Source organism: Nelumbo lutea, chromosome 2 (genome assembly GCF_056320005.1).
Source record: "Nelumbo lutea isolate HS-2025 chromosome 2, American lotus-T2T, whole genome shotgun sequence".
Classification (NCBI taxonomy): Eukaryota; Viridiplantae; Streptophyta; class Magnoliopsida; order Proteales; family Nelumbonaceae; genus Nelumbo; species Nelumbo lutea.
In genome coordinates, this window is record NC_142685.1 from 14,502,083 (window position 1) to 14,574,171 (window position 72,089).

At 39.8% G+C, this 72,089-nt stretch overlaps 1 protein-coding gene and 1 long non-coding RNA gene across 4 annotated transcripts; one reads left to right on the plus strand and one right to left on the minus strand.

Annotated features, from left to right (window-relative positions):
• Positions 1-599: 599 nt before the first annotated feature.
• Positions 600-50,847, minus strand: ELF7 (hydroxyproline-rich glycoprotein family protein). 3 transcript variants are annotated; one of them, XM_088970515.1, is made up of 13 exons: positions 50,676-50,847; positions 49,269-50,318; positions 20,467-20,535; positions 6,495-6,602; positions 6,229-6,409; positions 6,066-6,142; positions 5,842-5,961; positions 2,304-2,409; positions 1,786-1,872; positions 1,577-1,645; positions 1,417-1,488; positions 1,191-1,334; positions 600-1,042 (listed from the first exon to the last, which is right to left on the minus strand). In XM_088970515.1, exons 2-13 carry the CDS (start codon positions 50,291-50,293, stop codon positions 902-904), a joined length of 2,199 nt encoding a protein of 732 aa, XP_088826641.1. In that variant the 5' UTR covers positions 50,294-50,318; positions 50,676-50,847; the 3' UTR covers positions 600-901. The 3 variants fall into 3 exon arrangements, with proteins under 3 accessions (XP_088826641.1, XP_088826642.1, XP_088826640.1); XM_088970516.1 differs by having other exon boundaries at positions 50,420-50,789; XM_088970514.1 differs by having other exon boundaries at positions 49,269-50,845.
• A 2,524-nt stretch (positions 50,848-53,371) lies between these two features.
• LOC148868724 (uncharacterized) lies at positions 53,372-54,727 on the plus strand. The gene is made up of 3 exons (XR_016107802.1): positions 53,372-53,542; positions 53,611-54,026; positions 54,156-54,727. It is a non-coding gene; the product is annotated as an uncharacterized LOC148868724 (long non-coding RNA).
• The last annotated feature ends 17,362 nt before the right edge of the window (positions 54,728-72,089 follow it).

Here is a 72,089-nt window from a genome sequence, read left to right on the forward strand (position 1 = left end):
ACATGAATGGTTCCCGGATCAAACAGTTAAACCGTCCAGTCCAATCTGGTTTTCAAAACAGTGATTTTAAGTGCATAAAGAAAGCGAACATGAGGATCAGAGGATGCAATGTTTACTGCCACAAATTATTTTGGAGGATCAGACCGGTGAAGGCTAGTGAGAGAGACCTTAAAAGAAATCAAGGATGCATCGTGTGCATTTCTTCCCTGTAGATGATTTAGTGTAGGAATTGTATGACTTTGAATGAACCGTTGCCATGTCCTCCCAAGAAGAAAAACAAGGCGTTAAGTGTGATTCCCTCTGTTTGCACGGTGTACAAAGATGACACATTCTATCAATCCAACTCATTAATACATAGCAATGTCATAAAAGGAACTAGCAGCAAACAACTTCTAATTAACGCACAATAATAATTATCATTATGGGAAAAAATTCATGTTGTAGAATGCTTGTGCCAAGGAAGCACTTCAATATAGAGAGGTAGTTTTCTTCTTTTTTTTTTTTTGTTTGATTTTTCTAATGTTCATGAAAATTAAGGAAACCAATCAGGAAACATGAACAATCTGGAATGGCAGAACGTATTGTAAACTGAATAGAAATGGAACAAAGAAACAATTATCACTATGAAGAAAAGCAGAATATATCATGTATAAATGATAGTTACGTGCATCAAGCGTTAATGAAAGGATTTCTCTTTACGTCCGTATGACACTGCCACACTGGCAATAATAAATAAAATACAAATTTTGTGGATGGTGATCATAAAAATGTAGGGATGCATTGCCACCACACCTTCCACAGGTAAAGCATCCATTCGGCACGAGAACGATCCAATCATACTGTTAAGAACATTGATGAGAAAATGTTCCTGTCGAGGCAGCACTAATTCACCAGCAATCAATCAGACATCATCTTCTGCCCCACTAGAGTGATCCATGTCGTCTTGGACCCGAGCACCCTTGTTGTGCCTTACAAGACCATCATCAGTGGTTAACCTTCCTCTCTTTGAACTTGAAATACCCGCCTTGAAGTTCTCATAACCCTGGGACGTGTGTAAGCCAAAAGTAATATAGAATCATATGAACCTCAAGAGATCAATTTTATAGGGGAATAATAAATCAGGCTAAAGTACTAAAAAAGGAAATGATGACAATAGAATGTTCATTGATTAAATGCCTTCTAGAGATTACCCCTGATTCCTGCACTTCAATTACAGCAACTTCCGGTCTACACCTTACAGTCACTCTTGAGGGAATGGGATAATGTTCAATCTCATCACTGGACCTTCCCTCTTTTGCCCTCTTTTTCCTCAAAACAAGCTTTGTGGGAAGAGGCTGCATTAGTTACAGTAGTACGAGTCAAAGTCATTGTCATCTCCTATCTAAAACACATATGACATTTTGCTCAAGCTATTACCAAGTAGCGTGCTGCTTCATCATCAAAAGTCACGAGGTATGTTGTTGGGTCATCTGCATCATCACCCCGGACCTGTTTCCATGGAAAAGAAAGTTCTTAACTTTCAGTTTTAAATGAATAACAAGAGAAAAAATAAACAAGTCATATCTTTGGTACATACATCCCAGTGGTATTCTCTAACCCAAGAATATGAGACATCTTCATTGTCATCATATACATCCTTTCCTAGCTGCAGTCACAATAAAAAAGAATCAGAAAACATTCCACACATAATAAAAGATTCATTTTCTTTTTACAAGTTTAAGATATGAATATAATGAATACCCAGAGGCCAGACAACTTCATTTCTGACTAAAAATGCAGCCCTACCTCATCCGGTGAAGGAACCATATATGCCAAAAACTTTTCAGGCTTTGTTGAATCTGAGCCTCCAGCAATAAAACTCTTCATAATCGCCTGCGGTGAGCATGCAGGATGAGGATGGAAAATAATACAAAATGAATGCCATCACAATATCTGTACTTTTAAGTAGCATCATCATGCAATACAGCAATAAGAATCTATGAACAGGTTTCATGAGTGTAAATCATGTGACATCTTGTTGCAAATTGCAATAACAAGCTTAGATCAATATCATGCAGACACAAATACACTATTAGTTGATGAAGGTATTCTAGCTAGAGCACGCATTTTGGAAGTTCATAAATGGATTGCAGAAAAAATAGAGCTCATGAGTGAATTTCTCTTTTTTGGGATGCAATAAAGATTATCATCAAACTATCCATACTGAAGTGAAACTGATATCACCAAAGACATACTAAAGAAGCCATCATCAAGTGTCTAGGGCATGAAAAAAGAAAAAGAAACAGAAAGGAAAAAGGGCTAACCTGTGATTCATAAGCATCCCGAATAGATCTGTCCAACTTGCTGTAGATTTCAGAATCAGCAGTAGGATCACTATCAAAGGCTGCTGTGACAAACCGATCATCAAGCCTGGTATAGAACCACTACAGTGCAGTTAGCTTCAAGGTCAACAAAGAAATGCCAGGATGAAAAATGCATATAAATCTGAATCAATATGAAATGCAAACCAGTTAACTTTTTAGGCTCAGATTGGAAAGAGTACAAATACAAATATGTACAATGCAAATACATACAAAATATAAGGTTTTACATTCTACATATTTGCATTTGTACTCCTTCCAAACTGAGCCTTAGTTCCAATTAACAGTGACAGTGTCTTTCAAGCAGGCTAGCATAGTTCAGAATATCCTGTATCATTTTGCAGTATTATTCCCTAACATTCAGAAACCAGACCAACCAACCACCCCTTCCCCACACATGGAAGTGAGGTGTGCAACATACAACAACAAGAGGAACTTCATGTACAGGCTTCCTTGACGACATCACTTACTGTTTCGCTGATGTCCACATTCCTAGTTAACCATTCCACTCAATAGAAGTTTTTGGACACTTGAGGTGTTCATAAATTGCAAGGATCTGTTCCAGATCTACACATATTAGAGAGAATGATGGTGTTGAATGTGAGCCAAAGATGGTGAAGATGGTGGTGGCTAGCATTAGAGTTGATGCAGGGAGAGTCAGAAGGTGGAAGCGGGAATGATGGGTGTTGAATGTGAGTCTAGTGGGAAGATTTGTGGGACTGGATTTGGAGGTGGAAAAAGTTGAAGCTTGGGCAAGTCTCAAATGGGGGAGAGACAAGGTTATGGGTGTCAGGAAACTGAATGGATTGAGAAATGGGGAAGCAACGAGGGTCCATTCACCTCAACCAGAGAGGAATCCACAGAGAGGAGAAGAGCCTCAAGGGAAGGAAGAAGATGTACAGGTGCAGGATGAATGCGATGGAGGTCTGACTGGGGAGGTGAGCCTTACACCACTGCAGGTCCATTTACCTCAACCGGAGGTGGAGGATTTGGTTGTCTCAGTGAGGTCTTGTATGGAGGAAGAAGATAGCAGCTCAAGGAATGAAGAAAGTACAGATGAGTCTGAAAAAGAGTCTAGCATTGAACAACACAAAAAAGAGGTAAGTACACACAACATTTATAAAGTGGTAGGTAAGTACGCATAACATTTATAAAGAGGTGGCGTTGGGGGAGCAGTGTGAGACTCAAAGGGTTGGGGAAGAAGAAGAGAAGAGGGCTGAAGACAGGAAGAGAAAAAACCCATTTGAGGCTGAAGGGAGAGATAAACAAAGAAAGTTTATAAAAGTAGGTCGGTGGGGACCGTTATGAGAGTAGGAGAGGGGAAGGGGGATGAAGGTGAGAAACTGGGAGGGGTGTCTAGATGAGGAGAGGAGGCTGAGGAGAGAAGGGGTGTGGTACAAGAAAGCACTGAAACAATCTGAAATGGGGAGGTTCAAATCAGCAATGAAACTAGTGGAGAGGGAGGTGAGCAGGCAATTCCTTGGGTATCTTCTTTTGGGGAGGGGAAGGATTTGCAAGGATTGCTTTCGAGAGCAGTTTGATAAAAAGAGGGAGGAAAAAAACAAAAGGAAAGGAAAGAATAGAAAGGGTTGGGACGAAGAAGGGGTCAAGGAGTTGTTGGATTGAGGGAGAGAAATAGAAGGGCAGTAGTGAGGAATTTAACAAGTATGTGTTGTTATTGGAAACAAAGCTGGAGACTTTTGATGTGGGAATGAAGGAGAATTTTTTTTCTTTTTTTTTTTTTTTTTTTTTTTTTGGGGGGGGGGGGGGGTGTGTGAGGGGGTTGAACACTGGAGAATGGTTGGAGCTAGAAGACAAAGGGCTGTCAAGGGGTTTAGACATTTTATGGGACCCAAGGGTATTCAGAAAGATAGGAGAAAAAGTTGGCAAGTTCTCAGTCTTAGTAGGTTTGAAGAAAGTTAATGGGGACTGATGTTTAGGGTTTGACAAATGTCTATGGGCCGAATATAGGAGAGGAGAGGATTAGAGCTGTAATCAGATAGGATTTAATAAAATCTGAACCCTATCTGATTATTGAAAAGTTGCATCCAAATGCTACCCAAAATCCAATCAGATTTGAAGACCTCGGATTCAAATTCAAATCCTAATGGACTTGGATCAGATTCAAATTTAACCTGACTCCACTTTAATTTTTTAAAAATACAAAGAAAAATTAAAAAGTAAATTACTTTTCAACTTTTATATATAATAAATTAATGTAAATATAACAGTAGTTATATTATATATAAATTCATATATAATATATAAATATATTTTTATAACTTCAAATATAACTATATAAATTTATATATTAAAATCAATAAAAATTATAATACAAACATATTCGGATTTTAACCGGATCAGATGGGGTCAAATCCAAATCCAATTTGATTATTAATTGGATGCAAATTGTAAAATCCAATTCCAATCCGATTACATAAATACACCACCCGAATCCAAGATAATCGAATCGGATTGAAGTTCTGGAAGAGCTGTAAAATCCAATTCAGGTATCATTGATAGGAATAGTGAGGGTTGAAGTTCTAGAAGAGCTGGAAGGGGTCAGGCAAGTGTGGGACGGTCCATGGTGCATACAAGGAGTCTGAGAACAAGTGGAGAATAAGTCAAAGAATATTGAAATGCTTGTGGCCGCATTTGGGATCCTACTGCCTATCTGGGTTTTGGTGGTCCCAAAGTTTGATCAAGTTAATTGGTCAGATTTGGGGGAGAATTTCTGGAATGTTCTTGAAATCCAAGCTTGTAGTTTTGAGCAGTTCTTTATGATCTAGCCTGAATCTGAATTGTATCGATGGGGTGTCACCCGACGCTTCGTATGCTCCTTCGTTTGCACCGTTTGCTGCTTCACGCCCTTGAATTCTTATTCACGAATGAGGGAAAGCCAACAGAAAGATTTGATTCTGACTTCGTAGAGCCGGTGCTGCTGCTGCCTGCGCGTAGGGCCGTCCCCCACTCCCATCCCGGGGCACTAAGGGGCTTTGAGACTGAAGCTGCGAGGGCTCGCTGCGAGGTCGGGTGACCGAGTGGAGCACCCTGAAGTGGCTTTTGTTTTAATGCTCCACCGCTTGTGCAGGCCCCCGTCAATTCCTTTGAGTTTCGGAATCTATACTCTCTTCAAATAAAGATCCTTCTAAAGTACATGTCCAGAAAAAGAACTATGGCCATCCCTGGGAGAGATGAGCCACCAATTCATAAAAGTTTAGATGTTCCAGAATATCTGTGAATAATTTTTCAGGATAAGTAATTACTATTCCATGCCTATGTCTTCTCACAATATTTGTAATTTTACTTATATGCATGGCATAGATAAGTGTACCCAAAAGTACAGGTATATACATGCAAAACTATCATCATCATCATCATCATCCAAGCCTTATCCCAACCATATGGAGTCAGCTACATGAATCCATACATGCAAAACTATGGTCCATAAAAATAAACATCAGGTGGAACAGAATCTTACCGCTCAAAATCAGGTAACAGTGGCAAAATCTCAACAGGTTGCAAATTAGGATTAGTTGCATGAACTGGGGGCAACTTGCATGCCTCAAACGATGTTTCAATAGCCTGAATTTGTTTTTCTCTGGGGGAAAAAATAGTTTGCTTTTAAGGGGAAAAGAAGAGACATTTGAATATGGTGATGATATGTAAATTTGTTAATGTATACAAATTGAAATCAATTTGTACCTATTGTTAAGGTTTGCCAAAAGATTGATGCCTCCTCTTGTTTCTCGCAACTCTTTGGCTTGCTTCTCAGTCAATGACTGCAATTAATGATACATCAATTACTACATTTTACCGTTGAGAAAGAGGAATGTACCACTTGTAAGCCTAAGCAGGTAAGACATACCTGTTTTGCTGCATCCATACTAAGAGGAGAAATATATTGTGTCTTAACTAGCCAGGCAACACCTTTATCTGTAGGTCGCTCTTTCCTTCTAATGCCTTCTTGTTTAACAGGTGTTACTGACTCACTATCACGCAATAACTCTTCATCTTCTGGAGCAAGTCGTGGTCTTACACTGGGAGGACTAGTACAATATAACAGTTGATATCAGAATGGTTGTAGGTACAGAAATTGTTGATATCCTCAACAAGAGTTATGTAGAGACATACTTGTACACATTGAGGTCAAGCAGATCAAGCGGTATACCGAGATCTGGCTCCACAAAAAGTTTGGGCTTGTGCATCTTCTCCAATGATGTAATGGCATATTTAGTGTACCTATAATGTGGAAAAAATATGTTATAAGTAATAGCATATGGACATAAATGCTTTCAAGTTTTAAATTAGAAGAAAAAAGTAAATAAGAAAGTCAAATACTACAACCACTGTTTCTAAGAACAAAAAACTCTAGGCCCCATTTGGTTTGCAGGAATAGGGATCTGGAATCAGAACCGGATAGGGCTACAGATTCCATTTGTTTGGTTGGGCAGAACCGGAATCCCATTCCCTTTCCTGCTGGAACGGCATTCCCCCATTTGAGGGAATGGCCACTCCCTGCCCCTCCTTTGGGAATGAAATAGACCATTCTGATTCCAATTCCAACTGCGAACCAAATGGACCCCTAGTTTAGAACCATGGACAAAATTACCACATCCAATCTCCCATGATATCAAAAAAAGAAATTGTTTGTACACCAGATATTGAATTATAGCAGGCAGAAATACTATTTTACTACCAATACATATTAGCAATATTTTTCCAGGGAAAGAGACAGATGTAAAGCCTACCTAGAGATTCAAAAGACCTTGTTCAAGCATGAATACATAAAAGGCACAAATCAAAATAAATTGAGGCATAGAAATCAGCATGCTGTGCCGATTACTCTATTGCTTCTTTACTTCCTCAATGCATTTTGCAATTAAGAATTTGATGTAGACAGGATTGAAAAGGTAAACAACAATCAAGAATGGAAAGAGATAGCTAATAAAAGCAAATATACAACCAGAATGGAATTGCTTCCAGTGCAAGCAAAGAAAAAATAATGATTGGGGTAACAATGGCAGAAGTCATTTCAAAAATTTGAACCAACCCAGTCATTCTACTGGGTAAAACTGGGAACAGCACATTGTGCCAAGTCCTTTGATGCAATTGAAGACCCCATGCCCCAACAAGTTAAAGCTAAACTTTGATGGGAGCTCTATAGGAAACCTGGGTATGGCAGGCATTGATGGTGTGATCAAATATTCCTCAAGCAAAGTGTTAGCCTTGTACTCAGGACCTTTAGGGGAAGGAGATTCCTTAAAAGCTGAATTTTAGCCCTGCTGCAAGGGCTAAAGATTGCCAAGCAAGCTGATCTTAAGAACTTGGAGATAGAAGGGGACGCAAAAACAGTGATATCTTGGACCAATTCAAGCAGTAATGTTCCTTGGAACTACAGATATCCATTAAGGGAGATAGTAAGCATAGCAAGGGAACTTAATGCCTCATTCACATGGGTCAGGAGAACTGCAAATGGAATGGCTGACTCTCTAGCTAAACAGGGAGTTCAAAGGCAACAGATTTTTTGGGTTTTATTGTAACATTTTCTGTTGAAATGTCTGCATTCTTTCTGATGTAACTCTATCGTAACTCTATTTTAATTATATTAATTGAATAAAATTCTCACTTTGCTGATAAAAAAAAACAGCACATTGTGCCAAGCCAATTTAGTTTATAAGTTGCCTGTGCAAAAGAACCAATCAAGACTGCTCTGTGGCAGTACTTTTTTCATTTTTTATAAATAACAGCTTTAAGAGTTTTTTTTTTTATCAGCAACAGATCAAAGAGATTTTATTGATGAATAAAGAGATCTTTTTGAGTATATGTATTATATGTGTTGAATAACTTGGTTTATTTTAAGTTTAGTGCTGCAAGGGCACCTTCATAATTTCCCTTTTCTTTTTTTCTGTATGGTCGCACTAGTATAAATACTATATAAACTGGCACCGCCAGTTGACTTTTTGCCTCTCTCAATTCTGTTTCTCTTTTCTCTTCTCTCTTCTCCTTCTTCTCTCTATTCTGGAATCATACCATCTCAGCACCAAGAAAACATGGTATCAGATTGGCAGATCCAATCTTAGGACCAGGGCAGTGCTTCTTTCCTTTTTTGTCTATTGGTGATCGAACCAAAGAACAAGATCTCTTGTGGACGTGTAAGGAAGCTCACTGCAAGATGGTTCTTTTCTCTTGGTCGTGAGCGCAGAAGTTATCAGGAGGGAGAAAAATCGAATGCTGTGAGTTTTCTTTATTTTTCTTCCTCAGTTTTGTGGATCGAACTGATCCTTTTGTACCCAGATGAGTGGGTTATGTGGGTCTAATGACCTGCGTCTGGTGTGAGAGTGTCTTCTCTCAATGTATGTGGATCGAGTGATCCTTCTTATGCCCTGAAAGGTGTTATTTCTTCAAGACTGCAGATCTGTAACTGCTGTGACAGCAGTTTATTTCCTTCTTCTATTCATATTGAACCTAAGTTACTGTGTGAAAGCTGATTTATTGCTAGAGGGAATGGTCAGACCTGTTTCTGTGATATACCTTACACATCTGAAATGGTGTGTGATCAGTCTAAAATGGTTCAGTAGGACAGAAATCTAAGAACAGTAATGGTGTTTGACCAGCTTTGATTTCTTTGTGTGAGAACAAGCTTTCTTGTGTCCAGAAGTGTGGATGAACTGAGACTGCAACCTGTTTTTTGACTATACTGTGAATCTGAACTGAACTGAAAACTTGTTCTCTAGCTGGATTGTGATTGAACAGATTCAGCTTCTCTGTCTTCTGAAGATTTTGGTATGTTTGGTGTTACCTCTAGTCAGAGTGGGATGAGCGGAGGTTTTGACATGAGTTCATGGCTGTGATTCCCTTTGATGGCCTCAATTACCTAGAATGGTCAAGGGGAATCAAGCTCTACATAACTGCAAGGGGAAAAGTGGGGTATATCAATGGAAAAATCAGAGAACCCCAGTGTAGTGGTGTGGAACATGATAGGTGGGACCAGGAAAACAGCATGGTGATGTCATGGTTGTTATTGTCTATGCTACCACAAGTGAGAACGACCTTCATGTGGGCAGAAACAGCTCATGAGATATGGGAACAGGCACAGTCTACATACTCTGAACAACGGCATCATGCTAAAATATATCAGTATCAGACCTGACTTCTGTTTGGAAGGAACTAGATCACTATCAGAATATAGAATGGAAATGTGATGCAGATGCCAAAGCATACAATTCTCTGGTTTCCCAGCAACGAGTGTTTGCCTTTCTCTTAGGGCTGAATCCCACATATGAATCTATTAGGGTTCAGATATTGGGGGGTAAAGGCCTCCCATCAGTACAAGAAGTATATGCTCTAGTACAGTCAGAAGAGAGCAAACGGAATGTGATGAATAATCCTGAGGGAAAGCATGTTGCTATAGCAGCTAAAGGGAGTGTTGCTACGGTGGTGGAAATTCCTTCAAGAAGAGTGACTTCTAGAAGAAAGTTGATGACAAAGATAAGCTATGGTGTACACACTGTCAGAAGTCTAGGCATACTCGGGAGACATGTTAGGAGCTTCATGGGAAGCCAAAGTGGGCTTAGGAGATGAGTAAAAAGTCGGATCAAAATAAGAAGCCAGGAAGCAAGATCAGAGGAAGTTTAATGCAACAAATTTAGCCTCTCAAGAGCCTCAATCATCTACCACTATTATGAGTTCTTCCGGGACTGATCCGAGGGAAGACATCATTAATTCTTTTCATGACCATTTGGAGTTGTATGGGAAGGCAATCCGCCAGATGGATAATCCTTCTCCACCCTCGACTTCCTTTGCATTTACATCAGGTAACGGTAATTCTGCCACAGCCTTCCATGTGTCCTCCCATCCCTCAGACTCCCCTTGGATAATAAATTCTGGAGCCTCGAACCATATGACAGGTAAGTCCAATTGTTTTCAATCTTATCATCTATTATCTGGTCAGGACAAGGTGAGACTTGCTGATGGTTCTTTCTCCACCATAGCTGGTCAAGGAACCACCTCCCTTCCTCTTGGACTCACCCTCTCTGATGTTCTACATGTTCCTAAACTGCCCATAAATTTGTTCTCTATCAGTAATATAGCAAATTCGTTGAACTGCTCAGTAACCTTTTTTCCTTCCTCTTGTATGATACAGGATTTGGGCTCGGGGAAGACGATTGGTAGAGGTCGTATCGTAGATGGTCTTTACATGTTGGAGAATAAAGCTTGTGTTGCGGCTATTAAGTCTAAGAGTCTGTCTAATAAGAGTCAAGTCCTTTTATGGTACAGTCGTTTGGGTCATTTATCTTTTGAGTCATTAAAAGTTTTGTTACCATATTTATTTAAATCAGTGTCAGTGTCGGATTTCACATGTCAAACTTGTCAGTTGAGCAAACATTGTAGAAATCACTTTACTTCAAGAAATAATAAATCTGATTTTCCTTTCCATATTGTTTATTCTGTTGTCTGGGGCCCTGTTACTTTAACATCCGAGTCTGGCTATAAATATTTCATTACACTTATTGATGACTACTCCCGATATACATGGGTGTACCCTATGCGGTCAAGAGATGAAGTACCAAAAATCATTAAAGATTTCCAATGCTTGATATTCACTCATTATCAAACGGAAATCCAAATTTTCCAATCAGACAATGCCAAAGAATATTTCCATAGTGATCTCACAAAGTTTTTTGCTTCATGCGGAACCATACACCGTAGCTCTTGCTCTAGAACCCCCCAGCAAAATGGTGTTTGCTGAAAGAAAGAATCGTCATCTCCTTGAAGTTGCTCACGGGTTACTTATACACACGAATGTTCCTAAACGTTTCTCGTTAGATGTTGTCTGTTGCCTATCTCATCAATCGTATGCCATCTCACTTGTTAGGGTACAAGGCCCCCCATTAGCTTCTTTTTCCGAGGCTCCCCTCTTCTCTATTCCTATCTGTGTGCTTGGTTGTCGTTGTTTTGTCTAGGACCTTTCTCCTACTCATGGAAAACTTGATCCTCGTACCATTCCTTGTGTCTTCTTGGGTTATCATTCTTCCCAAAAGGACTATCAATGCTTTGACCTCGTTTCCAAGAAGTACTATGTCTCTATGGATGTGTCTTTCTTTGAAAGTGATCATTTTTTCCCGGTTCCTACAAATCTGTCCTACAATCAATGTAAATCATATCTCCCTAGTATTTACTTCCTATTTTAGTTATACAGTTTGTAACATCATATCTCCCTAGTATTTACTTCCTATTTTAATTATACAGTCTGTAACACTCCCCCTCAAGCTGGAGCATAGATATTAGTCATGCCCAGCTTGTTACAAAGATAATCAACCCTAACTCCATTAAGAGCCTTCGTGAAGATATCTCCCATTTGTTCTCCTATTTTCACATAACCTGTGGAAATCAAACCTTGCTGAATCTTTTCACGAACGAAATGGCAATCAATCTCGATATGCTTAGTTCGTTCATGAAAAACAGGATTAGATGCAACGTGAAGAGCAGCTTGGTTATCACACCACAACTTGGCTGGTACTGAAGTTTTAAGACCTACTTCAGTCAGAAGCTGATATATCAACATTATTTCACACACAGACATGGCCATAGCTCTATATTCCGATTCTGCACTCGAACGTGAGACAACATTCTGCTTCTTGCTTTTCCATGAAACTAGATTCCCTCCAACAAATACACAATAGCATGAAGTAGACCTTCGATTTTCCTTGGATCCTGCTCAGTCAGCATCTGAAAAACATTCAATTCTAGTATGACCATGATTGCCATACAAAATTCCTCGCCCAGGTGCTCCTTTTAAGTAGCACAAAATTTGTTCTGCAGTTGTCCAGTGATTAACTGTTGGAGAGGACATGTACTGACTCACCACACTAACTGAATACGCAATATCTGGACGAGTTACAGTAAGATAATTCAACTTTCCAACCAATCTTCTATATCTCTCAGGATCTTCAAATAATTCACCATCTTTTGTGAGTTGTAAGTTAGGAATCATTGGCATGCTACATGGCTTAGCTCCCAACTTTCCCGTCTCAGACAACAAATCAAGTACATATTTCCTTTGAGATAAGAATATTCCCTTCTTGCTTCTTGTTACCTCAACACCCAAGAAGTATTTCAACATTCCCAAATCTTTGGTATGAAACTGAGTGTGGAGAAAGGATTTAAGGGATGAAATCCCTGACAAAAGTAAGTTTAGCAACAGGAGAAAAGGTATCAGAATAATCCACTCCATAAGTCTGAGCATATCCTTTAGCAACAAGACAGGCTTTCAATCGGGCAATGGACCCATCAGGATTAACTTTAACTGTAAACACCCATTTACACCCAATAGCCTTCTTATTTGCAGGTAAATTTACCAAGGTCCAAGTACCATTGTCCTCTAAAGCATTCATCTCCTCAATCATAGCATTACGCCATCCAGGGTGAGAAAGGGCTTCTTTAACAGTCTTAGGAACAGAAATAGAATCAAGAAATGCAATAAAAGAACAAGAAGATGATGACAAATGATTATAAGACACAAATGAAGATACTGGATAAGTACACTTACGCTTACCTTTACGAAGAGCAATAGGAAGATCATCATTAGAGACTGGTTCTGATGACGAAGGAACAGGATCAGTTGAGACTGGATCTGCCGACGAAGGAGCTGGTGCAGAACATGGATCCAGAGGGGTTGGTCGTAGAGAATAAACCTGTACTGTAGGTGGCTTAGGCCTGGCAGGAGCAGATTCAATAGGATGTGAACCAGATGATGTGACAGTATAGATTAACAAATCATCATCCTCCCCCTGACTTGAATGAGGAGTAGATGGAAAGAAAGGTGTATCTTCTAGGAAATTAACATCACCTAACACAAGATATCTGTGAAGAGTAAGACAATAACATCTATACCCTTTTTGAACACGAGAATACCCAAGAAAAACACACTTCAAAGATTTTGGATCTAGTTTGGTAACCTGAGGACGAACATCCCGAACAAGGCATGTACACCCAAATACCCTAGGCTCAATAGGAAACAGTGTTTTATTTGGAAACAGAACATGATAAGGAGTCTTACCCTGAAGGACAAATGAAGGCATACGGTTAATCAAAAAACATGTTGTGGAAACTGCATCAACCCAAAAAGGTTTAGGAACCTTCATTTGAAATAACAAAGCTCTTGTAGTTTCAAGGTGTCTATTTTTCCGTTCAGCAACCCCATTTTGAGATGTTGTATCTACACAAGAAATTTGATGAAGAATGCCATGCTAAAGCATGTAAGTTTGAAAGGATTCTGACAAATACTCCTTAGCATTATCACTTCTCAATTTGTATAGAAACATTAAATTGAGTTTTAACTTCAGCACAGAAAGCAGAAAAATGAGAAAACACCTCAAAACAATTTTTCATTAAATATAACCATGTCATACGAGAGTAACCATCAACAAAAGTAGCAAAATACTTAAACCCAGTTTTGGACTCAACTGGACACGAACCCCAAACATCTGAATGGACTAATTCAAAAGGAGCATTAGCTCGTTTATTGACTCTAGGACTCGAACTAAGACGATAGTGTTTAGCAAACTGACAAGATTCACAATTTAATGACGACAAATTCTGAAATTGAAGACAAATTCGCTTTAACACATGGAGAGAGGGGTGACCCAACCGACAATGTGCTTCAAAAGGGGTTACAACTCCAAAACAGGCTATGGATCTTGGAACTTGTGTATCAAGGATGTAGAGACCTCCAGACTCATGTCCCTTACCAATAATCTTCTTCGTCATAAGATCCTGAAATAAACAATAATCAGGAAAAAATGAGACACAACAATTAAGGGTACGAGTGAGTTTGCTAATAGAAATTAAATTAAATGATAACTGAGGTAAACTAAGAACATATGACAAAGGAAGTGATGGTGTTGGACTAATTGTGCTAGACCCAATAACACAAGATGTTGACCCATCTGCTAAAGTAACAGGAGAGGTAGATTTATGTGACTGAAAGGTAGAAAACAGACTTGAATTACCTGTCGCATGATCTGTAGCTCCAGAATCAATGACCCATTTTGAAGAGGAGGAAACAAGACATGTATTGGGTTTACCTGACTCGACGATGGCAGTAACAGGAGTAGATTGAGGTTTCAATGATTCTTGGTACTGAGCAAATTTGGCATATTCATCTGCAGATATCATAACAGACTTCTCAGAAGTATCCGTGGTGGATGTAATATGGGCTGACTAAGTTTTCTTATTTTGCAACTTCCTGCAATCCCGCTTCATATGTCCTAGCTTATGACAGTAATGACACACTCTCTCTCCTAACTCCTGTCCACGAGTATTAGTATTCCTGTCATAGTTACTTGACGTACCACTACCACTCCTGTATTGTTGTCTCCCTAATTCAGATGTATTATTGCGGCTAACAAGGGCACTACTAGGTTGAACAGGTGGAGAACATTTTGTACAAAGGACCCTACTGAAAGCATCTTGTAGAGAAGAGATCTCTGAACTGGAAAGAATCTGAGATTTAGTAGTCTCAAATTCAGAAGGTAGGCCAGCTAAAAAACTCATAACAGCCATCTTTTCTCGCTGAGCTTGTTGAACAGTCACATCAGTACTAAACGGAAGCAACATATTAAGTTCTTCATATGTTTTCTTGAAATCCATGAAATAGCTTGTAAGAGATCTATCGCTTTTGTCTGCCCTGTAAAAGGCTTTGCACACATCATAAATGCGGGAAATATTCCCCTTTCTGGAGTACAAGAACTCTAGATGGTTCATTAATTCTTTAACAAATCCACAGTGAGTGACTAAACCAACCACCTCACTTTCAATGGAGTTGCGTATCTGCAAGAACAAACGGGCATCCTCCCTCAACCAAGACTTTCTCGAGTCATCATTAGGAGGGTCATCAGTCAAATGGTTATCCATAGCAATACTCAGCAAATATAGTTGAACAGTTTTACTCCAATCCAGATAATTAGAGCCATTAAGCTTATGCTCAGTTATTTTTGACATCACTGGAATAACATCCGACATAACTACTGATTTCTTGTCTGCCATAATCTCAAAATTCAAATAAACAGAATATTTTGAACACCGAAAATCAACAGAGCACACCTGTTGAAAACACCGAAATGGATATGCACGTAACAAAGCACAAATATGTGCTATACAGGACGAGGCGAGCCAAAAGATGTGTCGACACGCGTGACTGTGGTAGAATCTTCAGGCAGTGCGTGAGACACACACGCAGGGCTGCTGACTGCCGAACTTTGCAGAGACTAGATGCTCTGACTGCTCCAAGGAGATGACCCGAAACACCCAGAAATTTTCCTCTACCTACTGTTTACTTAAAACAAAAGGGCAGGCAGAGACTAGATGCTCTGATACCATGTAAAATAAGAGTAAACAGAGGAAGAAGAAGAATTTGTTATATTATTCATCAATCTCGTATGTATATATACAAGTTACAAATTCTATGTTAGGAAAGAAGACTAATCAAATTCCTACAAATCTGTCCTACAATCAAGGTAAATCATATCTCCCTAGTATTTATTTCCTATTTTAGTTATACAGTCTGTAACATCATATCTCCCTAGTATTTACTTCCTATTTTAATTATACAGTCTGTAACATCTTCCTATTTTAATTATACAGTCTGTAACATCTTCCATTGGCAGTGCCCCTATCTCTAAAAATGTGGCAGAAGCTCTCTTAGTACCTAAATGGACAGATGAAATGAAAGAAGAGATAACCTTACATAAAAATGGTATGTGGGAATTAGTGGATCTTCCTGAGGGTAAGGAACCGATAGAGTGCAAGTGGGTGTTCACAATGAAGCACAAGGTTGATGGCACGATAGAAAGGTACAAGGCTAGGTTGGTGGCAAAAGGGTTTACCCAAGTATATGGTGTAGATTATGCAGAGACTTTTGCCCCAGTAGCCAAGATGAACTACATTACAGTTATTTTCTCCCTTGCGGAAAATCTTGATTGGGATCTTCATTAGGTAGACATTAAAAACGCCTTCCTGAATGGAGACCTTGAGGAAGAGGTGTACATGGTCTAACCTCCTGGCTTTAGTGCCCTAAGCAAAGAACAGAAAGTGTGCAGACTAAAGAAGTCTTTGTATCGTCTAAAGCAATCACCGAGAGCCTCGTTCAGCAAGTTTCATACGGCTATACAGCAGATTGGCTACAAACAATGTCAAACTGACCATACTCTATTTGTGAAAAGAGGGGAAGAAAAGATCGCAGCCTTGATAGTGTATGTTGATGACATAGTGATCACAGGTGACTGGAAGGTTAAAATTTAGAGACTAAAAGATTTCTTAGCCACTCAATTTGAGGTGAAGGATCTAGGTCCCCTTCGAAATTTCCTTGGAATTAAAGTGGCCCGCTCTCAAAAGGGGATCTTCATTTCTCAAAGGAAATACATCCTAGATTTGTTACAAGATACAGGAAAACTAGGGGTTAAGCCAGCCGACTCTCCCATTGATCCAAATCATAGACTAGCTGACTGTTGTGGTGAAGTTGTCAAAGATGTAAAACAATTCCAAAGACTTGTGGGAAGGCTCTTGTATTTATCCATGACCAGGCCAAACATTGCTTATGCAGTAGGTGTTCTTAGTCAGTTAATGCATGCTCCTAAGACCACACACTTAGAGGCAGCAGAAAGAATACTCAGATACCTAAAGAGGTTTCCTAGAGCTGGTTTATTATACCAAAAGAATGGTCATTTGAAGATTGAAGTATATACAGATGTTGATTGGGCTGGATCAGTTGATGACAGAAAGTCTACTAGTGGGTTTTGTTCCTTTGTGGGAGGAAACCTAGTCACATGCATAAGCAAGAAACAAAATGTGGTGGCTAGGTCTAGTGCTAAAGCTGAATATAGAGCAATGTCCCATGGGGTGGTTGAAGGCATGTGGATAAAGAATCTGTTGAACGAATTGGATTTTCCTGTTGATGGCCCTATGTCCTTGTATTGCGATAACAAGCATGCCATCAATATTGCAGCCAACCCAGTTCTTCATGATAGAACTAAGCATATAGAGGTTGACAAACACTTCATTAGAGAGAAAATTGTTAATGGGGAAGTGTGCACCCCATATGTGAGTTCCAAAGAGCAACTGGCAGATATATTAACAAAAGGCTTACATCACTCGCAGCACGATGATTTATGTGACAAGTTGAGCATGATTGACATCTACGTCCCAACTTGAGGGGGAGTGTTGAATAACTTAGTTTATTTTAAGTTTAGTGCCACAAGGGCACCTTTGTAATTTCCCTTTTCTTTTTTCTGTATGGTCGCCCTAGTATAAATATTAAATAAACCGGTGCCACCAGTTGATTTTTTGCCTCTCTCAATTCTGTTTATCTTTTCTCTTTTCTCTCTTCTCCTTCTCTTCTCTCTATTTTGGAACCATACCATCTCAGCACCAAGAAAACAATATGAAAAGGAGGGAGAGGATCCCTCAACAAGCTATACAAAAAGAAGCCAGCTGCTGAAATAGATGACCACTATACAATAAAGCTAGCCAGGGCTTCGAGCAGAATGATAAATAATGCTATACCACTGGTTACAGAAATGAGAATAATTAAAAGCAAAAAAAAAACTCCTAAGCTCTCAATAAAAAATCATTTGATATTCAACCTTCCCTTTCATCTGCTCAGTAGACAAACCTGAAGCTCTGAAAACTCTGCCGTTTCTTTCTTGCCATAAGCACCAGCTGATTGCAAAAGGTACTGTTCTCCATAAGATAGCACCTTTTTCTGTTAAAACCATTGCTTGGCCACACAGCCAGTAAAGATTGCAAATCTATTGGGGTTACCCATTGGTAAACAAAGAAAATAGAAACAAGATACAATCAGCAAGGTTGAGACCAACCTGCTACCCCAACAAAACAACATTGCCCATAAAACAAGTTCTCTACTCCCTGCTAGGTAGTTATCAGACCTTACAGTCAATCTCACTGATTTAAACTAGATTCAACAAAAAGATATTTTTAAGGGATATAACTCCTTTGATCTTATTAACAATCAAGGGAATAAAAAAAACAAGGAAAATAAATTGAAAGGGGTGTGGAATTGGTCAACATTGTGCCATTGCCATCATGCATAGGGCTACATCCATAGGAAAGTGGATCCAAGGGAACATCCAGAGGTGAATGTACTTGCAGAAGATGGATTTTCACAAGATCCATATATGGGAATAACTGTCATGAAGAAATATCTACAGAAAAAAAAAGAGGTGAATGGTGGTTATGGTAATGGGAACTTTCACCAATTGCAGAAATGAATTTCTCCACGCGAATAGTAGATGATATATAATTAACTAGGCCATTTGCCCCAAAGACTATACTACCATATTCAAGTGGTTGAATTTTTTTTCCAATAAAAGAAAGGCATTTCGCACACCATCCCATTGTTCTTGTTATGGGCTTCTCAGCTTTGTACTTGCATACTATTATTACCTACACCTTTCTGAACTAAATCAAGGAAGCTTATGTTGAGAAGCATAGGGGCAACTATCCTATTAAGTGTACGTGTATGGAATGGGAAGAAATTTGGGAATCTTCAATGATAAGAATTCAGAGGCTGTGGTTCTAATTGACTTCATAGTGAGGTTGCATTTTGAATTTTAACTATGGAGGAACAAATTCAGGGGATGTGCTCATTGAATCAATCCCAACAGGTTGGTAAGGATTTGCTGTCTTTGCCCAGCAAAGAAAAACTCTTATAGAGCTCTTATCTGCTATTGCACCCAGATTTTATCAGCAGCTCTTGCACCTACTTTCATCAAATTTGGTTTTGATGATTGCACTTTAAGAAACTCTTGCTCTTCAGAGTTTTGGAGTCTTCTATAACCATGATGGCCATTCTGATGAGTTTTTCAGGACCAGTTGGGGGAAGACACTTCCCTTGTAGCAGAGATTTTAGCCCATATGAAAGGTTTAAGATCAACTTGTTCTTTGTGTAAAGTGAAGTGCCTATGCCAAGAAGGAGATTGTCAATTACTTGGTGTAATGATAAAATCTTGGGCTGGCAAGCATGAAAACACAGGTTCAAGCCTATGTGTATAGGTATTCTTTTATATCTATTTATATTAAGGAGGTACATATGAGGCCTTTGATGAAAGAGTTAAGCAGTCAATCCTATTAAAAGGTGGAATGTGATGGTTGAAGAAGTGTTTTGAGGAAGAAGGCACACCTAGGCACACAGGCAAGGTGCATTTCAAGGTATGTGCCTCGCCTAGGTCCCAGGAGAACCACTTTCAAACGGCATGTGGCTGGTGTGCCTTGCACCTCAGCCCAGGCATGTGCCTTTTTTTTTTTTTTGCACTTTTTGCTAATGTTATTCATTCATTCATCTTAATAAAAGATAACTAAAGTTATAAAATCATTTTTTAGGGATTAAAAATTTAAGACCCTAATAAGGACTTGTTTGGGCTTTGCCTCAAGGGGCTTGGTACAAAGGCAGCTTGTAGAATTAGGAATCATAGATGTATCATCACATTAACTATATGAAATAAAACAGTTGAGAAAGAAATAAAGAAATTAGAAGTTTGACATGCTTGAATAAGTTTTGTATGCTATTTTTATTTTATTTTTGCATTTTCCACATTGAATATGTTTTATATGTATGTTTACGTATTTAAATTTAAGCTAATAATCCTTTTAAAACATTTAGTTTACAATTAAAGTTTGAATTTTTTAATTAATACTATTTTTAGTATTTTCTTAATTTATTTTGATTTTTTACCTCCTTTTGCATTCTTTTGCAAATTTTTCGTTTTTTTAAGTAATTCAAAAAGGTGTGCCTCACCTTGTGCATTACGACTTGGGCACAAAAATGACCTTTGCACTTTTTTTGTGCCTTGCACTTTTAAAACACTCAGATCATCAGCCTTGCCACCAGATAACAAGAGGAAAGTTCATATTCATGTATTACAATAGAGGTTCCATTTCGATTATTTTCAGGTTTGACTAAAGAACATATATAAATGCAACATGTAAGTAAACATGGGGTTATTTAAAAAGAAAAAAAAGGAAAACTTAGAATCATACAATCAGATAATATTTTGATAGTGAAAGCTCCTACAATAAGGTAACATACCGATCTTTGTCAGTGTTCAAAGCCAGTAGCTTTGGTTGTGCTGTTGGATCTGGAAGTTCATTCCTGAACCTTTAAGAGTAAAAAAAAAAAATCAAATAAGTTGTCAAAATTAGGAAAAGTATGAACTACCCATATTGAAATATACAACAACCACTTTAAAGTTTTAATCAACAATTCAAAAACTTTAACCAATAAAAATGATTTAATACAAAAGAAAATACAGAAATGAAAATTTCACCATTTCCATTCATTCCCTAGCAAAGTCCATTCAATTCATGCCTTTAAATCTTTTAGCACCATAACCCATTCCATAATAAATGAGAAAAATATCCCTACAAATTCTTGAAAGATTCCTGATGAGCATTCAAAAATTCTTGTAAGGGGCATTCGCACTCAAAACCCATGGAAAATTTTCAATCATCTCATAAGAAGAATTTACAAAATGATGTACACTGCATCCATCTGATGTAATTAGTCTTGTAGTTGTCATTGATCGACAGCTGCATGGTAGCATCTTGATTCTTGTGTGATGATATGTGAGAAAATAATGATAATGATACAATTTATTGCAAAAATACAAGTCCAAATGATGTAGATTCATTATTGGGGGAAGTCGGTAAGCAAGGGCAGAATCAGATTTGAGGCCCCTGAAATCTGTTTCTGCAGTTCATGTCAATTAAACAGAGCATAAATGGAATTATCCTCACTTCTATCTGGTGAATAGATCCATTTCCAGTATAAATCAAATTTACAAATGACTGGGAGAAGGGACATTTACAAATTTGTTCCAAGAGAAGTTTCCAAAGTGAAAGTGAACTTGACACCCTCTCTCAATCTCTCTAAACGCATGCCTGGTCTCCAACTTAAACAACAGTAACAGCTCTCTTTGAAGACATCTCCAGTACAGAAATGGTATGGGCTGACTGTTTCCTATCATCAACTTCAGCAACCCTATAAATGCTACTTCTGTTTCCTCATTTGTCCAACCTCTGGAAATGAAATTCAAAGATTCTATTCTATAGGCTTCAAAAGAACATCTAGATTCTAGACAATGTTTTCTTTTCATTGGTAATAAGATCAAGAGAGCTTTATGGAGAGAGATTATGGAATACAACCCAACCCTTAATGTAGGGGGGGAGGACCACAGTCTAATCACCAAAAGTCAAGAACAAAGTACATTACAAAGATAGCAGCTTACAAGCTACTCAGGAGAATAGACTCCACAATACAAAGAGACTATTCACCTCTTCTCTAAGTTGTATGCTACATCCAGAGAAAGTAATCATCATGCCAACAAAAGCAGATTCCACAGAAGCAGACAGTGCTAGCGATTGAAGGGGAGGAGGAAAGTCAGACAAAACAAATAGGACGACGACAGTAGCTTTCTAGGACCAGACAAACATCGCTGAGTTCCAGAGTTAGAAGTGAGCTCGGTGTTGAAGCAAGTCGACGACAGGAGCTCTGCCTAGTTCAGATAAATCAAGGTTTGAGGGAGGGTCTAGTGCGACGCCAGACAGAGAAGTGGATTTCGAGTGTGGGAAAGGGTCGGCTGCTGACAAGACAGTCCAGGTCAAGGGTGAGGTACACATCACTGAAACCTCCGATGCTTTGACTGGGATTTGGGTATGAGAAGGGGCCTTAGGGATGCTGAAGCAACCATGTTTCAGCCTTAATTCAGACCTCGGGTGGGATGATCTTGGACCTAGGGAGAAGGGATAGTAGACTTTGGACTCTGACCCCTGATGGTGAGTTTTCTTGTGCCTCCTTTTTTAAGGCCTTAACACAACCCTCAGATAGCTCCAGCATAGACTTTCCAGTTCTAGAAGTTAGTGGCAAACCAATTCGCCCAAGGATTGGTGCTTTTTGTTGGGAAGCTTTTCTAGGAAGATTAACACTTGTGACTTTCTCCAAACAAAAAGACCTAATTGGTGCATCCTTTGTAAGGCAAATGGTGAGAGTTGCTATGACTTACTAATATCTTGCTCACTTGTTTGGGAATGGTTTTTTTCTTTATTTGGTTGCAGATGGATGCCCCCGCCAGATGTACAAAGCTTGTTCTTCAGGTGGCCAAAAAAGAGGGGCAGACTTCTTTGGAGATGTGTTAGAGCTTCCATATGTTGGACAATGTGGGAGGAAAGAAACTCAAGGATCTTTAATGAAAAGGAGAGGAATAGGGAGGTCATAATTGAAACAATCTCTATTAGATTGGTGCATTGGGTGAAATCTCTAGATATGTTTGACAATATCTCCACAGATATTATAAGAAGAAATTAGAAGGAAGTGACCAACTCAGTACCTGCTAAAACCAAGATAAGCCCCATTTAGTATCCCCCGGCCTCTAGCTTTACTAAGCTGAACTTTGATGGGAGTAGTGAAGGTAACCTGGGCTGGGGCCTTCTGGAATTGGAGGAACCTTTAGGGATGAAGATGGGAAAATCCTTGCTCTATTTTCTGGCCCTATTGGTGTGGGGAATTCTCTACGAGTTGAGATTCTAGTTGTGATGGAAGGAATGAAGAAGACTGAAGGAGCTGGGCTGCGGCAAACTCATTATTGAAGGGGATTCAGAGTTGGTTATAGGATGGCTGCAATGAGAAAAATAAACGCCTTTGGAAGTTTGCTAATGAAAAAAGAACGTTTAACCGGCTAGCACAAGGTACGGAGATTCAGTTACAATGGGTAAAGAGGTGTGCTAATTCTTTTGCGGAAACCCTTGCTAAACAAGGGGTAGGAAGGGAACAACTGTTTTAGGCCATTCTGTAATTTAATTTTTTTCTTTGGGGAGGGTTAAGAGAGTTTACCCCTCCCTTTGTACTTCTTTCTATTTTGAAAGTTTAATAAAAGGTTGTTATTCCGATGCTTTAACTTCTAAGGTGGAGGGACAAAAGGACGGGGAAATGAGGAGAGGCTGGCAGAAAAAAGAGAAAGTGCTCTTCAGAGGGGGAGAGGGTAGACAAATTGGAGAAAGTTTATAACAGGAAAAGAAGATTGGAGGGAGGTGACTCAGCTACCGAAGAAGGAAAGGAGTCAAGGGCAAGGCATAAGGAACAGTTGCAAGAGGAACAAAGAAGGGTGAGGGCAGAGGAGGAGGAGAGAAGGGGTGAGAAGCAGGGAGGCTGGAGTTAAAATGAAACGGGGAAGTGCAAATTAGTAAGCTTGTGGAAAGGGAAGTGACAATGGGCAAGTCCCTGGGATTGTTCTTCTGGGGAGGGGAAGAGTTTGCAAGGAGCGCATTTGAGCAATTCAAGAGGAACAAGAGGGAGGAGAAAAATAAAAGGCAAGGGGGTAGAGGCTTGAAAAAAGAATGAGATGAAGAAATGGGTGAAGAGGAGGTGCTTGAAGATGATTTATGAGAGCAGAGGTCGATTTGTATTAGGAGCAGGAAGAGGGGAAGGAGGGTGGTAATCTGGATAGTGAGGGGTTTAAGGGAGAGTAACAGGAGGGCAAAGTGAGGAATTACCGCCCAGTGGTAGTTCTGTTGTAGGAGAGCTGGAATCATGCAACATGGGCCTCAAGGAGGAGATATGGAGAGGGAATGGATAGAGTTGGACACCATAGGGTTTTCAGAGGGGCTAATCATATTCTGGGATACGAGGGTATTCAGGGAGATAGGTGAAAAGATTGTTGTATTTTTCCTCAGTTTTGTATCAGTCTGTGATGTTAGCTCAGAGCTGTTTGTTTTGCAAGTTTGGTGCCATCTTGTCACCAACTGGATTGTATCTTTCTTTTTACATTCAATAAATTTTCATTTTACTATTCAAAAAAAAAAGGTAGCCAAGAGTCCCATTCATTTGGAACCAAAGATCAGTTGACAGTATGGCTGATACATTGGCAAGGCAAGGGGTAAATAGAAATCAGTTATTTTGGGGAACTACCAAAGGGAGATTGATTGTAATGTAAACAAACATATTATGATTGCTAGTGGCTATTAGTCTACAGTTAGTGGTGCTAAACATATTTTTGTAAATTTTTGTACATCATTGTATCATTCTTTCATCAGAACTAATAAAATTTCTATTTGTTACTGATAACAAAAAAAAAATATTGTAGCTGATGTAATGAGAAATGATTTGAAGGCCCATAATTTTAACAATGGATATGGCATTGAATAGAGCAGAATCTCGACACGAGATTCAGTAATTGATCCCATATAGTTGGAACTAGGGGTGCTCATCAAAAACTGAACCGAACTGATGAAACCAAACCAAAAATTCTAGTTAACCAAACTGGTTGGTTTGGTTTCAGTTAACCAATATGAAAAACTGGCAGTTATACTGGTCTCTCTCCCTTCCTTTTCATATATATTTTATATTATCTATATATTATAAATAAATATGTATGAATTATATATAAATATATATTTATAATATATAAAATAATACTTATTTGATTATAATATAATATATTATATGTATTTCTAGTATTTATATTATATTTATATAATATACATTATAAATATCAAAAACGAAGAACCAAACTGGTTAAAAACCAAACCAATCAACCGGTTAACCAAATGGTTTCAATTCACAGTTTTCCAAAAACCAGTGGTACCGGTTCAGATTGGAAAATAGGCCCACAGTTCGGTTATACAGAACGTAAGCACCACTAGTTGGGAGAAGGCCTAGTTGAGCTGAGTATTGAATCATGTAGCTCTATACACAAAGATTAGCCCATATAGTATTTCCTAACAATGAACATGTATAAAAGATTCACTGTCAATGATTTGTCATATATAAGGGACATTATTTTCTTTTAAGATAAAAAATAAAAATTTTATTAAAAGAATAAAAGATACAAGAAGGTGACCAGAAGTCATAAACAACCTCCAACAAACTCCAAACTTCAACCACAATTCATCTTCCATTGCAAACAACTTTTTTTTATAGGGAACGGTAACTTTCATTAATGAATTGAAAAGATTACAGATTTACCACCCACAAAATGGATGAAATATCAAAACAAAATCTTACAAACAAGCCCAAAACAAAGCCTCCCTAGTAGCTCCTTGCTTAGCTAAAGTGTCAGCCATTCCATTTGCTGACCTTATTACCCATTTAAAATGCACCCCAATCTCCCTTGCTAAGCTAATAATCTCTCTTAGAGGCTGTCTAAGAGACCAAACTCCCAAGTTACCAGATTACATTCACCTTATTACCAGCTTGGAGTCTCCATCTACTTCTAATTGTTGCATTCCCCATTGTTTCACCAGTCTCAATCCTTGAAGGCCATTACTTCTACCCTTAATGAATCTCCCATCCCAATTGGGCCCAAGTAAAGGGCCAAGACTTTCCGTTCCTCATTTTTGAACACATCCCCAACTCCTGACTGACCTGGATTACCCAAGGAGCTTCCATCTAAGTTTAGCTTCACCCTGATCTGAGGTGGTGGTACCCAACTTTCTTGTACCACAGGGGAGGAAGGAGTGGATACAGCTATAGCACTCCAATTTCTAATTAAGTCAGCTGAGGAAAAGTCCTTGAAGAGATGATGTACTTTCAGCCAATGCATAACCTTGATGGTGATAACCTGAACAAGTGCTTCCTTGGATTTTTCTGGCCCTAGGAAGATCCTATTGTTTCTCTCCTCCCAAATTGACCATAGGATGACTGCTCTTGTTATTCTCCACATTACCCCGCCTCTTTTCCTTGGTTGTTGGAAGAAGCTAAAGTTGAAAAGGTTCAGCACACCTGAAGGGGGATTCCATCTGCAACCAAACAAAGAAGAGAACCAATCCCACAAATAAGAAGCAAAAGGACAAAAAATCAAAAGATGAGTCATCGTCTCACCATTTCTTAAGCAAAGGTAACAGACATGTGGGGAAAGACACCAATCTGGCCTTTTTCTTTGAAGTACATCCATAGTATTGATCTTTTGAAAAGCCACTTCCCAGCAAAAAGCCCTAACCTTTGGCGACACAAGAGAATACCAAACTTCTTTAGCAGGAAAGGAGATAGACACAATAGAAGACTGAGCTAAGGCATTGAAAAAAGATGAACAAGAGAAAGTCCCTAAAGAGGACTCTTTCCAAATTCTACTGTCTAGGCATGAAAGATCTAGGAAAATTGAACTCAACACAGTGAACAACTCATCTACAAAAGTCAATTCTGAATCCCTCAACCCTCTTCTCAAACCCAAATCCCAAGACCCCTCAAACACGAAGTGAGGAGATGGTTTTGAATTTATTTAGAGAAAGAGAATACATTACCGAGAATCTATCCTTAATGGGTGGTGTTTCCAAGCCAAAGGTCCTCCCAAAGCAGAATTTTATTACCTAAGCATACATCAAATCTAATGAAAGGCTGAAAGGAAGGCAAGATTCCAGCAATTGCTTTCCAAGCCCTAGGGTCAGCACCAGCATCCCATCCATTAGTTGCCATCTCGTGAATACTTTCCACCACCAAATGCCACAAACTGCCCTGCTCCAAAGTAAATCTCCACAACCAGTTTCCTAACAAAGCTACATTTCTTAATCTGAAATTGCCAATGCCTAGACCACCCCCCCTCCTTTTTTCTTAGAAACTACTTCCCACTTCACTAAATGGTTCTTTTTTGAGTCACCCAGTTCCCACATAAAGTCTCTCATGAGTTTTTCTAACTTATAGGCAACCTTGACACGAAGCTTAAAGGTAGACAGAAAATACACCGGAAGGTTGGCCAGAGTGGGCTTGATTAAAGTGATTCTACCCCTAGTGAGATATAATTTCTCTTCCACCCTGCTAGCTTCTTAGTGAATCTTTCCAAAACCGGGTACCAAAAGCTTTCTGTTCTAGGATTTCCCCTAGGGGTAGACCTAAATATACCAGAAGTCAACCACTTAACTCGCAACCAAAAGCCCTAGCCACCAATTCAACCTCATCTTCCCATAAATTCACCCCCGCTACACAACTCTTCCCAATTGACTTTCAAATTGGAAACTCCCTCACAATGTGTCACCACCAATCTCAAATTATCCATCTTCTCAGGTTCCCCTTCACAAAAGAGAATGATATCATCCGCAAATTGTAGGTGAGTGACAATCACTTGTTACCTCCCAACTCTCAAACCTTTTAGTAGATTTCTTGAATCAGCCCTAGAAATCAAGACACCTAGGACATCCACTACTAAGGTGAAGAGGAAAGGTGACAAAGGGTCTCCTTGTCTAAGGCCCCTCTTTGCAGGAAAGAAGTCCCTAGCTACTCCATTCACTAAGATTGAGTAGTGACAAGAGGTAATACAACCCTTCATCCAATCACACCGTCTCTCCCCAAAGCCTCTATTCCTCAACACTTCTAGCAAGAATTCCGAATCCACCAAATCATAAGCCTTTTCTAGGTCATGTTTACAGATCAAACCCTTTTCTCCTTTTCTTTTTTTTTTATAATCCACACATTCATTGGCTATTAAAATCTGATCGATGAGATTAAGGGAGGACTTTCTTGAGTCTTAGTGCAAAAACTTTAGAAATGATCTTATACAAACTCCCAATAAAATTGATAGGTCTAAAATCCTTGGATGAACTGTAGGCACCTTTTTAGGGATCAAAGCTATGAAAGTAGTGTTTGCACTTGTGTTTATTTTTCCTCTTTCAAAGAACTCCAAGAAAACCTCCACTAGGTCATCACCTAAGATATCCCAATAGTCCTGATAAAAAGCCATAGTGAATCCACCCGAGCCCGGCCTTTTGATCTTTCCATAGAGAAAATTGTCTCCTTTATTTCTTGAACCTCAAACAGTCTTTCCAAGGGTTCCAACAATTCCCTTTCTCCAACATGCCACTCAAAGTCGACTAGAGTCTCTCTTACTCTACTGGGGCTGTCATAACGGGATTTAAAATGTTCCACAAAAGCTTTTGCAATCTCTTCCTCTCTTGTCAGTACTAACCCATTCCATTCCAAACTTTCAACAATGTTCTTCCTCTTTCTTCCACTTGCCAAACTATGGAAAAATCTTGTATTACCATCTCCTTCCTTCAACTTCCATCTCTCTTCCCTTTCTTCAAGCCTCAATCTTCTCTCTGCATCAACAGCATCAAGCCCTTGAATCCTTTTAATAATAGTCTCCTTTCTATCTTCAATTCTACCAAACTCTTCTTTGTTCCAAGCTTTGATCCTGGCTTTTAGCTTTTGTAACTAATTGTAAAATCTATATCCCTTCCATCTAAACACCACCTAATCCTCTTCCCACTACTCTTTCACTTTCTTTTGAAAGTCTGGATGTAGCAACCACATGTTTTCAAATCTGAAAGGGCAAGGTCCTCCTCCTAGTCTTTCCTGAGATAGTCTAACTGGACAATGATCCAACGTAGGTCTAAGTAGGGCCCTCATCACCAAACCACCCCATACTTCTTCCCAATCTGAAGAGAATAAAAATATGTCTAGTTTACAACAAAGTGGTTCTTCTTGAAAATTAGACCAGGTTAAATCAGCTTGCGCCAACAGAAGCTCCCTCAATTCAAAAGAATTCACAAAAGAGTTGAACTTCCTCATACTTGATGTGGTCCTATGGTTGGGGTTATTTGTTTGATTGACAAACCTGATGACATTAAAATCCCCTCCCAAGTACCACGGGCCCTCCCACAATCCCCTTATATCTGCTAATTCCTCCCAAAACTCCTCCCTTTCTCTATACGAATTTGGCCCATAAACATTTGTTAAAGCCCATTCCAGTCCATCAACTCTTGTTCTTAATTTAATTGTAACCGAATAGTTACCAATTAATTCTTATGAATAGTCCATATCCCCGTTTTGCACCCCCCCCCCAAGACTATGCAAAAGCCCAACTCAGTCCTCTAGCTGACCAAATACTTCTCACCCATCTGAATCTGGCTTTTCTTTTTTGAGCGTTTCCCTTACCACTCTTCTCTTCCTGGAACTCCCCAAACCCCTTACATTCCAACTAATAATCTTCATTGAGAAACAATCTTTTGAACAACCCTAGACAACACCCTTTTCTAACCTAACTACCATCCTTATCTCCCAGAACACCCCTTATCATAGTCCACTTCACATCTCAATCTCTCCACTTCACTCAATTTCTTCTTCCTCCTTTTAGGTGTCCCTCCTTCAAGCTTTTTCTTAGATTTATCTTGTTCTTCCGCTCTTATCTTTTTTTACTCTTCTTCCTATTTCTCCTCTTTGTTGTTTTTTCACCTGTATTTACCCTTTCTCCCTCCCTTCCCCTTACCTGGGAACTAGGAACCGATGTGTCACCCTCCTGTTCCTTTTCAAAATTCTCCCCTAATTCCTCCTCTACCAAGAGTTTAAAAGGTCTGCAAGATTAATCACCAAATCCTTTACCTTTCATCCACAGTATCAATCAGAGCCCCCACATCCTCTAAAACCTTTGTTACTTCAATTGAATGACTAGGACAGGCAGAATTTGGAAGAGTGTCACTAGGATAGGCAGCTTTTGGATGAGTATTAGCATCACCTACGGGCTGAGACAAAACAACAATTGGGGAACCCAACAGAAGGAAATTAAGGCAATCAACCAGCCCCAATAGTCATACCAAAAATAGCAGAAAAAACCTCCAACAAATCTGACTCAACCAAAATCCAAAACTCCCCCATAAGTGTAAACACCAAAACTTTCTTTGACTTTTTAACATTCTTAGCAAGCCCCATCCCAAATAAGCCACCTTTGAATCTTGAAAATATTTTCAAAACCAGGATAGATTAACTAGAAACTAACAAAATTTGTCAAAGCTAAAATACGTTCAATATACTAAACAATTTCTTATAATGAAAAATAATTTTCTAGAAGTATTGTATTTATCTCAAAGCTAAAATATGTTCAATATATGCTCGAGACAGGGGTATTTTGGTCATTCTAGTGTATCTTATTGAAAGTGAAATGTCTATTGTATCTGAGTTTAAGTTATGTGTCCCATCTTCTATGAGGGACAAAATTGTCTTTCTTGTAACTCAAGTTTTTCATGAATAAAAGTCAAGTGGGTCGGCTAGGAGAGGTAAGTTTGTACATCCTCTCTTCTAGTTTGGCCGAATACTTTTCTCCTCTCCTTCTTCTTTCTCTTTTCTTTCTTCTTTCTTCTTCTCTACTTTGACCTAGAAACAACTAGGGTTTATTCACATGGTATCAGAGCATTAAGGTCTGGTGTTCATTTTTTTTTCTTGATGTTGTCTTCTTCCTGGGTTCGCCGCCAACTTCACAGTAGGTTTCTTCATCCTACAGTTGATCTGATTGAAGACTCCATAAAGGGCTGAAAAGGAGTTGTCGTTTTGAGGGCCTGGAAGTGAGAATGCCTCTGGCCGGTGCTGTGGTGGTCGTTGAAGTGGTATACCAGACCCTCTATTCAGTGTACGAAGAGGGCTAGTCGTATACAGGTATGGACACTGCTGCTGTCGTGTGTTCAAAAATGGACTGTGAATGCTGATTTTTTTTTTTTGTGTGTGTGCATCGAAAGTTAGTTGTTGTGGTGCTGGGTGAAACTGATACACATATCAGTCTTTTTTTTGTGTGTGTGTGTTTTCTTGCTCACATGTGTGCTGAAAGAAGAGTGGTAGACTGTTGATGTCCACGACAACAGTGGTGTTGATTGTGTTGTGGTGGCTGGCATATCTATGTTTTTAAATGCTTAAAAGTGAACCCCTAGACCTTGTGTCTAATCAGTTCTGCAGTTTGCAAAACAAGTGTTCGATGAAATAACTGAATAATTTCAGTAGTGGTGTGTTGGTGGTAAATGGTCCTGCAGTGTGCAGTCCAAGTGTTTGATGTGTTGACTGAATGATTTCAGCTTTAGAGTGTAGTGTGTAATGTGCAGTTGAAGAAAGTGGATTGGCGGTACTGTAAGTGAGATAAGTCTTGTGACAAGTGTGAGATTGTGGTGTATATTCAGATGAGACATAATTGAGATGGCTTCAACTGTAGTTGGGAATGACAACAAAACAAGCATCATGCTCTCTTCAGATTATTCAAGTGTTCAAATGACATCCATCAAGTTGAATGGGGAGAACTATATACCATGGGCAAAATATGTGGAGGTATTCTTGAAGGCCAAGATGAAAGTAAAACATGTGAGGGAAGAGAAACCTTCCTCTGATTCTCCTGGGTTCAGTGATTGGGAACAAGATGATGCACAGATAATGACATGGCTTTGGAACAACATGGAACCAAAGATTAGTGTGAACTTCATGTTCCTAGATACAGCCAAAGAGATCTGGGATCATGCTAAAAAGTTGTACTTTGGACAAGACAACACAACTAGGGTATATCAATTATACCAAGAGTACTTCAATTTGAAGCAAGGAAGTCAAAGCTTAGAAGAGTATTATGCAAGTTTGAGAAACATCCGCAATGAGCTAAATGTGTATCACCCTCTCACATCAGATGTCCAGATCCAACAACAACAACGTGAACAACTTGATGTGACTAGGTTTCTTGTGGGCTTGAAGGCTGAGTATGAGCCTGTCAGAGCACAGATATTGGGAGGATCAGCTCTCCCCTCACTTGAAGAAGTTTTTGCCCGTCTTAAGAAGACATCCATTGAGCCAGTGGAACATTCTTCCTTCTCTGATAGATCTAGTTTGGTAGTGACTAAAGGGAGTAGTCGTGGAAGTAGAAGCGGTGGTGGCAGCAGTGGCCCTCCAAACAACCGTGGTGGACACATGTTTAACCGGGCCAATGGCCAGACTAGAGGCCATAAATCAGGGGGAGGCCGTGGAAAAGGAAGGGGTAATGCTCAGAGAAAATGTACACATTGTGGCTTAGAGGGGCACACAGTTAATTTCTGCTATGATTTGCGTGGTCCACCTAACACTTGGGCTAACCATGTTACATCTAAGAGTAGTAGCACAATTACTGAAAGCCAGCAAATTGCACCAACCCCTCCACACCCACTTGTGCTTCCGGGCAAGAAATGGTGAGTCTACCACGGGCAATATATGAGCAATTCCTTCAAACATCTCAGCAGAACACAGCTACAATTGCCCATTCAGGTATGACTTGTTTAGCTTCCAAAGCCTCACCCTGGATCATTGATTCTGGCACCTCAGACCATATGTCTGGGACTCCTGATGTATTTTCTTCCCTTTCTCACACCTCCACATCTCAGACAGTTGCACTTGCTAATGGTTCTACATCTCCTATTTGTGGTGTTGGTGATGTTGATCTCTCTTCATTGTCTTTAGCATTTGTTTTATATGTTCCTAAGTTCCCTTTTAACCTTATGTCTGTTAGTAGATTAACCAAGTCCCTTAATTGTTCTGTAACCTTCTATCCTTCTTCTTGTGTGTTTTAGGATCTCAAGACGAGGACGAAGATTGGTGGAGGGCATGAAACCGGTGGTTTGTATTACCTTGATGGTGGTGGCCCTCCAGTGGCTTTTCAGTCGTCTCTTACTCCTCTCCAATGGCACTACAGACTTGGTCATCCCTCTCTCAAGGCTTTGAAGCTGCTAGTTCCTTCCTTGAGTCATCTTTCATCATTAGATTGTGAGTCATGTCAGTTGGGAAAACATCATCGAGTCTCATTTAGTCCAAGAATTGATAGTCATGTCTCAAGTCCTTTTGCTTTAGTTCATTTTGATGTATGGGGTCAGTTAAAGTGGTGTCATACAATGGGTTTAAGTATTTTGTAACCTTTGTTGATGACTTTTCAAGGATGACATGGATCCATCTTATGAAAGACCGTAGTGAATTGTTCTCTATTTTTCAGAAATTTCATGCTGAAATACACACTCAGTTTGGTGTTAATATGAAAATATTTCGCTCTGATAATGCCAAAGAATACATCTCCTCATCATTTCAGCAATACCTAGAACATCATGGAATAATTCATCAAACTTCTTGTGCCTACACCCCACAACAAAACGGTGTAGCTGAACGGAAAAATAGACATCTTCTTGAAACTGCTCGGTCCTTGATGATCAATATGCATGTCCCAAAGCACTTTTGGAGTGATGCTGTTCTTACATCCTGTTTTTTGATAAATCGGATGCCCATGTCAATCCTTGGAAGTCAATCCCCTTTCTCCATGTTGTTCCCCACTTTGTCTCCCTTTCCTCTCACCCCAAGAGTCTTTGGTTGTGTTTGTTTTGTTCAGCACTTGGGGCCTGGAGTAGACAAGCTAGATGCTCGGGCTACGAAGTGTATTTTTCTTGGCTACTCAAGGACTCAGAAAGGGTACAAGTGTTATAACCCTAAGTTTCATAAACCGTTTGTGTGCCTAGATGTCACCTTCTTTGAATCAGTTCCTTTTTTCTCCAATGTCGGGTCTCTTCTTCTCCCTCTTTGGTTCCTCTTCCTGTTCTGGTTGTAGACCCCCTTCCCGTAGCTCCCACTCCTACTGCAGATGCATATCATATGCCGGTTACTACAGAGAGGCCGCCAATTACTCAAGTGTATACTCGCAGAAGTGCTCCGGCTCCTCCTCCACTTCAGCACCCGTCGACAGATCCCGCTACTGCTCCTTCTCCCTCAGATCTTCATCTCCCTATTGCTTTGCGGAAAGGTAAACGTACTTGTACTTCTCATCCCATTTCAGACTATTTTTCCACTACTCACCTTTCTGCTTCCCATTGCAAGTTTCTATCATTACTCTCTTTGGTTCCCATTCCCAAGACTGTACAGGAAGCCCTTGCCTCTCCAGGGTGGCGACAAACCATGGAATAAGAACTCTCTACTCTACAACATAATCATACATGGGAACTTACCACCCTTCCTCCTGGTAAGCACACTGTTGGGTGTAAATGGGTCTATACAGTGAAGCATCTTCCTGATGGCAGTGTGGAACGATTGAAGGCACGGTTAGTGACCAAGGGCTATTCTCAGTTATATGGTGTGGACTATATGGAAACATTCTCTCCTGTGGCTAAAATTGGTTCAAATCGGGTGTTGATCTCATTGGCTACTATGTATGATTGGCCTCTCCTACAACTTGACATCAAAAATGCCTTCCTACATGGTGATCTTGTTGAGGAGGTGTATATGGAGCAACCACCAGGGTTTTTTGCTCAAGGGGAGGTTGGTAAGGTGTGCAGGCTCAAAAAGGCAATCTATGGACTGAAACAATCTCCTCGTGCATGGTTCGGCAGGTTCAGTGAAGTGGTGAAGGCCTTTGGGATGAACAGTGTCAGGTTGATCATTCTGTGTTTAGCTATAACTCGAAAGATGAAAAAATCTTGCTAGTCGTGTATGTGGATGATATTGTCATAACTGGAAGTGACAGCAATGGAATTGACAGGCTGAAATTTTTCTTACAGGACCACTTCAATACGAAAGATCTGGGGAAGCTAAAGTATTTCTTAGGAATAGAAGTTGCAAGGTCAAAATAGGGGATCAACCTATATCAGAGGAAATATGTTCTTGATCTACTTGAAGAAACAGGGTTGTTAGGTGCTAAACCAGCAGAGACTCCTATGGAACTCAATGCCAAGTTAAGTGTGGATGTAGGTGAAGAGTTTGATGATCCTGGAAGATACAGAAGGTTGGTGGGAAAGTTGAACTACCTGACCATTACCCGACCAGATATATCATTTGTTGTGAGTGTGGTGAGTCAATTTATGCAACATCCCCGGGTTCCTCACTGGGAAGCTGTTCGGAGAATTGTTAGGTACCTAAAGGGTGCTCCAGGTCGTGGTTTGTTATACCAAAAAGGATGACCTCTTGAAATAGTAGGGTACACAAATGCTGATTGGGCTGGCTCTATATCAGACAGGAGGTCAACCACATGGTATTGTACCTTCCTGGGTTGCAATCTTGTAACTTGGAAGAGCAAGAAGCAAACAGTGGTGGCAAGAAGTAGTGCAGAAGTAGAGTACAGGGCTATGGCCCATACCACATGTGAACTAGTATGGCTGAAGAACCTACAACAGGAGATGGGTTTCTCAATTGACAAACCCATGAAACTATACTGTGATAACCAAGTTGTTGTTCACATCTCATCCAATCCTATCTTCCATGAAAGAACTAAACATATTGAGGTGGATTGTCACTTTGTGAGAGAGAAAGTGATAAGTGGGGTAATAACTACATCTCATGTGAGCTTAGGAAATCAGTGGGTAGATATCTTCACAAAAGGATTGTCTCGGGGAAGAATAGATTACATTTGTAACAAGCTGGGACTATATGATATATACTCTCCATCTTGAGGGGGTGTTAGAATGCTCGAGTCAGGGGTATTTTGGTCATTCAAGTGTATCTTATTGAAAGTGAAATGTCTATTGTATCTGAGTTTAAGTTATGTGTCCCATCTTCTATGAGGGACAAAATTGTCTTTCTTGTAACTCAAGTTTTTAATGAATAAAAGTCAAGTGGGTCGGCTAGGAGAGGTCAGTTTGTACATCCTCTCTTCTAGTCTGGCCGAATACTTTTCTCCTCTCCTTCTTCTTCTTCTTTCTCTTTTCTTTCTTCTTTCTTCTTCTCTACTTTGACCTAGAAACAACTAGGGTTTATTCACAACCCCAATAGATTGCATACAAGATGATGCTCCATAATATTCTAACATTTTTGCCACCGGATACCTTTGGTCACAATGGAAATATTTCTAAGGGATATTAGATCATTCTGAATATTGAAAATAACAAAAAGAAAAAGAAAAAAGGGACATGAGATAAGTAGGAATAATGAGCATGACCTTGCCCCCTTTAGATAGATATCAAGACTTACAAGAAGACAACTTTCGATCCATTCTTTCTAAAACTGGTTACCAAATAGTCATAGCATCACATCTTGCACTTAATGGCATTCCCAAATACCTTGTGGAGAGTGTCCCCACTTTGCACCCAGACACCCTTGACGAATCTTACACTTCCACCCCTGTCCTACTCCAAATATCTCAATCTTCTGCAAGTTTACCTTCAGCCCCAATACCGCCTCAAACAAATCAAAATGCTGCAAAATGTCTCCACATTCTCCTTAGTTACTTCTCAGAAAAACAAAGTATCATCTGCAAACTGATTAAAGTTATATCTCCAATCCCGTTGCCAACTTGATACCCATTGAAAATCCCACCCTCCATCGCTCTCTCCACCATTTTAACTTATGTCCCCACCACCAAACAAAGTGTCATCTTGCACACTACCCAACCTTCCCCACTCAAAAATGTTGTTACAAATCATTTCAACTTTCTCTTCATTCACCTTCCCCAACAAAAAAAATGAATAACATAACTTTTTTTCTTTGCACAATTCTTGTACTTCACTTATTCTACTACTTAATGCCCAAATTTGTCCTATGGATTATGGATAGCTGAAAATATTTTAATAATAAAGAAAAAAGAATTTTGTATACTCCTGCACCTCAGTGCTAAATGCCCACTTTACAATGTGCCTTTGCACCACTTATCTACTTTACATGATATAATGCCCACAGGTGGGGCAATCTGATTGCAGGCATTTGACAAGTTGGAAGATGCAAGCTTTGAGAAGGGAAAGGTTGTATGGACTACAGAGCTTGCTGCCCATGGCTGTGTTTTGGTGTGTGAGGAGGGAGAGCTGGAGAGGAATGCCCAAATCTTTGATAATAGCATCTCCAATGAGCATGTGGTTCTTCGAAAAATCAAAGGAATTTTCTTTTTGTTTTCTTAGAGTAAGAGGCAAAGTATACTTGTATTTCCAAGAGATGGGAGATAGAATTCACAAAAGTATGACAGACTGATTAGTAATCACATCATTACAGTGTGAAAGCTAGTTACAAAAAGGAGTCTGTAGATGTACCTACAGCTTTAGCCCAAGAGAAATTCTTGGCAGTCATGTTGTGGATAATCTCACTATTCTGGGAGGCCTTGTTCTCCAACACCCTGTTGTTTCTTTCCATCCAAATAGCCTACAATATAGCTGCAGGAATCATGTACCAGAGAGGCCTCCTGTTGCTGGATAGTCCTTCTAGGTGCCAGTTTCCAAGAAAGCAGAGACAGAGAGAGGGAAAAAAACCCAGTTTAGGTGAAGGTCTTCCAGAATATGAGACAACATGAGTCTGCTTCTAGGACAATGGAGGAACAGGTGGTCAGCAGTCTCAGCATTTGAGATGCAGAGAGGGCAGTCAACAGAAGTAATGGTAATGTCTCTTCTAATCAGCTTGTCCTTGGTAAGTGGTTTACCTAAAGCTGCAGTCCAAACCATAAAAGCAACTTTGGAGGGAACATTCCAGGCCCAAACAGATTTATAAGGGAAAGGATGTCTGTTGAGACAGAATTGTTGCCTCATGGATTTCGGGAAACTCTCTCAACTCTTTTTGAAAGGAGGGTGAAAATCGTAGGCAATCCGACTCACTGCTCCAGGGCGGAAGCCTTGTGCATCAAGCCCGTCATTAGGCACCGAGCGAAAAGTGATGTGGGAATACAAGGAAATCTCAGATGTGCAGAATCGAAAATTTTCCAATTCTTTCTTGGTTGGACCAACCCAACCGGTGATTTCCGTCATCTTGAATTGGGAGAGCAAGAACCAGTCTCTCTATGCGGAGTAAGCTCCCTTCTCCTTGAACTCTGAAACCTTCTCCCTCCCCGTGTCCATTAGCGCTCCTATCCAGAGCGAAGAGAAGGCGAAAAAGCGCCGCCGAAGCAGCATGAGCAGGCTTCTATTGCTACGCAACAATAGAGCAGGATAGCATTTTGCGCCCACATGTTTGAATTTATTGGTAAAAAGCTCGCTTGTTATACGGGATCCGACGCACCAACCAACTAGCTCCTTTCTCCGCCTTGGCTAGCAACCTAACTAGAAGAAGTTCTCGCCGTTTTCCAAGCCGGCTTTGCTAGCTTTTCAATGGTTACAAAGGAGAACTTTCCGAACTCAATCAACTCAATGCAAAAAACACGTGCAATAAACACCCTTCTTATCCCATTCCTGTCTACAGTCTTCTGAGTCAAGAACAGGCTAGAATTGATGCAAGTATAAACATTTCTGAAAGCCACTCAATCTCCCATTGCCCAGCTTCGGGGCTATTCCCTGGAGGAAGTGGGGAAGGACCTTCTGGATGCCTTTCCAAACTGCTCTGTTGGTAGTTTGAGCAGCAGGATTTGAGTCCTAGCCCCCATTTGTAGTGCCATATTAGCAGCAACAGTGTTTTAAAAGCACAAGGCACAGGGGTCAATTTACGCCCAAGGTACAAGGTGCAAGGTGAGGCGTGCGCCTTTTTGAAGCAAGGCGCAAAAATTAAAAAAAGGCCAAAAAATCAAAAAAATGTCAAAAAATTCAAAAAAATATTAAGTATAATATTAATAAAAAATATAAATTTAAATTTTAAAATAAATATTTTAAAAAGGTAAAAAGCCTACTATCTAAAATTTAAATACATAAACATAACGTGTAAAGCATATTTAAATGAGAATTTAAAAATAAAATCAAACATATAAAACATTTTCAAGCATGTAAAACCCACAATCTCTTTTTTTTCCTCAATTGCATTACTTCAAGTAGCTAATGTGATGTAAACCATATTGCATTCCTCATTTACGAGCCGCTTTTGTACCACGCCTCTCAAGGCAAACCCTGACATGGACTTGTTTGGGCTTGCCTCGAGGGGTGTCGCACGAGGGTCTAGGAGCTGAGCCCCCGGCCCAGCCACTAGGTTCAAGAAAAGCAAAAAAGCATCAAATTTTCAAAAGGCGAATGCTTAGGCTGAGGCACAAGGTGCACTAGGCATGCACCTTTTGAAAGCGTTATGCCTAGGACCTAGGCAAAGCGCATACCCTAAAATGTGCCTCGCTTGTGCGCCTAGGCGCGCCTTTTAAATCACTGAGCAACAATTATCTGTTTCCACCAAATAGAAAGTTCAGCCAAGAATCTCCAAATTGCTTTGGATAGAGTGCTTTTGATAAGGGTTACCCCCCTCCCAAGAGATATCTGGCCTTCCAAGAGGAGAATTGTTTAAGGCATTTCTCATACGCAGGATCCCAGAGAGAGGTTGATGATCTTTTAACTGCCAGAAGCAGGCCCACATATGTGATTGGCAGCTTAGAAGTCTTACACCCAAGAATCAGTGCATACCTATGAAAATCAAGAATCTTGCCAACCGGAATTAGGGAGCTATTCTCAAGGTTAAATTTAAGCCTGGAAACAACCTCAAACCACCGTAGCCAAAAAAGGAAAGAACAGCCCTACAATTGATCTTCACAGTCCACACACCTCTAGCAGACAGTTTTATCTAAAAGCAGGTTTCTTGGCACCCAGAAACATCACTGATGGATTCTACTTCTTGATATTCTTGTGAAAGATCCATAAAGTAAGGTGCAACACTGGCTGAATGGATCTCAAATTGCCAGCAAACAACAAACTGGAAACAAGGCCTCCTTATTCCTTAACTTTTTCGTCCACCACAGAAGGAAAAGAAATAAAAAACCAGATCTTACCTGATCAGAGTTTCTTCAGATTTGGCTAGTCCCAGACTCCCAGTACTCCAAGAGAGAACAGAGGAGAAGAAGATCCCATAGGTTATGGGAAACCAGTGTTGTAAACTTGGACTGGACTGGATGGTTGGACCATGATAACCAGGACTGGCAGACATTCTGTATTTTTGGAGCCCCAATTTTTTAAAATTCGGAGAAACCAAATGATCCCTGTCAAAAAATGGTGACAACTGTCTGGGTTTCAATGACCTAGCCAATTTTCACTAACCCAAACAGGTAATTAATTTATCCGAAATTATAAAATGACAACAACAAGATTTGAATCTCTGACCTCTTCCTTGTGTATAATAACACCTCTTCTTCGTGCCTGAGGCATTTGGAAGCCCTTGCACTTTTGTTGCGTCTCTGGCTTTTAAAGTACTGCCCTTGGATTTTTGAATCAATGAGCTCCAATAATCTGTGGAATGCTTCGATCAATTGTCCTGATAGCCCTAAGAGAAATTGTAGAACATGCTCTAGTATATGGCACACTTCCCAAAGAAGGTAGGGAGGGACTTCGACTATCTTTTCAAATTTTCTGGATGCTAACCCAGATGGCAGTCACAACACCATAGTAAATACCTGTATCTTTCAATTGTTAAATGCATATTTCTAGTTGTCTATTTAAAATTAATTATGGAAAAACGTGTATAGTTGCTATAAGTTTCACTTTGTCATCATTATTCTGGATTATTTCTTTGTATTTGTTCAATCCTATATAGTAGTCCTATTTCAAAAAGAAAAAAAAGGGAACTCTGTTGTATTTATCAATACATTACCTTCTCAAAAAGAAATCCTAAGTAGTAATTTCATTTCCCTTGCAGCATGCTGGTGTGCATGATGACAAAGGAGACCCCAAGATTAAGGATCATTATGGCAGCGCTCTGACTGCAAGGTATTCACTTTTAAATACTGCCCCTTTCTGAACATTTTTGAAGGTGCTGTAATTGAGAGGTAAAGGCCTCTATGAAATATAGGATATCATCTACAAATTGTGAAATGCAAATCCTAGACCCATTGTTATAAATTTCAAAGCCCGAGAGGAAGTTTCCATCCATGGCCTTGTTTGTGAGGACAGCTAAAGCTTCTGTAACACAGATAAAGAGAAGAAGGGAAAGCAGATCTCCTTGTCGCAGCTCCCTCAAACTTTTGAAGAATCCTGTTGGAGTACCGTTTAGAAGAATAGAGAACTTGGGTGTAGAGACGCAGACATTGATCCAATTTCTCCTCTTGCCAGCATGATCAAAAGCTTTTTCCAAGTTCAGCTTACACAACACTCCTAGCTTTCCCAACTTAATTCTAGTATCAAAGACTGGCTATGTGGAAACCATCTAGCATAAGTCTCCCAGGGATAAAAGCTCCATGGGTGTGAGAAATAACGCTACGGAGGAACCTCTTGAGTTTGGCAGCCAGGATCTTTGCTAGAATCTTATAGAAGCTGCCAACTAAACTGATGAGCCTGAAGTCATTGATGTCAATCGCCCCTCCCATCTTTAGGATAAGCACAATAAGAGTGTTGTTTAGACTTCTCTCTAAAGATCCATTTTAATGGAAGTTTACAAATGCATTTAATAAATCATCTTTAATAGTAATGTCCCAACAGCAATTGAAAAATCTCATGTTGAAGCCATCATAACCTGGGGCCTTGTCCCCATCAAAAGTTTTGATCGCTTCCCACACTTGTTCAGACTTCAGAGAACAAAGCTTCAAGGGCACGTTGTTGGGCTGAGGTAAGCTACTTACATTGCAAACCATCCAAAGTTGGCCTCTTTAACTGCTTCCTCTTTATAAAGATTTTCGTAGAACTGCACTACCATTTGTTTTACATCATCCAAATCATGAGTCACTCTGTCATTGAGCTTGATTTTTGTAATGGTGTTTGTCCTAGCTCTAGCATTCACCAATTTGGGGAAGAAGGCACTGTTTTTTTTTTTTTTTGAGCAAAGGCAAAGTACAATTGTATTAATGTAAAAGTCCTTTGTACAAAGAGAAGCTGTACATAACAATCCAGAAGGACCTCAAAAAAGGGTTATCCTCAAAAAATTACAATCAAAAGTAACCTCTTTAAAGTTGGTATGTATAGACAACCAATTTCTAACAAAACCTAAAGCCATATTGACGACTTCTGCTTCAGTAGAAGATTTGAGATCAAAAACCCTACTATTCCTTTCTGTCCATACCGCCCAGCAAATCTTTCCTTTTTTGAGTCATCCCTTGGATCTGCCAAGCCTCCAGGCAAGGTATAACTGAGGCAGGCATCACCAACTTAACTTCAAACTACTTAAGAAGTTGTTCCAGATCTCAGTGACAAAATTGCAATGTAAAAACAGATGGTTGGCTGATTCTGTATTCACACCGTAGAAGCTGCACCTCAGGTCACTACAGTTATAACCTTTCTTCACCAACATCTCTTTGGAGAGACGCTTCTCTAAAGCTGCCACCCATACAAAAAACATGACTTTTAAGGGTGCCACTGTCCCCCAAATAGCCCGGCTAGGGAAGAGGGCTTCAAAACCTCCCACTACGGAGCTGTATTAGGATTTTATTGAAAACTCCCCATTTCCACACTAGAGAATCCTCGGATTGCAGATTCAAACCCTGAGACTGAAGTAAAACTAGAAGATTTCCAACCTGATGAATCTCCCAGTCATTAAAGTCCCTTCTAAAGGCTGGAACCCAGCATATAGCATTGTCCCTCTTCACAAAAGTACCAGCAACCATTGCCTCTTTTCTCTTTATCTTCTGCCAAACTGAATAGGGTGGGATACAGCTCCTTAAGAGATCTCTCCCCAGTCCAGGGATCCAACCAAAACCTGATCCTTCTCCCATTCCCTATTTTGAAACCAATTCCCCTTCTGAACATGTTTGAAGCTCTGCAAATTCCTTTCCACAGACTACACCCATAGGTCAGCAGGAGTGGACCACTTCCCCAACCACTGTCATCCATCCCATATTTTTCTGCTATTATTTTTCCTCCAGAGGTTGTCAGGTTCAGCAGCAAACCTCCACAGCCAACTTCCTAGCAAAGCTAGGTTGAAATATTTTAAGCTCCTTATCCACAACCCCCCTTGAGATAGGGGTTTACAAATTTGACCCCAGTTTAAAAAATGGTATTTGTGTGAGTCCTTCCAGCCCACCCACAAAAAATCTTTCATCTTTCTTTCTGAAACCTCCACCACCTCCAAGAGGGATTGGAAGAAGGCACTGTTATTGTCACCCTCTTTTAGCCACTTCACCCAAGCTCTTTGTCTCCATTTACTCTTTATAAGCAATTTCATCAAACTCTTCTTGGAGTTTGCTTTGGCCAAACTCTCCTCTAAGGAGATGCTTCCTTGTTCTTCTTTTCTATCTATCTTTTTAATAGTCCTTAAGCAAGCCTCCTTTTGTCTATGAAAGGGGGGAGTAAGCTGGGCTATGTCTAAGGCTTGAGGTTTCCTCCTAAACTTTGCAGCTTCTTGGCAAAAATATGGCAGCTGTTGCCCTGAAAATTAAAAGAGACTCACCATTCTTGGATCTTTGCCAAGAAAACTTCCTCCTCCAACCAATTGTTTTGCAAACCAAAAGGGACCACAAGCTCGGAAGAGAAAACCTCCCATCACAAAGTAGAGGAGAGTGATTGAACAGAATCTTGGGAGGGATTCTTGAAGAGAGGCCAGAAAGTGTCCCTCCCAATCAGAAAAAATGAGAAATCCATCCAGCTGAACTAGGTAGGGTTGGCTTGGTTATTAGTCCAAGAAAATTTGGCTCCAATAACTGGAAGGTCGAGCAGATCATGCTGGTTGGCAACAGCAGCAAATTCTCCCATTGCTTTTGTTAGTTCAGAGTTATCCCTCTTGTCCCCTCCTATGCACCAAGGGAGGGGCCATCCAGAAATGGTATCATCAAGTTCCTCTCAAAGTAAATGACACCTTCTGTTTTCATTCAACCCATACACTAAGGTAATTAGGCAGTGAAAACCATCATCAAGTTCAACTTCAATAGAAACAGAGAACTCCCCAATCCAGTGAGAAATTTTCTTTTTTTTTATCCCAAATGATCATGAGACCCTTGGCTCAACCCACAGCTGGTTTAGCAAGCCAATCAAAAGATCTGCTGTCCCATATGCTACAGACATGAGCAAGCAATGGCTGCTGAAGCTTTGCCTCTTGCAAGTGCAGAATATCTAGCTTCCAATTTTGAAGAAAAGACAAATAACCATTCTATGTGGGCTCATGGACAACCCTTCAACATTCCAAGAGATTACTATGTGGACTTGAAGATTGAGTCTCACCTCTCCTCTTGCTCCTGGCCACTAAAACCCCAGGTGAGATGGAGGGTCTCTTTGGTCTTCTTCTTACTCCTCTTTTTCCCTCCAGCATTCTTCTACCCCTTGTCAAGTAGCATTCTACGTTCAATAGCAATAAGCAACCTCTTGACTTCGTCTTCTAGGCCATTGAAGGAGACCCTTAGGAAATCACCAAAGGTAACAAATTTGGATGATGCCCAACTTGAGAGGCAACGACTGTCATTCAGTTCCGGTGACTACTACTTTCACAAAAATTTAGTTTTCCATCTTCAAGTTCTTCTTCCCTTCCAATCAAAGAGTGATCGTGGATCTCGACTAAGCAATATGAAGTTGTTTCACGATCATCTACTACCAGTAGAGTGATATCTAGGGGCTTGGCTACTTCAACTGTCCCTAGAGGGTGCGTTATACGACTGCCATTGAATAGGAGGCCACCTAAAATTCCGTAGTTCACCAGCAGAGAAGCCTCTAAATCTAAAATTGGTGTTTTCATGGGATAAGCCCATAGGTCGCCTTCCTTTTTCAGTGCTTCTATAATCATCCATGCCACTTTCTCTCATCCCCAAGGCTTGCACAGGTTTCTCTATGATCACAATCCTTGCTGGTCTAGGAATCATCATTGAAACAAACTAAGGACTGAGTGATATAATTTTTTATTTGGGCCACGGTTGGTCTCTGGCTGGTCAATCAAGTGCTCCTTTATCTCCAGCTCTGAGAATACCTATTTTTGAACTGATTAGATGCTTGCTCAGGTTGAGTATGGCTTTTTTCATCTTGTCTGTTGGGTTGGTCCACTTGTCTAGGTGGAGGGACAAGCAGATAGATAGGAGTTTGCATGTTAGCTAACATCTCTACTAAACATCCAGAGAGATCAGCTTTTTTGGCTCAACTTTATGGATTTGAAAAGCTTGATTCAAGCAGACATCTCTAAAATTATGATCTTCATTATGGACGATATCGAATGTAGCCACATATGCCAACACCTCACCACACATGTAAGGCCATCGCATTCGTGAGTCCCCTCAATTAGTGCCTTCAATCTTCCCCAACACCAGTCGATCAGATCTTGCAAGAATTTCAAGTGGCTATTTGTGCTAGGCAACATGCACATCATCTCAGGATTTAGAACTGATTAAGCAAGCCTCGTCCTTGGAGGCTTAGAGCATCTAGTGGTCTCAAGGAGGCTATTTGGGAGCTAGCGATCTAAGGGGACTTTTTCCAACCAAATTGAAAGTTCCTACAAAGTTTTTCCAACTGCTATTTTGATAAGTCTAGGAATATCTCCTTGACAAGAGATCTTCCTTCATTCACACCCATTCGCAAGTACTAAGTTCTTGGGGCTATCATTAGTTTCGACAAAACAACCACAAGCGCCGCCAATTACTCGAATGACTGTTGAGCACAAAGGTTCAAAGGTAGGCCAAAGACCCTCATACCCTGGCATCAGCAGGTTTACATTTTCCCCTTTGATGGGCTTCTCCCACCAAGTGATTTGTACTTCTTTTCCTTATAACCTCCAGGATCCTTTTGAGAGGGATTTTGAGGTTTCATTTTGGAGAATATAAAGAGAAAACTATCTTTAAAAAATTGTTTCATCCTTAATCCACTAGCCAGTCTCCAAGTTCAAATATCCCAACAACAGACTTCGACCGAACATAGGGAATTGTCCAACCAAATAGTTCTTAAGAAATTTTTCTTTAGCATAGACACTATCCTGGTTAATGCTGATAACAATTTTGTTGTCCCAATACCAAAGAGAGGCGATGCCTTCAATTGGCCAAAAATCTGGAGGATCCTTCTTCTAGTAAAGATTCTTCAAGTCTTCAACCTTGTCTTCAAGAGGTTTTTGCTTCAGCGGGGTTTACAAGGGGTGACGATCTTGTAGGTAGTATCATCTTCTTAAGCTTGTCACTTTCTTGCATTTGACACATAATGACAGGGCAAACCAGATTGAAGTTAGTCACCAGTGTCAAACACTAGAGTGCAAAGCTTTTGGTCTTGGCAGAAAGTGAACAAGGAAGTTAAATGTGTGAATCACAACAGATTTTTTGACAAGGATACCTTATTTGCTTTTTGACTTTGTACTTTGTATTGCCCGATTGAGGTGTATATGAACTACACTTTTGTCTATAATATAATACATTACAATACCTTTTATCAAAAAAAATAATACATTACAATAGTCCTATGAATAATTGTGCCCTTGTTGCTCATGGCCTAGAAAGTGAATTAGCCAAACAGTTTACCCAATGAAATGTGGCCTCAAATTCCCTTGGCAGCATTTTTAACTCCTTCAACATATACCTTTGTTCCAGAAACCTTTGTTGTTTTCTCTCATCCAACCCACCGCTACCTTTAAGTCTCCTTCCACTATGATATTCCGGATTTGCATGTTCCTCCCTACCCTTAATCCTTGCAATACTTCCATTAATTTCGTCCTCGAAGAATCACCAAATCCCATTGGTCCCAAGAACAAGGCAATAATTTTCTGCTTGCATCCCTAAAAGCTCTTCTGATACCCAATGGTCCTAGAGCAATTATCTTCTTGTGCTTCATTACTTTGCAATTGGATGGTTGCCACTCCTTTGGTGAGAGAAAGTAAAGTATCGTATTGTATGGCATTGAAAATAGCATTCACAAGTATAGCTGTGTAAAATAACTGTACAGCTCATAAATATAGAGATGATCAGAAGTTTCTGTCATAAAACTCTCCAAGAAAACAAAATTTAGTGTGAAAAGTAAGCATGATAGTGTATCTTTTTGGGCTGAACCTGAACCGCAAACAAGGAATGAAGCAGAGTGTTGGACAGTCAAGAAACAACATGTCCAGAAAATGGGTGTGGCAGAAATGTGAATGCTAAGATGGATGAGTAGAAAAACTAGAAAGGATATGATCAGAAACGAAATCACTGTAGGAACTTAGGAGTAGCTCCTATAGGTGATAAAATTAGAGAAAGTAGATTAAGATGGTTTGGTCATGTGCATAGATACCAACAGAGGCACCTGTAAGGAGAAGTGATTTGTTACAAGTTGAAGGGGCTAGAAGCGCAAGGGGTAGACCAAAAAGGACATGGTAGAAGCAGTACGAAATTACTTAAGTGCCAATAATTTAACAATGTATATGGCATTAAACAGAATGGACTAGCGAAACAGGAGTCATGTAGCCAACCCCCTATAGTTGGGATAAGGCTTGGATGATGATGATGATAGTCATCTCTTTGTTTTCAAAAAATCTGATATTTCTTTCCATCCACAGGAACCAACAAATTGCCACTGGAATATTAAATAACACAGTAAAATTATCCTCAAACCACATATCTTATTCCTCCATATGCCCCATAAATAAGCTGTTAGTAGTGTTTTAAAAGCAAGATGTGCAGCTGAAGCACAAGAGATTCCTAGAGACTGAGGTATTCAAGGTCAGGGAAGTGCCTGAATGAACTGATGTGCCATTTTTGTGAAAGAAAAAATGAACGAAAAACTTAATATACAATAATATGCAAATCTAACTTATGAAAAAAACAAAATATATCAAAAAGCCTTCTTCAATTGTTTAAGACTATCATGCTGTTAACACAATGGTGGTAGCCTTGTATGTTAAAGTCTTAAATAAGCTAAACAATTTAACCTTTGAACATCATAGGTGCACCCTACAATATAGCTATGTATTCAACATTAAATTCAAGGTGAACTTACCAACAAGATGAGAGCCGTGAGGCATGCCTTGGTTCAGACAAGGCACAAACCACAAAATGACCCCTTCCTGTGAGCCTAAGGATGCCCAAGGCAAGCCTTTTAAAAATGTCCAATAGGTAAATTTTCTGAGAGGGATTTTGGATCTTAATAGATGTTAGGGTTTGGCACTCTTATCCCCTAGTACTTGTTCTCCAATAAATGGCTATAGCTTAGCTTTTCAGCAATCAACAATAGGTGACATACATACTCATGGTCATAATTAGTCCACTTCCCTTCTCTTGCTACTAAAATTTCTTAGATGCTACCTAAGTTTTCCATTAACTCATCCATGAAATTTATCAGCCAATGACACTAATACCTAGTCATCAGAAAGGGAAACCATAGAAAATATTTTTATTGACAAATTAGGCAATTGAGAAAAGGAGGTTTTTGCAAGCCTTTCCAACCTATTTTCATGTGCCAAATTCTCACTTCTGCAATAGACCTCCTGTTCTCAGTCTACATTGCTCTATCACTTTTTCGGTTCCTCTACCTGTAATTCTAACACAACAGTTATACTGTAGAACCATACAAGTCTCAATGCTCAAGGTAAATCACACAACTGATTCCAAGTGGTAATTATGAACCTTAACCCTTGAGAGAAAACTCAACCTCTTTACCTTCTCAATATGCTCATTTCTGCTGCATGCCTCTTCATCTCTCAGCCCCCACTATTATATCTCCTTTACCACTAATTTTAATAGAACACCTTTGTCATATAACTCTTTAAGCATCAAGGCAAATCCACCCACCGACTCAAGTGATGATTTTGATTTTGATAACAAGCTTCAACTAGGTTCTAGTATGAGTACATTAAGTTTCAACTAGGTTCTAGCATGATTTTGATTTTAGGGTCAGCTACATGAATACTGTTTTTCCACTGCACTCTATAAAGAGACAAAACTGATATTAACATTCACGACATAAATTTGGTGAACATAAAAAAGAAACTTTAAACAATATTTAAAATGTTAGACTAGAGCACCACCATGATGTTCACAATATGTTTGTTTTAACATTGACAACCTTAGGAAATCATAAAACTTGGCCAAAGAGCACCATATACCAGAAGGAACACTTTTCTTGCTTATGCAATATCTTCATTGAAGCAAAAAATAGTTATAAATAGATTTGGTTAAAAAAGAGGGCAAAGAGTATACTTCAATACCCAGACTAACATCAATATTCCCAACCTTTTTGAACCATGTATATAAACCCCAAGTGTTCAAACTAAAACTTACTGGGAAGAATAAAGTAAAGTGTCATGAAAGAGCTAGAAAACACAACCAAATATCAAAAATTAGTCAGAAGCAACAGAGAGAATAGCAACTCTCCAATAAACAAACTTTGGCAACCAATAGTAAAACCCCCATATACTCATCAAAAAAATAAAAAATAGTAAAATCCCCACAGACCAAAAGTAAATAAATAAAAGAAGTCAAGAGTTCCTTTACAAAGCATACTTACTTCAGCTTGCACAAAAATGTCGTTGGCTTCTTCAACCTGTTCTCAATCCTGTCACCGCTCAAAAATGTAGTGGTTCTTCGCTCTCCCATTCGAGAGCCCACAATTGATCCATGCCCTTTCATTCCAGACGACAACATTTGTGTCTTATGCAACACAGTGTTCTGAGACTCCTTTAATTGCTGCCTATGCTTCTCTTCCTGCCTCTGCTTTTCATACTCCCTCTTCTTACGCAACCTTCTCTCTTCTTCTGTCTCAACTCGCCCAGCAGGCCCATTGGGTTTTCCTGGGGGCACGGGAGCAGCAGACGCCTTCTGTTGCTTAGGTGGAATAGCATGTCTGGAATGTCCTGCCTCACGCCAACCAACACCATTGGCGTCTTTGGGCCCCCCTCTGTCGTGCCCATGCCCGTGACCATCAGGTCCACTTTCTTTCCCCTGATTTGGTGGAGCAGAGGACGGAGGTGGCGGTGGAGGTGGTGGAAGTGAAGGAGGGGGCAGTGGCGGAGGAGGCGGAGGAATTGAAGAATTGGGAGGAGGTGACGAAGGAGGAGGAGGTAGTGGTGGAGGCATTGGCGGTGGTGGAACTGAATGAGGATGAAACTGGGAATACTGAGAGGACGGGTAGTACATAGGAGGCTGCGGAGGCTGTGGTTGAGAGTTTATGGAAGACGATGGAATTGGAGGAGGAGGCGGAGGCTGATATGAAGATTGTGGCGGAGGTGGCGGAGGCTGATACGGGTACTGCTGATGTGGTGGCGGTTGCTGCGGTTGTTGTTGAGGCCTGGAAGGGCCGTAATGGTGGGAAGAAGAAGGGTACCCGCCATGATGAATATTCGAATTGGGGTGTATCTGATTATAATTCGGTGGATAAGAAGCGGAAGGCACCGATGGCTGAGATCCAGGTGGACCGCTGAATCCCCGATTTTGAGGATACTGAGTTCCTCGTGGTTGTGGAGGTGGTGGAAGAGCGTTCTGGTTCGGTGGAGGAAATGAAGACTGAGGAGGGAACGGCCTGAATGACGCCATGCCTGACTACTCGCTCTGTATATCTCTACAGATAGGTATTGTAGATTGGTCAATTGGTTTAATTAATTGAATTTCTGGTAATGACAGTGTCTCTAAGAACAAAATCTGAATCGGCTAAAACCCTACCTTTATTAGAGAGGATAAAAGATGTCTTTCCTCTTTATTATGAGTCTTGGTTTGGCTTTTACGAAAACCCTAGAAATAAAAATCTTTGCAAATATTTTCCCCTTTTAAGGTATTGGTTCTGATTGAAGACCGCTAAATCAAGTTCAAGATGGGGAGGGACTCTGTAAGTGATATTTCTAGTCCGAGCCGGAGAAATTCAAGCTTTGACTTTTAAGCAGCTGGCGTCCGGAAGGACTAAGAGAGAAAGAAGGCTTACCGGCGGAAGCTAGCAGCGGCCGATAAGTGACTTATAATTTGTTCCCGAGGTCTGACTCTGTCTTCGTCGTCGGACTCGGATCGGTGTGTTCGGAGAAAGAGAAAAGGAGTCGACGAATTGAGCTTTCCTTTTTAGTTTTTACTGCTCGGAGTCGCACGTGCCGGGAGCCCATGCGAAAATGAGATGTAAGTTGGGTATATATATCCGTGAATTATCGAACAGACCACTAAAAGGCCTGTAGAGAGGTGGGCCTAAGTGGCTAAGCCTATATTTCAGGCCCAGTATGTATGTAGGCCTGTGCTGAAACCGGGTTCAGTAAGTGCAAGGCCCGTTCGAACAGCCTTTATAGTTTTTATAGCATATTTTGAAGTCGATCTGATTTCGCTTGTGCTAAGGAACTTATACAAAATTACCTTTTGTATGTCCATTTTCTCTTTATGCTGTATTTGGTTGCAGTGCAAATTTATTTGTACTAGTACAAATGCATGGGAGTGTAAATACAAAAAAATATAAATTTTTGTTTAATTTTGTTTTGGATTTTACTTTGTTCTGTTTCATGTCTTAATTTACTTCATTTATACTGCAATAAAAAAAAACTAAAATTTGAAACAAAAATAGGTCAGAATTTACACTCAAATCATTTGTACTGACATGATTTTGCATCAGTACAAATTTATTTGCATTGCAACCAAACACAGCCTTAGAAAATTTTGAAATTGAGAGATATTGAGGGATATATATTAAATTCCAGTTATAAGAAAAATTATGAATTTATGAGTCAATATTTCCTTTTAATGAACGAAATTTTAAAGTTCATGCTTTATAAGTTTGTAACTAAATGCATCCCAAGTTGATTTGTTGAGTTTTATTTTCTATTAATTAGCTCTTATAACAAATGTTTGAGTTAAATCCATTTAGATGGCTATTTGGCTAGGGCCATTATGCATGAGAACAATCTGCTGGTTGTTAACAAAATTGTATTAATAATTTATTCTGTGATTATCAATGTTTTTGGACTCCACCAGACCAAATGATTGGAATTTTCGAACTAAGGAGCAGTTCCATGTGTGTGTGTGTGTGCATCCATGTGTTTAGACCAAGTTTGGAGTGAGTACTTAAAAAAAAAAAAGTGTTTATTCAAATAAGCATTTATTTGCATTTGGCACTCAGAATTTTTCGATGTTTATTTTAAAAAATAAGCACTTGTTTCATGTTGGGCATTTGGTGGCCTTTTTCCCAATTAAGTACTTATTCATTTAAAATGACAATTAACCTTTTTTTTTGTTATTGTTGCATCTACATTGACTTAAACAGATTTTTAAACGCCAAATCAAGCACAAAATGTGCTAATCTATTTATCTATATCTATACTACTTATGAAAGTGTGAATGAGGAGGTATTGGCTTATGGAAATTTTCTTTACTAAAATACCCTCTCTTGAATTTAGCTTGTCTCTATTAAAAGGGCAGAAAATGTAATTAAAAGAATACCATTAAGTACATTCAATTACCTCTCATTAAGTCTCACATTTAAATCATTAAATAAATCACATTCTCTCTCATTGAATCCAACATTTATATTTTTGTTTACCATCATTAAATTCCACTAATAGATCTATACACAATAATTATTAATATAATGAATATAGGTCGTGGATAAGTACTTCAACCATTTTGGGTCAAATGGATAATTCAATGATGTCATAAATAAATAATACAAATTTAAAAATATAAAAAAAATAAAAAAAAAGTTGAACAAGTTTCTATTATTATATATGTCACATTAAAAAATAAGTATGATAAAATAGACATAATTTTATTAATAATGGACATCAAATATACATTAGTGTTTTCAAATGTATACATTAGTGTTTCTTCCTTTGGTCAAAGCCATTGACCCAATTCCTATACTTCTTTAGATGTAAGGGACACCTACAGTGGTATCTGATATGGCCGGGCGGTCCAGCCACCTCATATCATATTCTTCCCTAAGCTATGCCTTCCTACAATGGAAAGGTTGCTGTTTACTTGATCCCTGTAGCCCTCCTGTTTTCAAACAAAAAGTGAAAAAACAAGCTTATTGCAAATAATGACGAGTCAGTTGTTTTGACTGAACCCCCTATTGAAAATCAAATAGCATGGCATACGCTATGGCCAAAGTCACAAGCTTTTACAGCCTGGGAATGAGCTATATTGTCTATGCTTGTCTCTTTTACCATTCTAAATATATATGACTATTCCTACCAAAGCTGGTAATCCAGTATTCTCTGCAATGATGATTTCAAGACAACACAAACGGGTAAATCCCCATAGTTAAGGAAGAAACACTACAAATCTACATTCCATTGACAACACTGGTGGCCATTGGGAAAAAGATCACAACACAAGGGGAAAATCTCCACGGTTCAAGACAACATATTCCACGCCATGCTCAATGTTTGGTTTAGGAGGAGGTTTTTTTTTTTATATATGGTAGGAGCCTAGGAAGGGGGTTACCACGTCCCCAAAAATTAGAAAAACAAATAAAAGGTAAAGGCCAAGAAACATTATTTGCATTCAGACTATAATCCTCTCGAGGCTGGATTCAGTGAATCCTTCGGTTCATGGGGCGTGTGAATCCTCCAATAGGAAGCGTGCACGTCACCCTTTTCGGTTCTTTTACTTTAATTCCCATTAACTTGTCAGCCCGATTCAACCGGATGGGAAAAAAACAAAAGCAGCGAAAACCAAGCACTCCCACTCTTCCTCCCCCCCCCCCCCCCCCCCCTCTTTCCCCATTTTCTCCAGAGCCTTAGCTCAAGAACACAAGACCACGGGCGGTACTCTTCACTGTTTCAATGAGCTTCGACGGCGTGCACTCAACCGGCGGTAAGCATCCCTTCTCCTTTTCCTTGAAACCCCGCTATTCTTCTCAAATCTTATCTTCCTTTCTACAGACCATCAGCGACAAGATTCAAACGGCATGCACCAATCTTCTCAAATCTTATCTTCTTCATTGCAGTAGCCTGTTGCTGATAATATTTCTTCACCGGTAGAAGTTAAAAGAAATTAAAGAGAAGATTGAAATAGAGTGGTCTGTTATCTGTTTGTTAATGGAGTTTCAACGAATCTACATCTCAATGTCAAGCTCTTCTTCTTCTTCTTCTTCTTCTTCTTCTTCTTCTGTATCTTCACCGAGCCATAGACCACAAGCTCACTGGCGGTTTCATTGCAAACCGACATTCGTGAAATCAACCGTAAAATCTATTGGCGACGGTAAGAAATCAACCGGAGCTCATGAAGCCAAATGTAAAATCTACCGGCAGCAGAAAAAAATCAACTGGTGGTCATCTAAAATCATTCAGCAGAACAAGTCTGTATCTCCACGCCAAACTCTTCTTCTTCTTATTCTCTTCTTCCTCTCCTTATTTTCCCTTTTTATTCTCTCATTTCTGTCGATTTCTGTCAATATACTTTGCTAGTCTACTTTGTTTTTCTTTAGAAGTTGCTGGACTGCCGGGTGTTCGTCACCATGTCTGGAATTGAAACTCAGGAAGTCGATCCAATCAGGGGAAATATATACTACAAAGAAAGAAGAAAACGGAAAGAAGAATAGGGAGAGGATGAGGAAGAGAATAAGAGAGACTTACCGCTCGCCGCTGGTTGTCGGTCGTCGGTTGATTTTTGATGCCATACGTCACTGGTGTTCTAGTCGTGTATGGTCAGACGATGCGGGAGAGTTCGGATGAGAGAGGAAGTCCAAAAGTGTGGTTTTATTGCTTTTTTGTCATTTAGTGGCCGGTTCAACCATAGTTAACAGAACAATTCCGTTAGATCTCTATTAATTCAATGAGGAGATGTAGTCGATTCTGGTTGGTGGGTTCACGCTTCCGGTGAACCCACAGGTTCACAGAATGCGAGCTCCAATTGATTTGCCTCGCCTCTCGATACACATTGTAATAAGATACTCCTTTGTGAGATCATTTTCTATAGGAATGTCAACCGTATTCGAAAATACGATTTTGGATTTGATAAGTTGGTTAATTCAAATATTTAATCGGTTGAATTTGGACATGCCCTCATTAGATCTGATGAATATTTGAATTCAATGGATTATTTAATTCATATATATAATATATAAAATATTTAAATGGTTTATGTTGGTGCTTGAATTGGTCGAAGACAATAAGGTAATTCCATCCCTAAGTTTCTGAGGTTGGCCGAAGGTTTTGAGGGTTTGAAGAGGTTGTTGTCGAGGCCAAGGTATGTAAGCTAAGGCGGGGGAGGCTCCGAGTACTACGGAAGCCAAAGACAGGTGGCTGAGGTACTGTAAGACAGAATACATCAGAGGCCCCGGGTAAGACCCCAAGGCAGAGTCTCCAAATCTAGATGTTGATTGTGTTAGATTCCTCCCCTTACTTGGAGGGGGTACCCCTATTTATACTTGAGCTACCTAGAGGTAGGTGGAGATGAACGCTTGAGATGGGTGTCATACAAGGGCGGTCAGAGAGCTCTACAGGGACGTGTGGGCTCTACGCGATTGGCTCTGTACAAGGGGAACAAGGTGACCTCTGATGTAAAGGATCTCGTTTCCGAATTTGGCCCTCGTGGGTTGGGCCTCCCAGACCCAAATGGGCTGGGTTGGGTCACCCCACATCACTTGGCCCCCACTCCTAAGGCCAAGAGAAAATTTTGGCTTCGACTAATGGGAGTAGTAATGGTGAGCGCTAGTGGGCCCGATAGCCGAGGTGTACCTTGTGGTGGTGTCCTCTTTCTAGTCTCTGCCTGGTTTGTCTTTATAAGTTGGGCCCGAGGCTGCAAGTGGTCTATGGCACTGCTGCTTTGGACAAGTGACTCGAGGGGCACGCTCAGTGCGGATGCTCTGGCGCTATCATCTGGGCTGAGGACCTACGGTGCCGAAGGCCGTTTAGGCCAAAGACCTATAAAGCCGAATGCTGTTTAGGCCGAAGACCCGTGAAGCCGAAGGCTGTTTAGGTCGGGGATCTGTGAAGCTGAGGGGCCCGTGGACCCGTACGTGGAACGGCTTTCCGGTTGGGCTAGTGTGCATGCTCGCGGGAGCGGGCAGCCCGAATCGGCAAGTCGCTTTGGGCGGATGCGCTGGTCCATCTTGAGCGTCATTTCATCTTCCAAGGGTGAGCGCTTAGAGGTGTGGCACGACTGGATCGCAGGTGCACCCTGAGCGTCGTTTCGCCTTTTGAGGATGGGTGTTCAAGGGTGTGGCACGGCTGGATCGCAGGTGTGGAGGCATTTCGCGTCTGTTGGATCAGGGAAGATCTGGGTCGTCGCTAGCGCGTAGTTTTGCCTTCCGAGGTTGAGCGTCACGCGGTGCACCATGATTGGGTTGTGAAGGCAATGGCTTCACAACCATTGGATCTTGAGAAATCTGGGCCGTTCGTTCCTCTTTAAATAGGGGCTTCGACAACAAAATTCTTGTCATTTTGCCTCCAAGTGCTTTCGCCTTTGAGTAAACTCAACTCCCAGATTCTCCAGTCTTCAACACTCTACCTTCACTTCTTTTGCTTTCACTCCTCTTTTTAGGTAATTTCCAACAATGTCTTTCTCAAATTCTGGACCTGAGTGCTATGAACTTCCGAATGTATCGGAGGAAAGCTCCATTCAAACCCCTTCTCCCCTTTCCCCTTTAATCCCTTCTGTTTCCGCTCCCCTTCAGTGCGAGGTGGAGGTGCTCCAGGAGAGGGTGACCTCTAGGGGAGCTAAAGGCATCCGCCGAGGCAATGACCCTCCCTATGAGAGCGTCGCATTTGTGACGCCGAGGGGTCCTCCCAGCCCGAGGGGGAGCAGGACCCGAACCTCGTCCCCAGGACAAGGGTTAAGAGTGTTGCCCAAGTAGTGGCCGAGGCTGATCCCTATCGCCCAGAGTTCGAAGGTTCTCTGGAGTGGGATCAGGTCAAGGCCCTAACGAGGCAATACTTCATCCCTTCGTCCTATGGGGTGAAGTTGCCCGAGGCAGGTGATCGGCCATGGACTCCCAAGGAGGGGGAGATCTGTGTTTATCAGCACTTCCTCCAATTTGATCTCCGGTTCCCCCTTCATCTGTTGATCTCTAACTTGCTAAGGGTGTATGGGATTACCCTTAGCCAACATGTGCCCAATGTGATAAAAACAATTATGGCAATGTTGGTGGTGGCTCGGCTCCAAGGGGTGGAGCTGACACCAAAGCTTTTTCGAGTGGTCTTCTTGCTGAGGAAGCACTCTTCTGAAGTTGGTGTCTTCTACTTCCAACCCTACAAGTCCAAGTCCGTAGATAAACCCCTCTTCCATGCACAACAGTAAGAGTAAATATTTCTTTTTGTCTTGTCTCGAGTGCTGGTCCTCCAAGTCGGGGTGGGGAGAGGCCAGCTTGTCTGCGGAGAAAAGTGTTCCCTTGCTTACGAGTGAGAAAAGTGATGATCTCACACGACTGCTCAACCTGGGGAGAGTCCGAGCCCAGTCCCTGGTGGAGGAGGAGATCCCATTGGTTTTCGTGGGACTCAGCCCTGCCCACTCGGTAGGATAGGCCACACAACTCCTTTTCCATGTTTTCCTTGCCTTCGTCTTTGTGTAATGGTACTAACTGTTGTTTTGCTTGCAGAAGTGTCGATGGATGGTCGGAAGGCCATACTGGACCGTGGCCACGTGATACAGAAGGAGCGGGCGAAGGCTGGCAGACAGATGCCTTAGAGGCCCACTGGGGGCATGCCAGCCAAAAGGAAAAGGCATCGGCCCCTAGAAAGGGGGGTTTTCCCACCAGGTCCCTGCCAAGAGGACGAGAGCATAGGTCCCTACCAAAGGGACTTCTTCAACAGCTCCCCCAAAGGGAGCCACTCCATAGATCCCCACAAAGGGGAAGGGGCCTGTCGAGGAGGGCCAGCCGAGGCGCGAGGAGCAGGCGCCGCAACAGCCGGCTGAGGTGTCGAGGAGACCGACCGACGAGGTGGAGGCAGGGAGGAAGATGTCGGCCGAGGGGGCCGTAGGGGGTAAACCGCAGCAGAAGGTGGCACACATCGGGAGTTCTGTTGGTGACGGAGGTCCCACAAGGAGTGAATGGGCCCGTTTTTTGCTCCCACGCCATTAGAGGAGCTCATCCAGCAGTCTGACCAAATCTTTCGCCCTGAGTGTGAGATCTGCAAGGGGGACTCTATCCGCAACGCGAGAGTTGGCCTAGCGTTGGTGAGTGAGGCTCTCCTAGCACAGGACCGCTTCTAGATGCTGGGGATGGCCCCGAACAGGTTGTACGAGCAGGGGCTGCAGAGCCTGGCTGAGGTAATAGCTTGCTCCCCTTTCCTTTCCTTCTTTTCTTCGTTTATCTGTTGGGTGCTAACTGTTTTCTCATTGTAGGTCTATCTTCACTTTGTTTGGCTAGCAAATCAACTGAAACTAACCTTAGCCAATATGGGCAAGCTGGAGGCTGAGAAAGACAAGCTTCAGCAAGCTGCCACCACCACCGTGGAGAAACGCCGTGAGTTCCAGCTATACTTCGACGACGAACAAAAGCTTTGCATGAAGGCCGAAGAGAAGCTGAAGAAGACGCATGATCTCCTTTCCCAAGAGAAGATGGAGAGGACTCGTGCAGAGACCCTCATTTCTAAGGCTGAATGGTGTCTCTAGCAAGTCGAGGTAGACATTGCCGAGGCAGAAAAGAGGGCCAAAGAGGCAGCTAAGAGGGCTGTAGAGGCCAAATAGAAGGCAGTCGAGGCTGAGAATAGGGCCTAAGAGGTAGGGAAATGAGCCAACGAATTGGCCAATCTTGCTTCTAGGGCTTACCTTGACGGGATCGAGGACACCAAGAAGGCACTTGCGGCGGTGCTTCCAGACTTTGATGCCAAATCTTTGAAGGTGATCCCTGACTTTCCCGAAGAGGCTGCTGATTCTGCACTTCCTCCTCTGGATGGTGGTGAGGCTTAGGCCAGGCTTTTTCTCTCTTCTTTTTTCTTTTTCGTTTTTTTTGACATTGTACATATGTTCAGCTTGAGGGGGCGTGAGACAATTTTGCAAAGCTAGGAATTTTGTACATAATGAAAATCAATGGCATTTTTTATCTCTGCCTCAAATGTTGTACTTGTTCTTTGTTGTGTTGTTTTTCCATGTATTTTTTGCATCGTTTTTGCACTTATGCTTTTGTTGCCGAAGGGTCCTTGCCCCTCCAAAAGAAAAAACACAATGTGAGATAAGCGTAGTTCTCTTTAGTTTACTTTGTGCATCAAAAACGTGGTGGAGGGGTGGCTGGGGCAAAGCCATCGTGGCTAAGCCAGGGCTTGCCTGGCCTAACACCCTTCTAAGCATTCACTTAGGCAAGGCTGAAGAGGCCTGCGATGGGGGAGGCCAAAGTGAAGCATGAGGCTCACCTAGCTCTCTTCCCCTTATACTTAAGTAAATACCAAGATAACCTATCGATGTGAGGGTGGGGCCCGAGGTTGAGCTGAGGCTCGCTTGTCCCCTACTCTTCTAAGTGTTGACTTCGGTAAGGCTGAAGTGGCCTGCCATATTGGGGGGTGGCCGAGAGAGAGCTGAGGCTCGTCTGGCTCCATGAGGCCTAGCCAGAGCCAATGCTCACCTGACTCCCATGTCCACGCGCATATGTTTCGACAAGGTCAAGCGCAACGCTCTGAGGAGGCTGGCTTCTTTTGCTGGAAGCGCTAAGTGTGAAAATTTAGGAGGCTAGCCGCCGTCGTGGTGGGGCCCAACTTCCCTACTCCGAGTTCGGAGACCATGACTTTTTTGAGGACAAGGTCTCCCTCTTGATAGTGTCTTTCTTTTACCCTGGAGTTGTAGTGGAGGGCCACTCGCTACTGGTAAATGGCTATAGGTTATGCCAAAGGGATTGGCCAAGGACAACAAGGTAGTTCTGTCCCTAGGCTCCTGAGGCTAGTCGAAGGCTTCGAGGGTTTGGAGATGTTGCTGCTGAGGCCGAGGCGGGGGAGGCTCCATGTACTGCGGAAGCCAAAGGCAAGTGGCTGAGGTACTGCAAGACAGAATACGTAAGAGGCCCCGGGTGAGAACCCGAGGCAGAGTCTCCGATGGTCAAGTTAGTACGGGGTATGAAGAGGGGAACTAGAATATAGTTTTGAGACCAGTTCCAAATCCAGATGTTGATTGTGTTAGATTCCTCCCCTTACCTAGAGGGGGCTACTCCTATTTATACTTGAGCTGCTTGGAGGTAGGTGGAGATGAACGCCTAAGATGGGTGTCGTACGAGGGCAGTCAGAGAGCTCTGCGGGGACGCGTGGGCGCTTCGCGATTGGCTCCGTACGAAGGGAGCAGGGTGACCCCTGCTATAACTAAGGATTACTTTTGAAGTAAAATTTCAAATCAGCGCTTATTGTACAAGCACTTAAAAATAAGTTGGAATTTTGCACTTCTTGAATAAATGCTTATTCTCAAAATAAGCACTTATTTCGGGCCTATTTCCTAAACACCAATAAGTGCTCATTGGTGTAGTCTTGACCCAAAATAGGTACTTATTTGAATAAGCACTCCCATATTTGAGCTTAGGCCATGTTTGGGTGTGCTTATGTTAAAATTAAATGCTTATTGAATAAGTGTTTAAAATCTAGTGTTTATTTGAATAAACACTTAATTACATTTGGCACCCAACTTTTTCAAGTGATTATTATAAAAATAAGCACTTATTTCATATTGGGCATTTGGTGTCTTTTTCTCCAATAAGCACTTAAATAAGCAATTGTGACTTTTGTCCTTCATTTTCTTTCAAATTTTCAAAATACCCAATACAAAGTGAATGAATAAAAGTAATTTGATAGAAGTGCTTTCATAACAATACATTGATAAAAGCATTTCTGTAAAAATGCTTTTATAAAAGTGATTTTGTAAAAGTATTTTTATAAAAATACTTTCGTAAAAGTGCTTTCAAAAAATACTTTTATAAAAGTGAGTTCGTAAAAGTGATTTTCTTGTAAAAGTACTTTTACGTAAAAGTGATTTCATTAAAAGTGCTTTTATAAAAATACTTTACTTTTGTAAAAGTACTTTTCATAAAATTATTTTTATAAAAGTGCCTTTATAAAAGTGCTTTTGTGAAAGGATATAATCGGTACTCTAAAAATTTATTGAGGACAACTATGAGTGAAATTTGGGCTTAAAAAATAAGCCCTTATTTATAAAATAAGCACTTATTTCATGCTTATTTCCCAAATATCAATAAGTGCTTAATGACCCAAACATGGCCTTATTTTTAAGCACTCTTAAACATGGCCTTAGAATCTTCATGTTTGTTTACTAAGAAATTTTTTATTTCTTTTTTCGCCATGAGAATACACAACCGGGATCCCATCCTCCCTCCATCCACTTTATCCCCACACCGTAGAGGCAACGACATTTGATCTCAAGTCTCTACCAGAATGAATGAAAGATCCTATCAACTGAGTCATCATCAATTGATTAAAATAGAGCATATTACGATATTGGGTGATAAGCTATTGATGTCACTAAGAACAATAGATAGGATGTGCAGGGTCAAACCCACGAAACCATAGAGTTTGGCTACAATCAGGGCAAAGCCAGTTCGAGCACCCTTTACTGCCTTGCATTGAAAATATCTCCATGCTTGTATGCTTTATTTTATGAGGAGATATTCCCAATGCAAGGGTGAAAATGGCTGTTAGAACGATGTGGGCACTGCTTTGCCCTGATGGAAGTCGATCTCTAGACCATAAACTCTCAATGGTATGGCACATGGTTCAAAGTATTGATGCATGTAAAATGCAATTTAAATATATTTTTCATTTTTGGGGTTAATTTGTACAATTCTCTCATTAAATATTAATTTTTGGATGATATTTCAAGGTCAGAGAAGACACCTAAGACAATATTAATATGTTTTAACCTCGCGAGAATCCTTTTATTTTAAAAGAAATCATGCAAAACGCCACAATTATTTTATTCCCTAAGACAAGAAAACTTTTGAAAATGAAATTTCAGAATGCCATCATCCGTGTGCTTTTACCAACATTCATTCATTTAACAATAACTTAATTTCTGCTATGAGATGACTGATATTTAGGTTATCATATTTTAAGCATGGTTCTAAGCAAAGATTGAAAATATTAGAAATCAAAATGTACCACTGTGTATCGTACAATAGTATTGACTTTCAAGGTTATATTAGAAATCAAAGTATCGATAGCATCCATACTTTGAACCTCGATACCCAAGGTCGACACTCTAAACAAAAAGGTCTTTTGAAAATTTGGTTATTTTCAAGGGATGAGCAGGTCTAAGATCAACCCCTTACCTATTTTCAGAAAAATAAACAAAAAAATAAAAAAGACATTGGCATATGGTTCAAAGTGTGGATACCCAAGGTCGATACTCTAAAGCCATTTGGTGCAATTTCTCCTTTTCTCTCAATAAGTGAGCATATGAAAACTAATACTTTCTGACCAAAGTCTCCCTCAATTTATATCTCCTTTAGGAGCTCTTACTAAAATACAGAAAAAAAAAAAAAAAAAACTTGCCTTGCTTATTCTTATTTACCACAAAAGGGAAAAAAATTGGTCTAGTTTCAATCACTTTTTTTTTCTTATAACACTTTTAAGTACCATGTAGAAAATAGATGAACCATGTAGAAAAAAAAGAGTATTATGTGTAGAACCTTTATCAATGCAAGCAAACAGTATCTGGGAGAGAGTCAATTAGTAGAAAGAAAAAGTACGTAACTAGTCTGATCACTGATGGGTTTTTATATGTATATGGACATGAAATTCTTCCAACTAAACAGATCTTACTACTACTACTACTAGGATTGGCTGCCTTAAGGCCCATTTCTGATGAGAAACTGAAACCAAGTACAATGGTGAGCTTTAGACTAATTGGATCCAGTCCACTAATCCAGCTGAATAAAATTTGTCTTATTTTCTGTTTCCTTTTCGTTTATTATCTCGAAAGCAACTACTAATTTCATAAGGTGATGGAAACGGCCATTTAAACCTCGACAACAAAACAGAACCATATAGGTTAAGGCTTGGCTTACTTGAGTTGTAACCAGATAACGCAGACCTCACAAAATTTCAGTTGAAATTTGAATTGGGCCATAGGCCCAAAATAGGGTCATTTATTCAATTTTAATATTATAGTCAAATTCAAGCCCAATTTTTTCATACCGATACCGCCCACAATCCAAAAATCACTCCTTTACCGAAAAAACAAATATCCAAAACCCACAACCAACAATCTCCACAAAATGACAAAAAACATACGGAAAGTTATCAGAAGAAAAGAAATATAAGAACATATATAAGGACCTTACTAACACTTAGTGGTGTCAATTGGACTGGATTTGATCCAATCCGATCCAGTCCAGTGTGAGTCCATTATAAATGGATCAGGTCCAATCCAATCCAATCCAATGAATATTTTGGATCAGTCCAATTCAATGCCTGGAGCATTTAATCTGTTTAAATTCGTTTTGATTTACATTGGTTTCAACCCAAACCTGATTCATCGACACCTATATTTTTATCTTATATCAATGGATTAGATATTGGTTTAGTCCAACCCAATCCAATATAAATTTATTATGGATGGACCAGGTCCAATCCAATCAAATAAATATTTTGGACCATATTGGTCCAATCCAATATGTCCTATTAATCCGTCCAATCTATCCAATTTGATTTTAGACTGGATGGGATCCAATCCAAAACCGGTTCATTGACATCCTTACTAACACTCTTAGGACCTTAACCCATTCATATAACCATCTCACAAAGTCAGGCTTTAAATCCTTCAGGCCATCCGACTCATTTGCGAGCTCTTGCTTTAATCCAGCACGAAATGCACATTTGCAAGCCTAAATCAATCTTAAAATACTAAAATGTGCTAAAGGTGATGGGACGCTATGAAATATAACAGACTTGCACGGGGAAATGAGTTCAAGAATTATCACATAAAAAAATTTGTAAGGAAAAAAAAAAAAGAAAAGAGAAATAACATTTCTTACAATAAATTTTAGGGATTTTTAGACTGCACTCCGCCTCAGAATTCAGATTTGAACTGTAGACCTACAACAATTCAAATTTATGAATACCTCCACCTATAATACCTATACCTGCCCGTGAATTGGTATTAATTCCGATCTGGCACCTACCCCCAACTGTAAGATGGAACTAGGATTTCAGAGGTGGACTGAATGCTAAAAACTCCTAAATATTATATTTCTGACAAAAGATTCACACCCCAAATATTAACAATTGTCAATTGTACGTATTATATTGCATTTTTTTCAAAAAATACAGAAAAATATATAAAAAACTAATAATATAGAATTTTAGATAGCCATGAAAAATTGGGAAATTGTTTTATTTAAATAAATACTTTTATATATGTATGTATGTATATAAAATGTTTGATTGTTCAATTCAAGTTTTTTAAATTAAACAAGAAAGCACATTTAATTGAACTTTATTTTTATTTTTATTTTTTGACTTCTTCGATCTACACAACCAGGGGGAGGGTAGCACAATCACCCATTCCCATAACTAGGAATGCCAATAGGCGTATATGGGGTGGGTAGGGGTGAGCAAAAAAAATAAAATAAAATAAACTGATCGAAACAAAACCAAAAATTGGTTAATCGAACTGGTCGATTTGGTTTCAGTTCAATATTCTTAGAAAACCGATAGTTTCGGTTCGGTTAATCTTTTAAAAAAACCGGTAGTTAATTGAACCGACCGGTATATATACACTAATATATATTATATTATATATTATTCTTTTATTTTTATAATTTCTAAAATTGAATACCCCTTTTCTTCTCTCTTCGATTGTCGTGCTAATAAGTAGATTCCAATATGACGATTAAAATTTTCTTCATCACTCGACAATGTCTGCCCCTTCGTCTTTGCCCAAAATTTGTTACTTTACAAAAGCCTCCCATAATAGAAAAAAAAACCCTAAAAAATCTGCATCTCTAAGGTTGCTTCTGTCCTTCTCAGCTCCCGAAGAAAATGAGAGCAGTGCAATCTCTCTCTCTCTCTCTCTCTCTCTCCTTCCACTCCATTTCTCAAAGCCAAAGAACCTTTGAATCGGAATCCTACCACTAGATTCACTCCTCTTGTGCTCTCTTCTTCTTCTTCTCCAATATCACTCGATCTCACCTCTAGCCATTGAGCTTCTTCCTGTTCTAGATCTTCGAACCTCTATTCTTCGTCGCGTTTTAGTAGCTGGATTTCTACTCCATCTCTCATTTCTGATTGAGCTACTAGGGAGACTATCAGTTCTCACCCCTCTCTCAATCTCTATCATCTCTCATCTCTGCACCTTTGCGGCTCCGCCAGGTGCTAGCACCACATCTCAGGCAGTCTGGTTCTCACTTCGTGCATGGTGCATCCAGTTGCATCCAGTCATGTGGTTAGATCAACTAGTAGAACAAGAAGGTTTCTTCCTTTTTTTTTTTTTTTTATTTTGAGTGCATAAAAATTTGAAAAACCAAACCGTGACTGATTGAATCGGTTCGGATATTTAAAAAATCGATTAGATCAATTCGATTTGCAAAAAAACCCCACTGTTCGGTTAACCGAACTGTGTCCTAAAGGTGGGGCACCCTCACCCCATCTCTACGGCTGTCAATGGGTTGGGTTCGACCCGATGGGCTTGGACCAATTCGACCGGTCTTCGTTTTAAAACTTGTCCTGATGTGTTTGTTTCAGTTCCTAATTTTTGTCTTGAACTGATTAGGACCCAGCCTGAGCCTATATATAATTATATACACATATTATTAAATATATATACATACATGTAGTGTTTAAATAAAAGATGTCTAAAATAGTCATTTCTACAGGGATATCAATCTAAAACCATTGGATTTTGATTTCATTGGAGATTAAATCCAATGGGTGTTTGATTGATTAATTACATGATAAAGCCACTTATACATGCACTTGAAAATGGTTTTAAATTTCTCACCAAAACTAGTTGTTTTAACTTGCTTTCTCTTATTTTAAGCCTTGTCCTAGTTTGGAAAAATATGGAACTTGACTTAAGTTTTTAAGTAGGAGCTTGTTTACACTCTTTTAATTATATAAAGGAGAGTATAAAAACTTGCTATCATGCATTGCGTGCGCATGTGTGTCTGTAACGCAATGAGTCACTTTAGAGGTGTATTTTTCTCACACTTCATGTGAAATGACATTTGATGCAAAGAGATTTGCAATGACACGGTATGGTATGAAATTGCAAGTCAGACACTAGGCAAACTCGCAAAATGCGATTCACAATTCACAAATAGCAACATGGAAAACCACATTTGGTTTGAACCACACATAAGGGTGTGTTTGAATCTCAGAGGTTGAACCATGATTATTGACGTTTTAAGTTAATCCGATGGTCATGACTTGATCAGGTGTGATCAAAGGACATCATTCTATCATTAACAATCACGAGCTATTAACGATCTATGAACAATCACAAGGTTTAACATTGTGAATGTACAAAGAACCTTTTCGAGCCAACATATTCCTTTTCAAGATGACTCTTCAAAAACTATAAACGGATGTAAACAAAACCAAATCAAACATAAGTTTTTCACCTCTCATTACAAGCACACTTGTTTCTTAGTCTAATTTGCTACTATCTCATAGAATGTTTTTTTTGAGATTCTTCAACTTTGTTGGTTGTAGTTTCTCACCCAAGGCTCTGTTGTATTCTAAGAACTCAATGTTTTTAGATATGCCTTAGAGCATTTCTTCCAAATTTTTGTGACCCCATTACCTAACAAAACAGTAATAGTTTCTTCAATCAAGATGCACATTCTAGTTTCTACTCTCTAATGAAATTAACTTTTGAATTCTTAATAGTCGAAAACCAAAATATTATTAGGTCAAATTAAATCCCAGTAAATAACTACAAGAATTCATACAAGTTTTCAATCACCTAATTCATCAACTACAATCAATGGAATGTCTCTTATGACCAATATCTTAAGAGTAAAATAGACAAATATGATTAACCATAATAACAAGCTTATATAATTATCTATCAACACCTCCAAAAAATGCTTATTCAAGCAACCGATCTCCAAACAGAATCCCAAGTCACCTTATATATTTGGGATACTTTAGAAATTAAGATTAAACCTAGAGAAATATATGTGTTATGTAATGTATATATGTATTTACAAGTTATTTCCACACCCCAAAATGTTGGAAATAAGACTGCACTTAGATCAACAACAATTCGAGATCTAATTTCATGAATAAATAAACTTTTTTCACCAAATGTTTCTTAATTGTAAATCAAATACAAAAGTTAGTGAACTGAAAACTCTATCCTTGCTTGCTTTGCATTTCAGGTCTAGAATTTGTTAGAAAACAAGCCATTTCATAATCTACGGGTTAATCTTTTTGAAAATTTCAATCTATCTTCAACTTTATCTCAACTGTACATAGTTGCAATAACTCAGCTGAAGATGGTTGAGCTTTTTCACCCATCAAATCACTGCTCTGAATGTAAGTCAGTAATTATTCAACTAGAAAAAAGAAAAATAAGTATACACCATGCTTTTGCCTCAAGTTGCCTGATTGAGAAGGTTAATGAAGAAGAGAAGGGTTTTTGATGAGGTAGATATGTTTGGTTTGGTTTATGTTTATTGAGTAAACGTTTATTGACGGTGCCACATAGGCATTCTGTCAAAAAATGCCTCATTAATTGTATTTGTGTGTATAGAATGTGTGCTTCTCCCATTTCAGGAAGCTCCATGTGTTTATTGACATTTTGTTGATGTAGTGCTTAATGGCGCCTATGTGTCATAAACGTCCTTATTAAATATGTTTCTTGGTTTTACGGTCATACAAATACAAAACGTAAAAAGTTTACTGAATAAACGTAAACGAGAACAAATACCATCTTAATGGGCAATGTAAAAAGCAAATAACAAGTATACAAAATCCTTTTAATTAGAGAAAGAAAGACTTGGAGGTAGATACCTTGAACACAAAGAAACCGTTTTTGAATTGCCTTGTAACCCATCTGGCAGTGCCACATCAGCCCAACAAACTTGGGATAACGAGTTATTGAATCATGCATATGGACCAAGGCATCACTCTCTCAAGTCTCAAGTTTCAACCTCTATAATGTTTTTGGCTTTAAATATGATCTGAATCTGATGAAGTGAAAGGAATTAGGATCACATGTCACACATCACAACTTCATGAACACAATGAATTGAGGCCCATCCATCCGAATATACCAAATTAATAACCCAACCGACTTTGAGTAAACCGACCCAATTGCAAAAGCCCGCCTTCCAAATCCCACGTTTTGAATCGAGTATTGTTCAGATTGAACTGTAAAACTGGGATGAGAGTGAAAGTGACAACCATTTAATCAAAATAACATTTCAGCTGGACATTGAACTGAAAATAACAAATGTTCTTCTTATCTGACAGAGTATAGCAGCTAGAGCTTCAAAACTAGAATTCTTGTGCTCAACAAAAGTTCTCCTTTGGATTTATTTCTTTTAATATTTTCGTATTACATAGTATATACAGTAGCGGGGGCACAGGGGGTGAAAGCAAAACAGGGTACATGTGAAGGGCCTACAATTTGGTGGATTTGATCCCACATTTTGTTTTTCGATGGAAGCTAAGTGACCATCTCAACTACTGGCACCGGCCAACCCTTAGGTATTAAATAAAACATATCGAGTTTGGTGGATTGGAGAGAGAGAGAGAGAGAGAGAGAGAGAGAGAGGTGTAATGTCCTTGGACCTTGATATTTCAATTTTGGTAGAGAGGATGGACGTGGGAAATTGGAATCTAACGATAGACTGTCGGCAGCTGGTGGAGATTTCCATGTCCAGAATGAGTTTGGCTCACACGCTGAGAAGTCAAACAAGTAACTGAATTGAATTAGTTGGTAGTTGGAAGACGCGCCAAGCGATGGACCAATGGTGTATGTACACCGTTTCAATTTCGGTTCCATTATTATTCCAAGTTTGCGACTTGAATTGAACATTTTAATTTACTAGTTTGATTTAAAGTTGGTTTTGGATATGAAATCAAATGAAACGCCTTCCTTGCACTACGTATTATCATTTGGTTCTGGTTTTGATTATCTGATAGATAGAAAATCGAGACAAAGCATGTTTCGAATCGTGTTTTGTCATGACGCGATGTGGATTGCAACACCTGCTTTTGTCATTTTCTTCAAAGGGAAAATTTTTTCTCACCCTAGCTTATTGACCTGAAAATTCTAAATTAAGGGGGGTCTAGAGCTGACGTGGACAGTTGCAGAATTGACGTGGCCAATCCACAAAATCCTCTGTCAAGCTGACTGTTTGATTATCTACTTATCTAAGAACAGATTTTCCACATGGCAAAAAAGCTCCCAGCACTGAAACCTTCCAAGCTAAGGAGGTAGCGAACATAACACCATCAGTCATCACCATGGCCTCTTTTAAGTTTCCCGCTTCAACCCAGCGTTACCCATGTCTGCTACAAACAAGATATGTAACAATGTGATACGGACCAGTAAATTCTGACGCAGGTTATTAGCAGCTGACGTGTTTGCTTCTGATTGGGTGTTGCTAGCTTGCGTTATAACCTTATTCGATCTGTGTCTTTCCCTGTCATAGGTGTAAGAAAAAAAAGTTAGAAACAATTATCCATGCGGCTAGCGTCAAGATTATAGCTGTTGCAAGTAGGGGTGGATTTGAGCCGAGCTGAGTCGAATAGTACAAGGTTTGATCTTGGCTCGAGATTGTTCTACAAGGTTTGAGCTCAGTTAGGCTCAAGCTCAATTTTGAGAAAAAATGTTTTATAAAAATAAAAAATTATATAAACTTTTTTTTTAATTTCATATTTAAAAATTAAGAAGTATAATAATTAAGAATTATAATCTTTTTTATTATATATATATATTCAAGCTGGTTTGCGAGCCTCACGAGTTGAGTTCATATTAGGCTTGAGCTCGGCTCGTTTCTTAATTGAATCTATAAATTGGGCGTATGCTCGATTGAAACCGAGTCGAGACGAGCTTTTCATGAATCGAGCTCAAGTAACTCATGAAAAGCTTGGTTCGTTTCCACCCTAGTTGCAACATCATGTCGTTCCATTGACAATTTTGATTTTTTTTTTTCTTAAGCATTTGTTTGGTGGTGGTAGTTGTAAACGTAGGCTGAACCATTTTTACATGGAGCACGCTTGAAGTTGTCAATTGATGAAAAGAAATAAAAGGAAATAAAAAAAGCAGGGCTTATAATTTGTAGAGTAAGTTGGAGTCAGACCCTACTCATAAGTGATGATATCCAAATTGTGTATTTGGGTCAAAAGCCCTACCTCAAACTCTCTCAGTTATTAATGTCAATAAGAAAGGTGTGCTTGGGACCTAGAGTAACTGAAATCTTTCAACTAGAATTTAACTAAGACTTGGATTGGTTACTTTAGGGATTATAGCAGATAAGGGCAACTTTTGGGCCCTAATATCAATTAAAGTAATATTTTAAAAAAGATTAAAAAATAGGTTACTTTTTAAAAAATAATATCAATTTAGGGCAAAAATATTGTTCATCTTCTTCATCTTGCAACCCATTCATGAGCGTTGTCGTTCACTGTCGCCGCCTCTGCCACCTCTGCTCACATTCGCCTTCACCTCCGGCAATGTTGTTGGAGGTGGGAGGAGGCAAAGGTGATGACGGCGGTGCTGGTGGTCATTCCTCTGCCCAATGCCGCCACCTCCGCATCTGGCAATATTGCCGGAGATGGGTGGAGGCGGCACTGGTGGTCATTCCTCTACCCGACGTCGCCACCTCCACTTTGGCCTTCGACAACATTGCCGTAGGTGGGTGGAGGCAAAGGCGACGGCAGCGGCGTTGGTGGGCGGAGGTGGCGACGTTGAGCAGAGGAATGCCCACCAGCGCTGCCGCTGCCGCCTTTGCCCACCTTCAGCAATGTTGTCGGAGGCGGAGGTGGGCGGAAGTAGGCAGAAGCGGTCACGGGTGGTAGTGCTGATGAATGAATTGCAAGAGAAGGAAGATGAACAGTATTTTTGCCCTTAATTGATATTATTTTTTAAAAAGTTAACATATTTTTGAAAACTTTTAAATGTATTACTTTTATTGATATTAAGACCCTAAAGTTGCCCTTATCTGTTATAATCCCTTTATTTATACCTATTTGCTGTACGGCCTGTGTAGAAATCCCAATTTAATCCTACTAATCGGAGCTCGACATAGATGTTGTCTTCAAATTGTAACCGAAATGGTACATATATTTAGAGGTGGGGTGTTTGGGTTGGGTTATTAGATAGCTGGATGTTGAACCCAAATTTCTTTTAGTGTAATGCAAAATATCATCTGCACTAGTGTAATTTGCATGAAATTAAGTGTAAATGGGTTAATTGTAAATTGTGGTTTACATTTATTTTTCAGGTTTGACTTCATTTGATTTTTTTGAGTAATAAAAATGGAAAGTAAAATAGTGTGGTCCTTACTTTACATGAAAGAGAATGAAGGAAAGGAAGGATGCCTATTTTAGAGGAGTAAAAAATAGGAAGTATGATAATGTGGTTCTCCCCTTAAGGCTATGTTTGGTTTGAAGGAAAAGGTAGGAAACTCATAATAAATTTGTAAAGGTTTCCCTACCTTTCCTTTTCTTTCCCTATTTTTTTTTTCTTTAAACCAAACACAGCCTTAATGGATGAAGTTGGGAAGAAGGTGGCTCCACACTCACAGTGAATCCAAATAAAAAAGTACAAATTTTGCATAAAATAGAAGTGAAAATCATGACTACAAATTAAATGTGACAAATCCAAAGTCCAAAACATGTATCAAATAGGGGACTGGGGACACTCTGCATTGGCCCACATTTTATTAGTGTCTTTCACGAACTTTCATTTGTCGTTGAGTGGTATGCTGTTGTTAGCATTCCATATGTTTTCAACTTTTATGACGCCATTTTCTCCTTCCATTTATTGCTTTTTATAAAACCCAAGTTTTGAAGTTTTTCTATTTTTTATTTGTTTAAGAGTGGGACAAATGAGAAATTGAGAATTGGAAGCAGTCGAGTGTTCACCAATAGGTTTTGGAGATTCGCAAAGTGGTTTCCCGTGGAACCTCAGGACATGAGAAACCAATTTGAAGGTTGGGTCTCTTTTGAGCCTTGTGTAAAATTAATCTTTATGGGTTCACCGTTCAAACCACCCGAAGATCGTATGGTCTCAAAACTCAAAGAACCAAAATGGAGTTCAGGTTGTATTGTGCTCGTTGATGATTGCCTCCGGATTGGTTTCTCTGCTACCAAAGAAGCAAGGGACTCAAAACTCGGATTCATGCAATAGCGGTAAATGGATATTGAGTTTGGAAAGTGGGATTTCTTAATTTGAAACTTAAAAAAAAAAAGGTAGTAAAATCCAGCTAACAATATGGATATATATGGTTACACTTTACAAATACGGTGTCATA

Excerpts from the sequence above, each read along its gene's own strand:
- ELF7 (XM_088970515.1), bottom strand. The coding sequence starts at position 50,293 with ATGGCGTCATTCAGGCCGTTCCCTCCTCAGTCTTCATTTCCTCCACCG. Across the intron at positions 6,143-6,228 it reads GTATGGATGCAGCAAAACAG|TCATTGACTGAGAAGCAAGC; the intron begins GTATGTCTTACC and ends CATTAATTGCAG. Across the intron at positions 2,410-5,841 it reads CTGTTACCTGATTTTGAGCG|GCTTGATGATCGGTTTGTCA; the intron begins GTAAGATTCTGT and ends GTTCTATACCAG.